This window comes from Dendrobates tinctorius, unplaced genomic scaffold (assembly GCF_039654945.1).
Source record: "Dendrobates tinctorius isolate UK_male_01 unplaced genomic scaffold, ASM3965494v1 ptg000022l, whole genome shotgun sequence".
Taxonomy (NCBI): Eukaryota; Metazoa; Chordata; class Amphibia; order Anura; family Dendrobatidae; genus Dendrobates; species Dendrobates tinctorius.
Window position 1 is genome coordinate 87,749,044 of NW_027361690.1, and position 72,089 is coordinate 87,821,132.

At 44.4% G+C, this 72,089-nt stretch overlaps 1 protein-coding gene across 1 annotated transcript; it reads right to left on the reverse strand.

Moving 5' to 3' along the window:
• Positions 1-8,666: 8,666 nt before the first annotated feature.
• On the reverse strand, positions 8,667-43,961 carry PARP16 (poly(ADP-ribose) polymerase family member 16). The gene is made up of 7 exons (XM_073568863.1): positions 43,806-43,961; positions 28,499-28,687; positions 15,502-15,639; positions 14,517-14,723; positions 12,957-13,128; positions 12,639-12,783; positions 8,667-9,256 (listed from the first exon to the last, which is right to left on the reverse strand). Exons 2-7 carry the CDS (start codon positions 28,649-28,651, stop codon positions 9,124-9,126), a joined length of 948 nt encoding a protein of 315 aa, XP_073424964.1. The 5' UTR covers positions 28,652-28,687; positions 43,806-43,961; the 3' UTR covers positions 8,667-9,123.
• Positions 43,962-72,089: the final 28,128 nt, after the last annotated feature.

Genomic DNA, 72,089 nt, shown 5'->3' on the forward strand with positions numbered 1-72,089 from the left:
TGCGTTGGCCCAGGCTAATCAAAAGGACCTTCTGCACCAGGGCTCGCTGCTGCCACAGTCACTGCAATATGTGCAGAGTGGAATTCCATCCTGAGATATTGGCGGAGTAGTTGCTGTACCACCAGGTTGTGGACGTAAGCCATGCAAGGTACTGATATGAGGTTTGCTGCAGCATAGAGACGCCACCAGGTTCGCAGTTATCGCACATGCTCCAGGTTCAGTGGAAACAGCCAGTACTCATACTCGGCCTAGATTGCTGTCCACAACTCTTGAGCTGTGTGACTGCAATCTCCAAGACATATTAATTTAGACACTGTCTGATTATTGTGAGCCCTGGCTGCCCATTATGGAAGTGGCAAAGATTCTCTCTGCACTGTTGGAACATGTGTCTAATTAAGGGAGTGGTTGATGGCGCAGGTGGAGGCCCTAATGGAGGTGGCAGGACCTTAGGAGGAAGGGTTAGATAGCCTTGGAAATTCCAAGACTTGTGGAAGACTGGCAGAAATAGACTTTTTCAAGGAATGGGTGATGTTGTCTGCAACATTCTGCTGTAGCGCAAGCACAGATTTCTTAGAGAAGTAATGGCGATTGGGCAACTAGTACTGGGGTGTCACAGGGTTACGGCGACAGTGTGGAGCCAGGCGACCACAACGTCGGATTGCTCCTACTCCAAGGATGAGAAGCACCTCTCCTTCATTTTTAATGTGTTTTTCTTTTGGCAGAACAGGGGTTAATCGGCCATGCTGGCAATCCCTGTGCTCAGAGCTAGAATTTGCTGCATGGCTATCGGTTGGGGAGAGGAGTACATATGAGGAGAGTTGAAGGAGTTATTAGTGATTGTTGCATGGTTTGTATGCGTGGTAATTCCTTATCCCTGTTTTTGTTTATTCCCCTACCTTCACACCCCGATGCATTCCTCTGTTACATGTGAGTGAATGTTTTGCATGTATGGAGTTTTCTGTTAACCTTTGTCCGTGTTGCCTTGTTTATCAGGATGGTGTACTACGGTGCTCCCCCCTGGGCGGGGGAAGAGAACAGACGGAGGGCTAGCTAGGAGATAAGGCAAGGGCGGAGGCCCTGGCATCTTTGCCATCTGAAGTATCCCGGGGAGCAGGGCAAGTTAGATCAGCGCTGAGATCTCATCTCCCGAGATCTCCGTGCCAAGATCTCCATCTGCGCCGCCCTCGGCAGACATTTTCCCGGAGTCCAACACACAGGAAACCATGGAACTGTGGGGGGCTCTGGCGTTTCACAAAATGTTGTCAGAGCCCCCCGCAGTACTGGAGACACTCGCAGCAGCACCGGGCAGCACCGATGGACACCTCCGCAGTGCCGGACACCCCCGTAGCACCACTGAGATCCCGCAGCACCGCCGGAAACCCCCCCCTGTCCCAGCCTGCGGCCTGCAGTAACGGTGCCGGTAAGGTATATACGCATTATAAGACACATCCTCATTTTCCCCCAATATTTTGGGGAAAAAATGCATCTTATAATCCGAAAGATACGGTAGATTCTGAAATGTGGCCTGGTGTCTGGCCCACTTTATTAGCTCAAACTATTTAGATTCTGAAATGTGGCCTGGTGCATGGCCCACACTATTAGCAGAAAGGATTTAGATTCTGAAATGTGGCCTGGTGTATGGTTAACATTATTAGCAGAAAGGATTTAGATTTTGAAATGTAGCCTGATCTCTGGCCCACACTATTAGCACTAATTATTTAGATTCTGAAATGTGGCAACACTATTAGCAGGAAGGATTTGGATTCTGAAATGTGGCCTGGTGTCTGCCCCACACTATTAGCACAAGCGATTTAGATTATGAAATGTGACCTGGTGTATGGCTCACACTATTAGTACAAACTATTTAGATTCTGAAATGTGGCCTTGTGTATGGCCCACACTATTAGCAGAAATTATTTAGATTCTGAAATATGGACTCCTGACTGGACCACACAATTAACACAAATGATTTAGATTCTGAAATGCGGCCTGGTATCTGGCCCACACTATTACCAGAAAGGATTTAGATTCGGAAATGTGGCCTGTTGTCTGGCCCACATAATTAGCACAAATGATTTAGATGCTGGAAGGTCGATTTCACACAGGATCCTATCTATCGGAACTATCTGACTACTTCAGCTCCAACGTACGTTTCGCCTACCATGGCTTTTTGTCAAGAAGTCTCCTTGAGAAAGCCACGGTAGGCGAAACGTACGTTGGAGCTGGAGACACATTGAGCCTTTGATCACAGGAATTTATGCTCTTATTACATTTCCTATGCACCTTACTTTAGACTTTAGGTTTGTTTACTATATGCACTTTACTCTGCTTATGGATTTTTTATATGATCACAGAACTTAGGCTGGTTTCAGACTAGCGCATTTTACATGCAGCGCACGGCGCCGCTAAGCCCCGCCCCCTGCCCGCCCCATCCGGTCATTTCCTCCTACTATCGCACACGGCTGCATGCGATCTGCGCACCCTATCTTTAGCATAGAGTGCGCAGACCGTGCGCTAGGATTTTTGCGTGCACTGCGCACTTTTGAAGGTGCGCCGAGCGCACCAAAATGCAACATGTCGTAACAAAAACATTAGTGGAAACTCAATAATTTACCGAACTTTGCCAATTTTGAGGAAAATACTCGAGAATCCAAACATGAATTTGAATGTGCAACGTTCCTGCCGAATTTGAGATTTGAGAACATTTTCCGAGAACATGTTCGCTCATCTGTAGTAGAGATCACACACAGGGAAAAGATGTAATCTTTTTGTGGACATTCCTGTATAGTAAAGTTAAACTTCAGGGAAATTTATGGAAACAGAAGCTTCAGCAGTTCTAGTGGATGAGTGGTATACCATTTATTACTAGGATTGTTGTCAGCACTGTGTGATATCCGTCTGATATAAAGTAGGAGAAAATGGATAAGATGCAGTACACAGACTAAACACATATGATAGACAAGGAAATGAATCGTCATTTGCAGAAATAAAGTTCAGTACTGTAGCTATTAGTGAAAATACCAGTACACAGCATCACTATTAGGCACCCTACTTAACAGCCTTGCCAAAAGTAACACTACCTGCAAGTTAGGGCCTTTAAATCTCATACAAGCAATAGTCAACTAGCTCAATGATGTGGGTATAAAGGAGTCCATATTATATGCTAAGTAGGTCCTGTCTTAACAAAAAAGCTAAGAAACAAGATGAACATATTTTTGAAACATTTCCAATTATCTTATTTCCAATGGAATTAATATATTTTCTTGTGTCTGTGATTCTTCAAACAACTAGACATATAGGTAATCCTGCCTGGGCAATCAGCCATTCCCGGTGTGGAAGAGTCCAGGACATTGGTCATTGGAAAAGAAAGACAGACATGATTAATACAAACATCAATTAAGAGTAAAATATTGCTGCTGGCTAAGATTTTATTTATTCTGATGGGTGCAGAGGAGAAATAACATGGGGAGAACGCAGAAGAGCTCAGCCTAATACTGCAAGTCAAGAAAGGGCCTCATTAACCTCTGTTATGCCACAGAAACATTGAAGGGGTGGAAGTAGTTGCGTGTAGCCTCAATGATGTTATTTTTATATATAAATTGATATTTTAGCAAAATGTGTATTTTGCTAAAGTTGATCATACACGGATAAATGCCTTCTAACACGCTAACATAATCTAGTAAAAGAAGGACGGATAATATCAACATGCAAAATCTTTATAGGGCTGTCATGAGTTCTTGATCAGTAAATATCAAAAAATGCAGCATACAGCATGTACCGTAAATGGCTAGATTAATCACAGATTTTATCAGTAAGAATCAGTTGTCCTTGGCCAACATCAGTTATTGGGATGGTTTCGGGCTAAAGACAACATTGGTAAATATTTTGTTCTTATTTTGTCTTATGTTACAATTTAAATTGACAAATATAATAAATTATATTTGTATATGTGTCCCATGAGCTCAGACACTTCCCTGTCACAATCCTATCTGACTATATGGGTAAGTTTCCACTGGGCATATTGGCAGCGCTTTGGACGCAGCAGAACCCCAGCTTGCCCGCTTTTGTATGCGCAGTGATATCGCATGTGTTCATTGAATCACCGTATCGTATCTATAGACTGGGTTATCTTGCGGCCCTGCACGCATAGTGGAGATGGTATTTCATAAAATCCCCTCCACTATGCTGTAACATCTGGACGCTGCGGATTGGACGCTGCGGCTGTACACAGTGCCCAATCCGCAGCAAGTTCTGATGTAATACGCCCAGTGGAAACATACCCTAAGCCAACCAGCTGCAGAAGAACCTCCGCCAGCTACCTGAAACACCCTGCATCTCCTCACCAGTGATGGTCGAATCCAAACAGTGAAGTTCAGGGTCTGTACTGAACACTAAGTGTCCAAGCACGGGACCCCCGAACACGGACTTCTCCAGTAAGTTTGTGTTACTCTTCAGGTTCGGTACCCCAAACATCGGCTGTTTGCCATGCGGTCATCTGCTTGACAGCGTGAGAAACACCGGTGGCTCTGATTGTCGGTAAGTTAGTTACCAACGTTCAGAGAGCTGTGGTTCCCAGAATAAAAGGTTACTGCTGCTCAAAGGCTTCGGCTGATGAGTACAACTCTCATCATCCTACACCTGCTGTCGCTGATAGCAGTGAGAGCAGGCAAGACTGATGAGAGTATTTTATCAGCCAGCGCCTGTGCTATAAATACATTTTTTTTTAAATGATGTGGGGTGTATTCTAACATTCTCACGCAGTAAGTGAGGTGAACAGGGTTCATAAGTTATGAACCACGGTGACATTTCTGACAAAACCACTACACACTGCAGAAGGGTTCTCATGCTCCTGTCTCAGTGTGAGCTGGCTGGCATGGATAGTGGTCGAAACACTGAAGTGACGGCTATCTAAATCATCTGGATCATCGTGGAACATGGCCCATTAATGGATCATTTGACAGGTGAGAAATATGGTGCTTTATTCTTTTACAAGGGACATGAGCTTCAGAGGATTATCTTCTTGCCAGACAGCTGAGGAATATTGTTTTATTATTTTTGTCTATTACAGGGGACATGGGCTTCAGAGGATTATCTTCTTGTCAGATAGGTGAGGAATGTGGTGTTTTATTATTTTTCAGGAGACATGGGCTTCAAATAAAGCTGTCAATGTTTTTATTTCAAGGTATTTAAGGATGTTATTCTGGCTGGGTTGTTTTTTTTTTTACAATATTACTATGAGGTTAGTAATGGGGTGTCTTATAGACGCCCCTCCATTACTATCCTGTGGGCTTGATGTCAGTGGCCATAAAACAGCTGACATCAACCCCACAAGTATTACCTCATAGCAGCAGCATGATAGCAGCATGATGTAGGGGCCGAGAGCACAATTCCAGTGTTTCTTACTCGCTGTAGTTTCAGTACAATCAATGTTTGTACAGCTGGAGATTATCTCTAGGGGACTAGGTGTCGTATGCCATGTAGTTCAGCTTTGTTTAACCCCACCACTGATTGGCACACAGCTACCAGAGGTGTGTGCGGGGTGAAACACAGATCAGCATTCTGACACTCTACATCTATAACAGAGGATTTTATCAAAACTACACCAAGCAGTTCAGTATATGACACACTGATATCAGGCTCTCTGCCCCTACATCATGCAGATTCCATCGTACAAACCTGCTGACAGCGTCACTTTAACCGTATAGCGGCATTACCCACATATTTAGGGTAGAAGTGTACACTTACTATAAGGAGCAAAGACAACTCCATAAAACGCAAATGCTGGCTGTGTTATACACACGGAACCTGAGAGAATCCACTGAAATTGGTGCTAGATTCCATCTCAACAGTTTAACCTTAGAAGTCAATCATGACAGCAGCATTTTAAAGGTTAGGAAACTAGGGGTGGAATTTGCTTCGGATGCCCATCTGTCTTACTCTGACATAATTGTGAGGTGCTCATAGAAAAAGATCACAGAGTGTTATGAAACCCCAAAAAGCATCAATAATATTTAGATCTCATTCCCCAACAAACCAAGCACTCATACAACTTTATTAGTAAACATATATAGAAGTTAAGAGTCTCACAATATAGTAACGAAAGCAAAATTTATTCTTGCATTTTTTATTATTTAATAAGAAAAAAAATATACAAGTTTACCAGTTATTTTCTGACGACAAAGTAAACTTCGTAAAAACAAAACTGAGAAAACAGCGATACACTTTTTCAATAAGTAAGGCTGGTTTCACATTAGCGCTTTTTAAGCGCACGCACGGCCGGGGGTAGCTCCGCCCCCGAGCCGGCTCTCTGCCCGGCGTGCCCGCCCCTTGCTTGTAGCTCCGCCTCCTAGCGCACAGCAGTGCCTGCGATCGGCGCACCCTATCTTTAGCATAGGGTGCGCAGATCGTGCGCAGGCCGTGCGCTAGTTGCACTTTGACCTGCGCTGCGCACTTTTGACGGTGCGCCGTGCACGCCAAAATCCGAAAAGTTTGATTTTGGCGCGCACGGCGCACCATCAAAAGTGCGCAGCGCAGGTCAAAGCGCAACTAGCGCACGGCCTGCGCACGATCTGCGCACCCTATACTAAAGATAGGGTGCGCCGATCGCAGGCGCCGCTGTGCGCTAGGAGGCGGCGCTACAAGCAAGAGGCGGGCACGCCGGGCAGAGAGCCGGCTCGGGGGCGGAGCTACCCCGGCCGTGCGTGCGCTTAAAAAGCGCTAATGAGAAACCAGCCTAACATCATTTTTTGCTCCAATTTTTTTTTAGTAAATTGTATGTTAAAATAAAAGATTTTCTATTGGATTCAGGTCTGGAGACTGGCTAGACCGCTCCAGGACCTTGAAATGCTTCTTACAGAGCCACTTAGTTGCCCTGTATGTGTGTTTCAGGTCATGGTCATGCTGGAAGACCCAGCCACGACCGATCTTCAATGCTCTTACTGAGGGAAGGAGGTTGTGGACCAAAATCTTATAATGCATGATCCCATCCATCCTCCCTTCAATACAGTGCAGTCGTCCTGTCCCCTTTGCAAAAAAGCACCCCCTAAGTATGATGTTTTCCCCACCATGCTTCACGTTTGGGGTGGTGTTCTTGGGGGTTGTACTCCTCCTTCTTCCTCTAAACACGGCGAAGGGATTTCTATTTTGGCCCCATTTCATCACATGACCGTCTCCCATGCCTCCTCGGGTCATCCAGATGGACATTAGCAAACTTCAAAGGGACCTGGACATGTGTTGGCATGAGCAGGGGACCTTGTGTGCACTGCAAAGTTTTAATCCATGATGGCGTAGCGTTTTACTAACGGTAATGTTTAAGACTGTGGTCCCAGCTCTCTTCAGGTCACTGACCAGGTCCTCCTGTGTAGTTCTGGGCTGATTCCTGACCTTTCTCAGAATCATCATTATCCCCAAGGCAAAATCTTTCATAGAGCCCCAGACCGAGGAAGAATGACAGTCATTTTGTGTGTCTTCCATTTTCTAATAATTGTGCTACCAGTTGTTACCTTCTGACCAGGTTGCTTGCCTATTGTCCTGTAGCCCATCCCAGCCTTGAGCAGATCTACAATTTTGTCCCTGGTGTCATTAGACAGCTCTTTTGTCTTGGCCATGGTGGAGAGGTTGTAGTTTGATTGATTGTGTGGACAGATGTCTTTTACACAGCTAATGAGTTCAAACATGTACAATTAGTACAGGTAATGAGTGCAGAGTAGGAGGGCTTCTTAAAGAAAAACTAACAGGTTTGTGAGAGACAGAATTCTTGCTGGTTAGTAGGTGATGAAATACTAGTTTCATGCAATAATATACAATTGAATTATGTAAAAATCATACAATGTGATTTTCTGTTTTTTATTTTTAGATTATGTCCCTCACAATTGAAGTGTACCTACAATAAAAATTACAGACCTCTCCATTCTTTGCAGGTGGGAAAACTTGCATAATAAGCAGTGTATCAAATATTTATTTTCCCCACTATATGTCCTATGTGTTTTTCCATACAGGCCCATGGATTGCAATCTTCCTCTAAAATCAAAACTTTTAGGGATGAGTACCTTCATACCTGTGAGTGCCACATTACAGCTTACCACAATTTAGAGTTTAAAGGGAACCTGTCACGTTGAAAATTGTACCTGATCTGCAGTAAGGACTTTAATGAGAAGGAGGAGCTGATCAGACAGATATACATTTTTGTGAGAAAAGTTTCGGTAAGACTTGTATGTTTTTAATTGAAATGCCTGGCGTCTGTCCGCATAACAGTCCTTTGATTGACAGTTTCCCTACTATGACTGCATATTCAGCGACAGCAGTCAGTCACTGAGGTGGACCGCCCACTGGACTCATGCACACAATTATCAAGTATTTCAATACATAAAATACAGTTTTTACTAAATATTTTGCTGCAAAATATATATATATATATATATATATATATATAATCATTCAACCCAGTTTATAACATCACCCTGAGGAGTCATTCACGTCAGTGCTTGCTGGTCATATGGCGCTATTTGGGAGTCAGTATTTCTTCTGCTGACCAATGCTCTACTTAGAGAAAAGAATAGTCCAATTCTCGTCTGTTTTGCACAGATCTTACAACTGAACTCAATTTAAGTGTGGGCACCGGCATGTCTAACGCCATCAATCTCAAACACCACATTGAAATAAACACATTTCATAAGAAAAACATTAGTTTTTATTTACCAATGTCCACGGCGAATTAAAAAAAAGCCAGTTTGCGATAGTTTTCAGCTGTGGAATGAGTGGGAACAGCAGTCAACCTAAGACTGCTGCGCCATTATAAGCCTATATAAAAATCATAATTTATTACCATCATCATTATCGGAATCTTTACATCTTGGATAGATGCAAATTTCCCCTAGGAAAGCACTGCAGGAGTCTTCACTTCTTCTATTGCTTACTGGAATTATATGTCTGCAACAACTGGAATATTAATTAAAAAAAAAATAGACTCACGGCTTTTCACCGCCATTCATATGTCTCCAGAGTTTCTAGGAGCTGGACTGCCTTTCTGCGTAACAAGTCCAGTGTTAAAGTCTGAAAGGCTGTGGCATAAGTACGTAGTTAAGGCTTCTGGTGCAGTTTAGAGAGAAGAAGACACCAAGGTCTTCAGCTCAAGAGTCTGTTCCAGTGATGCATAAAAGTCTTGGAACTGCTCAACCCAATGACAATCAGCACAAAGAGATACAACGTCATTAAGATAGCAAACCGATGACTTGAGAACCAAGACGGCTGCCTGGACCTGCATGAGGGAAAGGATAGAAAAAAAAAAAAAAAATAAATACTGTGAACAAAAGGAAAATGTGGACATAAAAGAGGGAACATAGGAGCAGCCCTGCCCTCTTCTCCTGAGCTCCAAAACCCAATGCAACCCAAGAAGCGTGGCGCTGTGACTTTAAACAGCACCCTATGGACTGAATTATAAACAGCCTCTTTTTGCTTTTGTTTCTCACCCTTATAACAGTCGAATGTTAAATATTTTTCTGTTCACATAACCCATTGAGGGCTTTTTTTGAGAGGGAGATGGACAAGTTGTAATTTTCAATGGAAGAACTTATTTTACCTCAAAATGTGTTGCATTGGAAAAGTCATTCGTTTTGGTGTCAGTTTTGGACCATCCCTTTAATAGGTGAAGAAATGGTCAAGAAAATCTGCAACATCAAAAACTCACCAAAAGCTCATTGTGAGAACATAGCCTTAAAGTTTACTCCTCATGTGAAAAATAAAGCTGCATGACTCGGTGTAAGGGCTCATACTCGCTTGCGAGAGACTCTCACGATTCTTGTGCGAGTCTCTCGCATGAAAACCTGGCACTGCTGCTGGCACTAGGACCGGAGCGTGCGGCTACATGTATTTCTATGTAGCCGCACGCTCCAGTCTGAGTGCCGGCAGCAGTGCCAGGTTTTCATGCGAGAGACTCGCACAAGAATCGTGAGAGTCTCTCGCAAGCGAGTATGAGCCCTTAGGCCGGCGTCCTATTGTTAAATTTCTCTGGAATTAAACAATGAAAATTCAATAACTACAGACATGGCTCTAGAAATCATACAGATTTGCTACATAGAGTGTATTATAAATTTACATACAGTGGGTGATATAAGTATGGAACACGTCACCAATTTTCTAAGTAAATATATTTCTTAATCCTTTAGTGACATGAAATTCTCACCAGATGTCATAACAACCCATCCAATCCACACAGGCAAAGAAATCAAACCGCAGATATCCATAAACTAAGTTATGTGTAATAATGAGAAATGACACAGGGAAAAAGTATTGAATATACAATGAAAGAAAGGTAAAAAGAGTCATGGAAAGTCAGGACACCAACTGAAATCTATCAGTAATTAGAAAGCAATTCTGCCACTTAGATAAAAATATCAGCTGGTTCAACTGATGGCCTATAGAAAAGTGTTTCATTACCGAGGCGCCACACAAGAAACATCTCATAATGGGTAAAACCAGTGAGCTGTTGCAAAACCTTTGCAACAATATTGTTGCAAAACATACTGATGGCATTGGACACAGAACCATTTGTAATCTACTGAAGGTTCCAGTGAGTACTGTTGGGGCCATAATTTTTAAGTGAAAACCACATCATTTCACCTTTAACCAGCCACGACCAGGTGCTCCCTGCAAGATTTCAAACAGAAGAGTGAAAAGAATTATCAGAAGAGTTGTTCCAAGCAGGGCTGTGGAGTCGGAGTCGGAGTCGTGGAGTCGGTGCTCATTTTGGTGGAGTCGGAGTCAGAGTTGGAGTCGGTATAAAATGGACCGACTCCGACTCCTAAAATATATAATAAATTGGGTACAGTAATTCAATGCAGGATGTGCTGAATATTTTTTCATAGGAGTTTGGGAAAGTTATGAAATGTCCTATAAATGGCTGTTCTATTCCTGATCTAAGGCTACATTCACACACAGCGTTTTTCCTGTGTTTTTTGAGGATACGTTTTTCAGCTGCAAAAGCTGATCATCTTTTTAAAAAACCGCATCACCTGAAAGGTTTTTGAGCTCATAGATAATGTTTTCAATAGCAAAAGCAGATTAGAAATCTGCTCTATCTATCCATTTATCCATATCTGTCTATCCATATCGTATCTGTACCAAAAAGAATGAAAACCGGGTAGTACACCAATATATATTCTGTTCTAAATATCTTGATTATTGGATCATAAAAATGATTAAATGTCTGAGGTTCACATTGTACTACAATAAATTTTTCACTTAAATATAAGCAATATGTGTGGGAGTCGGAGTCGGAGTCGTGGAGTCGGAGTTGGTGTAAGGGAAATTGAGGAGTCGGAGTCGGAGTCGCAGGTTTGGCTTACCGACTCCACAGCCCTGGTTCCAAGAGCCACCTGTGGAGAGCTACAGAAAGACCTAGAATCAGGAGGTACAATTGCTTCAAAGAATACTATATGTTATGCACTCAAGCTCCATGGCCTGTATGCATGCTCACTACACTAGACCCCATTGCTGAGCAAAAAGCATGTTCAAGTGAGTCTAAAATTTGGTCAAGAATATTTAGACAAGCTTGTAAAATACTGGAAGAATACAGTCTAGTCAGATGAGACCAAAATTGAACTCTTTGGATGCCATTAATACACACCATGCTTGGAGGCCAAAAGACACTGCATGTCACCCCAAAACACCATACCAACAGTGAAGTTTGAAGATGGGAACATCATGGTCCGGGGCAGTTGTTTAGGATATGGCACTGGCAAACTTCATGTGATTGAAGGAAGCATAAATGGACAAACGTACAGAGACATTCTTGTTAAGAATCTGCTGCCATCCATCAGGATGATGATGAAGAAACCAGGCTGGACATTTCAGCAAGACAATGGTCCCAAACACACAGCCAACGAAAGTCTCAACTGATTTCAGAGAAAGAAAATAAAGCTGCTAGAATGGCCTAGCCAACCACCTGACCAGAATCCAATAGAAAATGTAAGAAAAGGAACTAAAGCTCAGAGTTCTTAGAAGAAGCCCACGGAATCTTCAGGATTTGAAGAGTGTTTGTGTGGAAAAATGGGACAAAATCTCACACGAGAAACGCATTAGACAAGTTCCTCCATACAGGACGCATTTTGAACCTGTCATCACCAACAAAGACTTTTGTACAAAGTATTAATTACATTTCATTACTTTTTCCCCTGTGTCATTTCTCATTATTACACATAATTTATGGACATCTATGGTTTGATTTCTTTGTCTGTGTGGATTGGATGGGTTATTACCGACATCTGATGAGGTGGCCAATAGCACCTTTAAAAATATATTTACTTAGAAAATTGGTGAACTGTTCAATACTTATTTCACCCATTGTAATTATAGGATTATACTTTTCCATTATCCGGAATCCACTGCCATCCGTGAATTCATTACTGTGCTCTGATTTTTCTGCTACAATATATCACCAGCCTGTCACTAGGCAGCCTTCAGCCGCTGGGGAAGAGAAGGGGGTCCCCGGGGCTACACCCGTGTTACAGCTAAATCATACTGTCCTGTCCCTAAACAAAGCTCCAGGAACATCCCAGCACCAACCTCCATCTATCTAATAACACGTTGAAGAGGAGGATGAAGGAAAACGCTTAACAGAAAATATGTGGTGGCGCACTCACCTCCTCTGTGGCTGCTCCTGAGAATATACCAGAAGATATTTCACTCGTAATAACTCGTTATTGGTCACCACAAAGTATTTCTCTGGAACGTCTCCACCCTCGCTGTTCCGTGCTCTGGCTCTTTTACGATCTATTTCAGATGAGTCTGAGCAGAGCGAGCAGCAAGGAAATAAAACTATACATCAATAGGGAGAACGGTGACCACTGAACAATTACAGAAGACTCGGCTAAACAACTATTCAGAGAAAAAAAAAAAAATAATAATGAAGATTTTCCTGCCCTCTACTAATTTTGAAGTACGTTTCTAACTTCTCTCACCTTTTTTCTTGACTTGACACTTAACATCAGGATGATCGATCACTTCACACATTGCGACACAGCTAAGAATTGGTCCCAATATGCTGTGAGCCCATCCATGTCCATGGGGACTGTACAGAAGAGCTAAGCTCAGGTCGCTAGATAAGTAAGTGCCTTCTCCAAATAAAGAGGTCTAGGAGAACATGAAGAAAAAAAAAGACAAAAAATATCAAGTGACAAATGTTAAACGTGACTTTTGCACAGCGAATAGATCATAGTCTGAAGGGGCCAAGCATGACACGGAGAACCAAAGAAGTGCAAAGAGAGAATCCACTGACATGAGACGTCCTTCTAAGCCCTGCCAAGGCCAAAGGGCCTGTCACACTAAGCGATATCGCTAGCAATATCGCTATAACGTCACTGGTTTTTGTGACGTTATAGCAATATCGCTATGTCTGATACTTACCTCCGACCACTCCCCCACTGGTTATCGCTAATCGCGCGAGTACGTCCTGGACCGTTTCTCGTCGTCGGCTTCCTGCTGGGCTTCCTGCTGTGACGACGAGCGACGCGTGGACGCGGGCGGGAGGACGTCAGGATCGCCTCGTCTGTAAGTAGCGATCCTCGACCCCTGCGATGTTGCTGGTGAGATCTGCCTGTGTGGCAGTTCACTAGCGACCACTTATCGATGTACCAGCGATCCTGACAGCGTCATATCGCTGGTCGGGATCGTTGGTACATCGCTAAGTGTGACAGTACCTTTACATGGTAGTTTTCAGGAACAAAGAGAAAACTTCAGAATTATCCTCGTCACTCAATAACCTGCTACGAAACTTCTATGTCAGCCCCCACTCAGATCACGTTAGTGATCAACACATAGGCCCCGATTCATCCCCCGATGAATCAAGAGTGTCTGACTCTGGCATACCCCATTATCAAGACCGGCGTGAGCAACACCGGGACTGATGAATCGGGTCCGTTGAGTATATGCAGGGAAAAGTTGATCAGATTAGCTTGCTAACGTATATGCTAAGAGTACCCATAGGGCTCCAGTGAATGACGGAGAACATTTTGGTCTCTGTCTGGGGCAATATACAACTAAAAAAATATGGAATAACATGGAAGACAAAATAATGTATGCCGATATTTGTCTTTTACAAGAGGACCATATGGGCGAGAAAGCCTATTGTGTTGGCATAGTCTTCCGTCGTTGGTATGGATCAGGGGCTTTACCCATAATATAAGTTTTGCAGAGGGTAATAGTTTTGCATGAAAAGGACCATATGTAATAGAATAAGGAGGGCTGAATAGATGACAGCCACCTTTTGAGGAAATAGAAGTCTCTACATAATTGATGGCAGAGAGACTGCAAACTATTAAGTTTAGAGAAAATACCAAAATCAGCAGGAGATCTACATACAAAGATCTAGAGTGCAGTGATAAAGTCTGGAGGAGCACGTTCTCTAAAAACTAATTATTTTCTAAGATATTATACTACAGCACATTTTTCAGATTAAGCAATATTGTGCACAATTTGCTAAAATGTGCAATCTCGGCATCTTATCTGCTGATATGTCCCACCTTGTTCAGATGGCAGTGCAAGCCATTGTGCAGTATGGAATGGAAGTTCTCCAGACGGCTGCCGTGCAGGGCGTACATCACCTCCTTCTCGCCACGGATCTCCTGGAATTTGGCGTTTAGCTTCTCGCAATACTCTATTTCAAACAGGAAGTCAGGAGTGGGCAGAGCAAGACATGGAGAGCCCGGCAGGGCCTGGATGTCCTCAAACTGAAACAGTAAGGGAAGGACAGGCTGAAGAGTGTCGTCAATATACGGACATTAGGGATAGCCGTTGGGTCCAATTCACATGAGTCAGATCTGCTAGAACATTTCTACGACTGTTCCATTCATCTGTTGAAATCTGCAGAAGTCCATACACACATTGCAGAAACAACCCTATTCACATGTATGGGATAGAGTTTACAGCAAACTGTCTCCTGTATATGAATGTGTCATTATTGGAGTTAGTACGGCTGGAATTCATCAAAAATAAGAAATAAACCATGAAAGTGTAAAAAAAGAAACATGATGACCTAAAGTTTCAAACATCCAAATCTCATAAGTATCAGAAGACATAAAGACTGAAGAAAAAAATAGCTGTCAGAAGATCTGAGTCTGTGATCACACAATATAACTGGTTGAATAATGAATGACTTGCAGCATGAAGCTATTCCATCTTACTATATAGAGAGACACAGGTCCATCCTGTACAGTCCTATGCATATCCTAATCTTAAAGCATTTAACAGAACTATGTTGGCTACGCACCTTTAATCAGTCAATCCCTTTCAAAGAGCAAGCAGCTGATTTTGGTGTGAGAAGCCATGCTCATCCAGACATTTACATTGTATGTAGTATTGTAAGGAGGATATCCAGATGACTGGTAGTACAACATGGCGCCGGCCCTCCTGAATGGGAAGAGTCTGAATCATAGGGCATGTGGACTGAGGCTGTCTTCATGAGACAACCCTTAAAGAAACGCAGTAGAACTTTCCAAACAACTTTACCTTTTTCTTTTTAAGGCATCTGATGGTGAATAGTTTATCTGACAGAATCCAGCTCAGCAGATTGAGAAGTTTTGTGTTTAACTTTGACTTGTTTTGGATGAATTCCTGAAGACTGGGTAAGACGTTTGTGTCGGTGAGCTACCAAAACAAAGACAGACCACAAGTAAAAGCCAAATACAATATATCTATATCCTAAAAGGGAAACGGTCATGTTGAAAATGTTATCTGACCTGCAGGCAGGACGTTAGAGAGGAGAATGAGGAGATGATCAGATGAGTATACATTTTTGTGGGAAAAGTTTCAGCAAAAATTTTAATTATTGAAATCCCTGATGTTTGTATGTATACGAGTCCAGTGGTCGGGCCTACTAGTGACTCAGGGTATGTGCACACGCTGCGGATTGGGGTGCGGATTTGGCAGCGCGGATTTTGTAAAATCCGCAGGTAAATCTGCAGGTCAAAAGACCAGCAGTTTTACCTGCGGATTAGCCTGCGGTTTTGCCCTGCGGTTTTTCATCTCCACAATGGAGAGATGGCAAACCACAGCGGAATCCGCAGAAAGAATGACATGTCAATTCTTTCTGCGGTTTAGAAACCGCGCAGAAAAGTCCGCACTGCGGTTTTTAATATCCATAGGATATTATGGTACTGTACACCGCAGCAAAAACTGCTGCGGATCCGCAGCGGCCAAATCCGCTGCGGAAACGCAGCAGAATCCACAGCGTGTGCACACACCATGAGAGTCTTCACTGTATGCAGAGATAGATGTCAGTCACTAGTAGGACCGCCCACTGGACTCATACATACAAACATCAGGGATTTCAATTAATAAAATACCAGTTATAGTGAATCTTTTCCAACAAACCTATATATCATTCTCTATACTGTGCTGTCCCCAGATTGGACTGCATTTCACAATTTTCCATCTTTGAATTTTCATGACCTTAAATCACAGAGATATGCCACACAAAATACATAATAAGTAACATTTCCCACATGTCTACTTTACATCAGCACAATTTTGGAAACAAAATATTTTTTTGTTAGGAAGTTAAGGGTTAAGAGTTGACCAGCGATTTCTCATTTTTACAACACCATTTTGTTTTAATGCAGAAAGTGGTAAAGTTGATCCAGCGACTGTGGGCAGTAGAGGAAAAAAAAAAAAAAAAAAAAAAAAAAAAAAAAAAAAAAAAAAAAAATTTAAAAAAAATCAGTTTATTTTATACACATTAAAATACATTGCTGCAGGACTAAGGCTCCCTACAGCTGAAACGCGCAGGATTGTTGATCCTAAAGTTTGGCCCTGTGGCTACAACATGCAGCACTGTATTTTAATGTGTATAAAATAAACTGATTTTTTCTTAAAAATTCTACTGCCCACAGTCGCTGAATTAACTTTACCACTTTCTGCATTACTTTCTAACTGCCCGGAGTCAAAGGCAAAGCCGTGCGCAAGGGGAGTATCCAATATCCAGGGGGAAGACAGGAAAAGGGGTGAGCTGAATTATTTTCTCTTTTTTCCCCCCATTGTTTTTTTTTTTTTAGGGACCACATCACATTTGAAGTCACTATGAGGGGTCTATATGATAGAAAATACCCAAAAGTGACACCATTCTAAAAACTGTACCTCTCAAGGTGCTCAAAGCCACATTCAAGAAGTTTATTAACCCTTCAGGTTCTTCACATGAATTTTTGGAATGTTTTAAAAACAAATGAACATTTAACTTTTTTTTTCATAAAAAAAATGAATTCAGATCCAATTTGTTTTATTTCACCAAGGGTAACAGGAGACATTGGACCCCAAAAGCTGTTGTACAAATTGCCCTGAGTATGCTGATACCCCATATATGCAGGTAAACCACTGTTTGGACGCATGGCAGAGCTCAGAAGGGAAGGAGCGCCGTTTGACTTTTCAATGCAAAATTGGCTGGAATTGAGTTCGGACGTCATGTTGCGTTTGCAGAGTCTCTGATGTGCCTAAACAGTGGAAACCACCGACAAGTGACACCATTTTGGAAAGTAGACCCCCTAAGGAACTTATCTAGATGTGTGGTGAGCACTTTGAACCCCCTAGTGCTTCACAGAAGTTTATAATGTGGAGACGTAAAAATAAAAAAAAACATTTTTTTTCACAAAAATGATATTTTAGTCCCCAATTTTTTTGTTTAACCCCTGTATATCACATTAGGTACTGTCACTCAGTATCCTGAAAGATTTTTTAATTGTATTGAGAGTACATATAACTTCCTAGCTGTTTAGGGACAAATTATATCTACGCACTGTCTCCCAATCAGTTACGGGTGATCAGTGTTTGCGTACTCCCACCATACGCTCCAATCACCACATTCTCAGTGACTTCCGAGGTCTCTTACGTACCTATTACTTCTGGGTATCTCTCATGATGCTAGCGCACATGCACTCTCATGGCAAACAAAGAGAGACAAGAACCAACTGCGCATGTCATGTTGGAGATACTCGTGATTGCGCAGATCATGTTACTATGCTAATATATGAATCACTGAAGACAATGATATTGTTTATTAAAAGGAGTTAACACTTTAACCTTATTATTCATATAATATATCAAATGTACTGACATTTAATACTTTGTTACTATCGCCAGGCACTATCTAGCCCCAGTGTTTAATCTATATTAAACTATGTGACTCAGTTATCTCAATCATTACACCCAAGAGTAAAAGTAAGTCTCAAGGCATCACCAGAGCATTAAGAATATACATAAAAGTGTAACCACCACATAAAATATATACAGCTCTGGCAAAAATTGAGAGACCACTGCACAGTTTTATAAAAATCAGCTTCTCTACATGTCTGACAGCCATTCCATTCCAGTGTCAGTTGAATTCCAACCAAAGTACACCTCATTCTACTTAATGTGCTTCTGATTAGGTGGTGATCACCTGAACCAAATTTTATTTAACGAAGGAAAGTATAAAAAACCCTGCTGTGGTGTTCACAATCCTCTACCAATAGGACAAGCTGGATGGCAAAACAAGTGCTAGTAATATCGCAAAAGTAATAGGAAAGGAATGAAAAAAAATAACTTTTAACCATGCCAAAGGAGTTGAAAAGAAAAGTCTTGAGTGAAGAAAAGAAGGACTCAATTCTGGCTTTACTAGCGGAGGGATACAGTGATAATCATGTTGCCTCCATCCTTAAAATTTCTAGGATGGCAGTCCATTACAACAAGGTTAAGTAGCAGACATTGGTGACAACAAAGCTACAGACCGGCAGAGGGCAAAAATGACTCTCCACTGACCGGGATGACAGTCATCTTATTTGAATATCACTCAGCAACCGCAGAATGACATCAAGTGACCTACAAAAGGAATGGCAAATGGCAGTTGGGGTGAAGTGCACGGCAAGAACAGTTCGTAACAGACTCCTAGAGGCAGGGCTCAAGTCATGTAAAGCTAGAAAAAAGCCTTTCGTCAATGAGAAACAAAACAGAGCCAGGCTGAAGTTTGCCAAAGACCATAAGGATTGGACCATAGAGGACTGGAGTAAGGTAATCTTCTCTGATGAGTCTAATTTTCAGCTTTGCCCAACACCTGGTCGTCTAATGGTTAGACGGAGACTTGGAAAAGCGTACAAGCCACAGTGTCTTACACCCATTGTGGAATTTGGTGGAGGATCAATAATGGTCTGGGGATGCCTCAGCAAGGCTGGAATTGGGCAGGTTAATCTTTGTAAAAGACGTATGAATCAAGCCGCATACAAGGTTATCCTGGTAAAACAGTTGATTCTTTCTGCTCAGGCAATGTTCCCCAACTCTGAGGACTGGTTTTTCCAGCAGGACCATGCGCCATGCACACAGCTAGGTCAAGCAATGTGTGGATGAGGGACCACCACATCAAATCCCTGTCATGACCAGTCTAGTCTCCAGACCTTAACCCCATTGAAAACCTTTGGAATGTAATCAAGAGAAAGATAGATAGTCATAAGCCATCACACAAAGAAGAACTGCTTTAGGCTGTGTGCCCACAATGCGATTTTTAAGCGTTTTTGCCGCGATTTTCGGTGCGAAAACGTTTAAAAATCATGTACAGAACTCACCCCATGCATTCCTATGGCATTCCGCACATGCTGTGCTAATGTTGCGCTTTTTTCCGCGGCGGAATCGCATCGCGGAAAAAAAAAAAAAATCGCAGCATGCTCATTCTTTTGTGCGGAATCGCAAAGAATTGCCGCAATTCCGCACCCATAGGAATGCATGAGAATCGCTTACTTCCCGCATGTGGCTATGCCCACCATGCGCGAAGTTAAGCGTTTCATGTGCGGTTGGTACCCACGGTGTGGAGGAGAGGAGACTGTCCTCCAGGCCCTGGGTACCATACCCCTGTAAAATAAAGAATAAAAAAAAAAAAATAAATAAAAAAATAAAAAATAAAAAAATCGGGGTATATTTACCTTCCGACGTCCCGTGCTGCATTCCCGGCCTCAGCGTTCCCAGTAATGCCTTGCGGCAAGGTCCTGTGATGATGTGGTCTCGCGAGATCGCTATAGCAACGCGAGACCAACGTGCTTGAATATCGCACGCGAAAATCGCGAACTTAACCGCGGTAAAATCAACGCGCGATTTCTGGGAAGGAGTTCGGTTTTTAGTGGCCGGAATAAAACACTACGTGGGCACATAGCCTAAATGTTTGTACCAGTAGTGGCATAAGGTCACCCAAAAGCAGTGCGAAAGACTGGGGCCCAGGAGCCTTTTTGGAGCTGTCCACGGCTGTCTAACCTTTTTCGGCTGCGCAGCTCCCGCTCGGTTGTAACTAGAATGTATGGGCTCCCTCCACGACCTAACTACCGGGTGAGTCATAAAGGACGGATGTATTTGAAGTGGCTATAACTCACCACCAGGTGGAGGTAGAGATGTGCGGGAGGCGGGGTTATGTTTGTGAGGTGAAAGCATTGTTTTTATTTTAGTTTCAGTTTAAGCTATGGTGCCGTGGACGATAGAACATCGTGTTTTTGCGTACGACAGTTTTGTCAAGAATAAGGAGTGTATCACAGCCGTTCAGCGTGAGTTTCGGCGTCATTTCAATATTCACAGAAATCAAGCTGTTCCCGCTCGTAACACTATCCTACGTTGGGTTGAAGCACTCCGTACACGAGGTACACTAATGAACAAACGACCACCGGGGGCTCCACGAACGGCACGTACCCCTGAAAATGTGGAACGCGTCAGGCAAGCCATGCTGCGTAGTCCGAGTCGATCTGCTCGGAAACATTCTTTAGAACTTGCCCTCAGTAATCGTACAGTAAGGCGTATTTTGCATTTAGACCTGCATTTCCACCCCTATAAATTGGCCATTGTGCAACAGTTGGAGCGCGGGGATTACGCAGCGCGACTGAAGTTCGCACATGAGATGGAAGCAATTATTGAGCAAAACGACAACCTTATTTTATTCATGAGTGATGAAGCTCATTTCCATGTCAATGGCATAGTTAATCAGCAGAACTGCCGTTATTGGGCCTATGAAAATCCGAAAGAATTACATGAACGACCGCTGCACAGCCCTAAGGTAACGGTGTGGTGCGCTATGGGCAAATATGGCGTGATCGGTCCGTACTTTTTCGAAGGCGATAATGGCAATACTGTTACCGTGAACTCACAACGTTATATCGCCATGATAAATAACTTCTTTGTTCCTGAGTTACGACGGCAACATATCCCCATCTCTAGTGTGTGGTTTCAACAAGATGGGGCAACAGCCCACACAGCCGGAGCAACAATGAACGTTCTTCGCCCTCTCTTCCCTGGTCGCATCATTTCCAGGTTTGGCGATATTAATTGGCCTCCTAGGTCCCCAGACCTGTCCATGTGCGATTACTACTTATGGGGTCACCTCAAATCACGTGTATACAAGCTTAAGCCTCGATCATTACAAGAACTGAAGGAAGCTATTCGAGTGGAAGTTGCCCAAATCGACAGAGTTGTGTTGAAACGTGTTGATGCCAACTTCCAAGAACGCCTTTGGAAATGCATCACTGATAATGGCCACCACATGGCAGATGTTGTTTTCCACACTTGAATTTGTCAAATATTTGTCAGTATACGTAACCAAATCTGTGAATACATTTATATTTAATAAATATTTAACGATTTTATGATTAGTTTAAAAACGTCCGTCCTTTATGACTCACCCGGTACAACCCATACATTCTAGCTGTCTCAGTAGTAAATGTGCTAGATTGTATGGGCTCCTTCCAGGTCCTGTCAGCAGCCCATACAGTTTAGCTGGTTCAATGCTGAAAACACTAGACGCCCCCACCCAGTTGACACTCCCCCGGAAATTACATCATACCTGGAAGGAGCCCATAAATTCTAGCGTCTACGCTGCTGGGGAACGACTGAGGTAAGTATAAAAAAAACATTTTTGGTTATTTAAATGGGTGAAGTGGGGGGGAGTGAGACTGGGGAAGAGTCTTGAGGAGATCATTTGCATATTCCCAGTGCCTTCTGGGATAAGTGAAGAGTCTCCGCGAGCTCAACGATCACTGGGTTTTGGCCGTTGCAGCTGAAAAGAGGAAATCGGAAAATTTTGCCTCATCTTTCATCGTTTTTAAGAAATCTCAATATGGAAGTGGCCAGGAGCCATTTGGTGAGCTGCATTTCTTGCTACATGTTCACAGGCTTACCAGTGGAAAAGCCAAACTTCACATGCCACAAATGCAAGCTTGTGTCCCTGTTGGAGGAAAAGTTGCAAAATCTCGAACAGAGGTTAGCTACGTTGAAGATCATTAAGGAAGGTGAAGAGTTCTTAGACAGAGCAGAATTATCTCTTCATGTTACAGAAAGAGAAGAAATTCGAAGTGCACCTGAAGAAAGAGAGGAATGGAGACATGTGACCCAGAGAAGCGGGAGGATCAGGAGGCAGTCAGCACCCATAATTCTCAGGAACCAGTACCAGGCTCTCACGCAGGAAAACGATGAAGAAATACATCAGGAAAAGACTTTGCCCACAAACAGCAACCTTGTACGCCTTCAGAGTCCTCCTGGATGGAGAAAGAAAAATGTTGTGAAGAAGAAACGGAGAGTGGTGGTCATGGGGGATTCCCTGTTGAGAGGAACAGAGGCCGCTATCTGCAGACCGGATATAACTTCGAGAAATGTGCTGTCTTCCAGGTGCAAAAATTAAAGATGTGTCTGACAGGATATCAGGACTCTTCAGACCTACAGATGACTACCCATTCCTGCTACTACATGTGGGGATAAATGACACCGCAAGAAATGACCTGGAAACCATCTGCAGAGACTTTGAAGACTTAGGCAAGAAAGTGAAAGAACTGGGAGCGCAGGTGGTCTTCTCTTCCATCCTCCCAATGGATGGCCATGGAACAAGGAGGTGGAATAAGATTCTGCAGGTGAACAACTGGCTACGTCGATGGTGCCGTCAGCAACTATTTGGATTTACGGATCACGGAGTGAATTACCTTTACGATGGACTACTTGCTAGAGATGGGGTGCACCTTACGAAAACATGTATATGGAAGTCGCCTTACTACACTTGTAAGGAGAGCTTTAAACTAGAACAACATGGGAAGGGAAGCAAAAGACCAGAAAAAGCCATACACCTGACAAATGCTATTGTGAACTCTGCTATTAAAAGTGGAAAGGAAGAACAAAGACAAAAGAATCTAATTAATAAAAATATTGGAGAAAGAGAAACCAATCACAAACTAAAATGTTTCTATACTAATGCACAAAGCATGAGCAACAAACAAGGAGAATTGGAACTACTAACACAGGAAAAGAAATATGATGTCATTGGAATCACTGAAACTTGGTGGGACGATACACATGATTGGAATACAAGACTAGAAGGATACAACTTATTTGCAAGAAACACACTTGATAAACGAGGAGGAGGTGTCGCATTGTATGTTAGAAACGCATATATCTGCACAGAGATTGAAGCTTCAGAGACTGGGAGTTCTGTGGAAACTGTTTGGGTAAGAATACAAGGACAGAACAATTGAAAGGACACCATTGTAGGCATTTACTACAGGCCGCCTGTGCAAGCTGAAGATATGGATGAACTCTTTATGCATCAAATGGCCAAGTTCTCCAAAAAATATCACATAGTTGTTATGGGAGATTTCAACTATCCAGACATTTGTTGGGAATCTCTCTCAGGCAAAACTAACAGGTCAAGGAAGTTCTTATCCTCTCTTGCTGACAACTTTATCTTCCAAAAGGTAGGGGAGAAAACAAGGGGAACTGCTACCTTGGATCTAATCCTTATAAACAGGGAGGAAATGGTTGAGGAGGTAAAAGTGGCTGGGACCCTAGGAGGTAGCGACCAAGCTATTTTAGAATTTTGGATAACTAGAGGAGGAAGACCTGTGAAGACTCAGACGTCAAGGTTAGATTTCAGAAAGGCAGATTTTAAGGAATTCAGAAAGAGAATTGGAGGGATCCAATGGCTGGATATCCTTAAAGACAAATATGTCCAGGAAGGATGGGAAATCTTGAAAAATGAAATTCTCAAAGCATAAATGTTAACAATTCCGAAAAGAGGGAAGAATAGGAAGCATTTAAGGAAACCTGGATGGATGAACACAGAACTTAAGCACATGCTAAAAAGGAAGAAAAAAAATGTTTATAAAATGGAAAGAGGGAGGCATATCTAAAGAAGAATATAATGCTGTCGGCAGAACCTGCAGGGCACAAATCAGATTATCTAAAGCTGACAATGAATTGAGGCTTGCAAGAGATGTCAAAAGCAATAATAAAGGATTTTGGGGATATGTCAAAAGTAAAAGAAAAGTCAAAGATGCTATAGGATTTTTACAGGATGAAAATGATGAAATGGTAAGACAGGATGTTGAGAAGGCCGAACTTTTAAATTCCTATTTTGCATCTGTTTTCTCTCAGAAAGGAAATGTAACATCAACTGTTCTTCACTTTCCTATTAAGGGAATAGAAGAATCCAGGATATCTATAAACAGAAAGATAGTGAGGAAACACTTAGCTAACCTAAATGAATTCAAGTCTCCAGGTCCAGATGAATTACACCCCAGAGTACTGAAGGAGATAGCAAAAGAAATTTTTGAACCCCTCTCCATAATCTTTGAAAATTCTTGGAGAACAGGAGAAGTCCCAGAAGACTGGAGAAGAGCAAATGTTGTTCCTATCTTCAAAAATGGGAAGAAGGTGGACCCAGGAAACTATAGGCCGGCGAGTCTGACTTCTATACCAGGAAAGATCTTTGAACAAATTATTAAACAACATGTATGTCAGTACCTGGATAAGAATGAAGTGATTAAACAGAGTCAGCATGGGTTTGTAACTAATAAGTCATGTCATACTAACTTAATTTCCTTCTATGACAGAATCACTGATTGGGTGGATCAAGGAAATGCTGTAGATATAGTATATCTTGACTTCAGCAAAGCATTTGACAAAGTATCTCATACAATCCTTATTGAAAAAATGACTAATTATGGAATGGACAAGGCAACTGTTAGGTGGATTCATAACTGGCTTAGTGATCGGACCCAAAGAGTGGTCGTAAATGGCTGCACATCCAGTTGGAAGAATGTCTCAAGTGGGGTACCACAGGGCTCTGTCCTGGGCCCTGTATTGTTCAACATCTTTATCAACGATTTAGATGAAGGAATTGAGGGTAAACTGATTAAATTTGCTGATGACACAAAGCTAGGAGGGATAGCTAATACTAGAGAAGAGAGAGGATTCAAAAAGATATAAATAAACTGGAGAAGTGGGCAGCAACTAACAGAATGGTTTTTAACAGGGAAAAATGCAAAGTACTACATCTGGGCAATATAAATGAAAAAAGAATATACAGAATGGGAGGAATAGGGCTAAGCAACAGCACATGTGAAAAAGACTTGGGTATACTAATAGATCACAGACTGAATATGAGTCAACAGTGTGATGCAGCAGCAAAAAAGGCAAATGCAATTCTAGGATGTATTAACAGAAGCATACAGTCTAGATCACGTGAAGTCATTATTTCCCTCTACTCCTCTTTGGTCAGACCTCATCTGGAATATTGTGTCCAGTTTTGGGCACCACATTTTAAAAAAGACATCAACAAACTGGAGCAAGTTCAGAAAAGAGTGACCAGAATGGTGACCGGTCTGCAAACCCTGTCTTATGAGGAAAGGTTGCAGGATTTGGGAATGTTCAGTTTGCAAAAGAGAAGACTGAGAGGAGACTTAATTGCTGTCTACAAATATCTCAAGGGCTGTCACATTGTAGAAGGATCAACTTTATTCTCATTTGCACAAGGAAAGACTAGAAGCAATAGGATGAAACTGAATGGGAGGAGACACAGATTAGATATTAGAAAAAACTTCTTGACAGTTAGAGTGATCAATGAGTGGAACAGGCTGCCACGAGAAGTGGTGAGTTCTCCTTCAATGGAAGTCTTCAAACAGAGGCTGGACAGACATCTGACTGGGATGATTTAGCGAATCCTGCTTTGAGCAGGGGGTTGGACCAGATGGCCCAGGAGGTCCCTTCCAACTCCACGATTCTATGACTGCTCATGGAGTGGGGGGGGGGGGGGAAGTGAGACTGCACATGAAGACGTGGGGGGATAGTGAGACTGCACATGAAGAAGTGGGGGGAGTGAGACTGTACATAATGAAGTCGGGTGGAGGGAGAAAGCACATGAAGTGGGGGGAGTGAGACTGCACATGATGAAGTGGGGAGTAAGGGGAACTGTACATGATGATGTGGGGGTGATGAGGACTGCAAATGTTGAATTGAGTGTGAGGGACGGGGACAGCAATTGAAATGAAGGTGGGGGCGGGGAGAGCAAACGGTGAATTGAAGGTGGGGAGTGGGGAAAGCAAATAATGATGAATTTTGAGGGTGGGGGAGTAAATCATGTATTGAATGTGGGGTAGAGCAGTTGATAATGAGTAGAGGGTGGGAGAGAAAGACATGACAATGAATTGGGGCGGGAGGGGCATGTAACTATAATGAATCGGAGTAAGGTTTAGACCAGGAAGTACATAGTGGGGAGAGTTGAGGATAAAGTGATTGGTAATGAATTGGGGGAAAGAGTACAGGTGCTAATTAATTTATATATTAAATGGGGAAAGTGGCTATGTACAGATAATTGGGGCACAGTGGCGGATTATAATTTATATTTGGAATGGTGTGTTGCATAATAACCAAATATACATAGATTGTGGGTGCACCTCTGTAGTTAGATGTGTAGTGTAGAAGAAAGGAAAAAAGTGGGGAATGTGCTCTGGAAGTGGTGCTCTAGATAACTGTGATTTTATGCAGACAAGTCCTGGCTGGAAGAAATGATGGCGGTCTGTGCTGGATTAAAAAGAAAAGCAAAGATGAAACACTTCAGCTAGAGATGTCACTGGTGAGTCAGTGTGTTACCTGTACACTGACACTATACACTGTATACTACATACAGAGGTCCTCTGTCTAATGTCACTAGTGATCACTGTATTATCTGTACACTGACACTGTATCCAGAGGCCCTGTGTATAATGTTACTGGTGATCATTATATTACCTAAATATTGAATTGTTTATACATTATATTACCTGTACACTATATACTGAGCTCCTGTGTATAATGTCACCAGTGATCACTGTATTACCTGTACACTGATACTGTATACTATGTACAGAGCTTCTGTGTATGATGTCACTGGTGATCACTGTATTACCTGTACACAGACACTGCATACTAAGTACAGATCTCCTGTGTATAATGGCACTTATGGTGATAGTATTGTTTTTTTTTTTTTTTATTAATGCTTAGTATTGTAGTATTCAGTCACAATGTGGAGGTAATATGTTGTCCGGCCATGGTGTGGCGGCATTTGTTCCTTGCATGTGCTATTATTTGGTCACTATATGGTGGTAATATGTGGCCTGGTCATGGAGTAGTGGTATTTGTACTTTGTATGTGATATTATTCGGTCACTGTGGTGGTAATATGTGGTCTGGACATGGTGTGGCAGTATTTGTTCCTTGTATGTCGTATTATAGGTCACTATGTGGTGGTAATATGGTGTGGTGGTATTTGTCCCTTGTATGTGATATTATTGGTCATTTTAAAAATTGAAATATAAATAAAAATACCGTATACCTAAATTGTATTGCATATTTTAACCAATGTTTAATAGGTTAGAGTAGAGTAGGACCCGGCCAAAAGACTCTACCTTGTCGTGGTGGCAGATTAAAAAAAAATCTTTTGGCCAAAACAAAAGCTGCTAGCTATATGTGTGATCTGGTGATGGGAACTGTTAATGTGTGATTGGTGAGAAGTGGAGTTTTTCCAAGAGAGAGCAGTGGGACTGTGGACAGTTTGAGGTGTGCAGGCGGGGCTGGGGTGGAATCTCAAGGGGGCCCCAAAAATTCTGCCAGTATGGGGCCCCGAAATTCCTAGTGGCAGCACTGTGGACACAATCACATACACTACCCCTTGGTCTTGCAATTTATACTATCCATAATGTAGCATTTCTTATTATCGACGGGGTTAAAGAATTCCCTAACATTCGGGAGGTACTTACAAAAATTACAGGACCCACATGTGTAGGATCCCTCCTTCTTTCACCAACCTCCTGTATCAAGGCCTCTTTGGTCTAAAAATAAAGTGGCTATGTGTGAGGAAACTCCTAAGGTTTCTCCCGCTACGATAGGTGATAGAGAGATATCTTCCAACTACATATTTTAAATCTGGATCAGCTCTCAAAATAGGCCACTATCTTTTAAATCTGTTAATAGTAATTTCGATCAGTGGTGCCCAAACGTTTGCATGCCACTGTAGATATACACACACATATAAAAAAAACAAAAAAAAACAAACAGAATCATTTTTGAGTATAAAAAAACACGACACTCTACAGGTGTACGTATACATATATTTAAGATATGAGGTGATCTTTAGATAAACTACCATAGAAGATCATTCAAAAACTAATGGCTATTTAATGTCTGACAATGGAGGTATTCACGGATAATTTACTCACCAAGGCATCAAAATCTTTGTATTGGTCAGAGGCATAAAAGGCAGGAAATGGTCTTAGCACGGAGTCTCTCTTGTAGCTTCGGAGAGCAGATACAAAGAGGCTGCATTTCAGATCTGCTGCTAGTGGATCCCTAGCGATAATCCGCTCTACCATTGCTTTACTCCAAGTTCAGGAGGCACAAAAATTCTTCTGTGGACAAAATAGAGAATGCAATTTATGATATGACGAACAATCACGGTGAGGTTCTGAAAAATATATATACATAATACAGGGTGGGCCATTTATATGGATACTCCTAAATAAAATGGGAATGGTTGGTGATATCAACTTCCTGTTTGTGGCACATTAGTATATGGGAGAGGGAAACTTTTCAAGATCGGTGATGACCATGGCGGCCATTTTGAAGTCGGCCATTTTGGATCCAACTTTATTTTTTTCAATGGGAAGAGGGTCATGTGACACAAACTTATTGAGAACTTCACAAGAAAAACAATGTTGTGCTTGGTTTTAACGTAACTTTATTCTTTCACGAGTTATTTACAAGTTTATGACCACTTATAAAATGTGTTCAAAGTGCTGCCCATTGTGTTGGATTGTCAATACAACCCTCTTCTCCCACTCTTGACACACTGATAGCAACACCGCAGAAGAAATGCTAGCACAGGCTTCCAGTATCCATTGCTGCACATCTCGTATCTTCACAGCATAGACAATTGCCTTCAGATGACTCCAAAAATAAAAGTCTAAGAGGGTCAGATCAGGAGACCTTGGTGGCAATTTCACTTTCCAGGAAACTGTTCATGCAGGAATGCTCGGACCTGACACCCATAATTGATGGTATGGTATATGGGGTACAAAGATAGTGGGGCCATTCTTCATCAATGGAAACTTCAATGCCACTGGATATCTGAAATTGCTACATGATGATGTGTTGCCCTCTTTATGCACTGAAGATGACATGTTCCCTGAGTTTTTCCAGCAAGATGGTGCACCACCACATTATGGCTGTCAGGTCCAAGCACTCCTCCAAGGAATCTGACCCCCTTAGGCTAGTTTCACACTAGCGTTTATTCGACGCAGCGCACGGCGCCGCTAAGCCCCGCCCCCTGCCGGCTCCCTGCCCACCCTATCCGGTCATCGCCGCCTACTATCGCACATGGACGCTTGCAATCTGCACACCCTATCTTTAGCATAGGGTGCACAGATCGTGCACTGGCCGTGCGCTGCGCACTTTTGAAGGTGCGCCGTGCGCGCCGAAATGCAACATGCTGCGTTCGGGGCGCACCTTCAAAAGTGCGCAGCACACGCCAAAATCCTACCAGCGCACCCTATGCTAAAGATAGGGTGCGCAGATCGCAAGTGTCCATGTGCGATAGTAGGCGACGATGACCGGATGGGGCGGGCAGGAAGTCGGCAGGGGGCGGGGCTTAGCAGCGCCGTGCGCTGCGTCAAATAAACGCTAGTGGGAAACTAGCCTTAGACTAGCATTTCTTCTGCGGTGTTGCCATCAGTGTGTCAAGAGTGGGAGAAGAGGGTTGCATTGACAATCCAACACTATGGGCAGCACTTTGAACACATTTTATAAGTGGTCAAACTTGTATATAACTCGTGAAAGAATAAAGTTACGTTAAAACCAAGCACAACATTGTTTTTCTTGTGAAATTCTCAATAAGTTTGATGTGTCACATGACCCTCTTCCCAATGGAAAAAATAAAGTTGGATCCAAAATGGCAGGCTTCAAAATGGCCAACATGGTCACCACCCATCTTGAAAAGTTTTCCCCTTCCCATATACTAATGTGCCACAAACAGGAAGTTGATATCACCAACCATTCCCATTATATTTAGGTGTATCCATATAAATGGCCCACCCTGTATAATATACAGGTGCTTCTCACAAATAATTTATTTCAGTTCTTCAATACAAAAAGTGAAACTCATATTATATAGGGTCATTACAAACAGAGTTATCTATTTCAAATGTTTATTTCTGTTAATGTTGATGATTATGGCTTACAGCCAATGAAAATCCAAAAGTCATTATCTCAGTAAATTAGAATACTTTATATCACCAGCTTGAAAAATAATTTTAAAATAAGTAATGTTGGCCTACTGAAATGTATGTTCAGTAAATGCACTCAATACTTGGTCGGGGCTCCTTTTGCATCAATTACTGCATCAATGCGGTGCGGCATGGAGGTGATCAGCCTTTGGCACTGCTGAAGTGTTATGGAAGTCCAGGTTGCTTTGATAGCAGCCTTCAGCTCATCTGCATTGTTGGGTCTGGTGTCTCTCATCTTCCTCTTGACAATACCCTATAGATTCTCTATGGGGTTAAGGTCAGGCGAGTTTGCTGGGCAATCAAGCACAGTGATACTGTTGTAGTAAACCAGGAATTGGTACTTTTGGCAGTGTGGACAGGTGCCAAGTCCTGCTGGAGAAAGCAATTTCCATCTCCAAAAAGCGTGTCAGCAGAGGGAAGCATGAAGTGCTCTAAAACTCCCTGGTAGACGGCTGCGCTGACTTTGGTCTTGATAAAACACAGTGGACCTACTGCAGCAGATGACATGGCTCCCCAAACCATCACTGATTGTGGAAACTTCACACTAGACGTCAAGCAGCTTGGATTGTGGTCTCTCCACTCTTCCTCCAGACTCTGAATGGCCTTTTCTTTACAATCCTTTCAAGGTTGCGGTTATCCCGGTTGCTTGTGCACCTTTTTCTACCACACGTTTTCCTTCCACTCAACTCTCCATTAATATGCTTGGATACAGCACTCTGTGAACAGGCAGCTTCTTTAGCAATGTCCTTTTGTGGCTTACCCTCCTTATAGAGTGTGTCAGTGACTGCCTTCTGGCCATCTGTCAAGTCAGCAGTCTTCCCCATGATTGTGGAGCCTACAGAAACAGACTAAGGGACCTTTTTAAATGCTTAGCAAGACTTTTCAGGTCTTTTTTGCTAATTATTCTAATTTACTTAGATAATGACTTTTGGGTTTTCATTGGCTGTAAACCATAATCATTAATATTAACAGAAATAAACACGTGAAATAGATCACTGTCTGTAATGACTCTATATATGAGTTTCACTTTTGTATTGAAGAACTGAAATAAATTACTGTACTTTTTGGATTATAAGATGCACTTTTTTCCCCCCAAATTCGGGGGGAAAATGGAGATGCGTCTTATAATACGAATATATCTTACCGGCCGTGGTGGAGCAGGGTCCCAGCTGGAGGAGGCGAGAGTGGTGCGTTGCTGCGGGCCGGGATGAAGGTGTGGTTGGAGGTGCGACACTGCAGGTGTTCGGTGGTGCGGGGGCTTCGTCGACATTTTGGGATAGCTGGGGACCCCAGTACTTCCATGGTTTACATTGTGGTGGACTCCAGGAAAATGGCTGCTGGAGGCAGCGCATGTCCATATGGTGATCTCGGCACCAAGATCTCCATCTGCGAATGCGCTGCCCCGGCAGCCATTTTCCCGGAGTCCACCGCAACGTAAACCATGGAAGTATGGGGGCTCCGTGCTTTCACAAACTGTTGGCAGAGCCCCCAAACCACCTAACACCCACAGCGTCACACATCTGAATATGCCTTTCTCCCAATCTGGGGTCCGCAGCATCGCCCCACTCATGCCTCTGCCAGCAGCGACCCTGGGAACCGGCTTCACCGCAGCCACCACCCCTGGTAAGCAATTAGACACATGGATTGTAAGAAGCACCACCATTTTATAAAAAAAAAAAAAAAAAAAAAAAAAGTTGTTTTTACCATTTTCCTCCTCGAAATTTGTGGTGCGTCTTATAATCTGATGTGTCTTATAAATCGCAAAATATGGTAACTTTTTGATGACATTCTAATTTAGTGAGAAGTATATATCACACACACACACACACACACACACACACACACACACACTTGTGGCAAAAAGTATTGACACCCCTGCAATTCTGTCAGATAATACTCAGTTTCTTCCTGAAAATGATTGCAAACACAAATTCTTTGGTATTATTATCTTCATTGAATTTTTCTTAAATGAAAAAACACAAAAGAGAATGAAGCAAAAAGCAAAACATTGATCATTTCACACAACTCCAAAAATGGGCCAGACAAAAGTATTGGCACCCTCAGCCTCATACTTGGTTGCACAACCTTTAGCCCAAATAACTGCGACCAACCGCTTCCGGTAACCATCAATGAGTTTCTTACAATGCTCTGCTGGAATTTTAGACCATTCTTCTTTGGCAAACTGCTCCAGGTCCCTGATATTAGAAGGGTGCCTTCTCCAAACTGCCATTTTTAGATCTCTCCACAGGTGTTCTATGGGATTCAGGTCTGGACTCATTGCTGGCCACTTTAGAAGTCTCCAGTGTTTTCTCTCAAACCATTTTCTAGTGCTTTTTGAAGTGTGTTTTGGGTCATTTTCCTGCTGGAAGACCCATGACCTCTGAGGGAGACCCAGCTTTCTCACACTGGGCCCTACATTATGCTGCAAAATTTGTTGCTAGTCTTCAGACTTCATAATGCCATGCACACAGTCAAGCAGTCCAGTGCCAGAGACAGCAAAGCAACCCCAAAACATCAGGGAACCTCCGCCATGTTTGACTGTAGGGACCGTGTTCTTTTCTTTGAATGCCTCTTTTTTTCTCCTGTAAACTCTATGTTGATGCCTTTGCCCAAAAAGCTCTACTTTTGTCTCATCTGACCAGAGAACATTCTTCCAAAACGTTTTAGGCTTTTTCAGGTAAGTTTTGGCAAACTCCAATCTGGCTTTTTTATGTCTCGGGGTAAGAAGTGGGGTCTTCCTGGGTCTCCTATCATACAGTCCCTTTTCATTCAGACGCCGACGGATAGTACGGGTTGACACTGTTGTAACCTCAGACTGCAGGGCAACTTGATCTTGTTTGGATGTTAGTCGAGGTTCTTTATCCAACATCCGCACAATCTTGCGTTGAAATCTCTTGTCAGATTTTCTTTTCCGTCCACATCTAGGGAGGTTAGTCACAGTGCCATGGGCTTTAAAGTTCTTGATGACCCTGCGCACGGTAGACACAGGAACATTCAGGTCTTTGGAGATGGACTTGTAGCCTTGAGATTGCTCATGCTTCCTCACAATTTGGTTTCTCAAGTCCTCAGACACTTCTTTGGCCTTCTTTCTTTTCTCCATGCTCAATGTGGTACACACAAGGACACAGGACAGAGGTTGAGTCAACTTTAATCCATGTCAACTGGCTGCAAGTGTGATTTAGTTATTGCCAACACCTGTTAGGTGCCACAGGTAAGTTACAGGTGCTGTTAATTACACAAATTAGAGAAGCATCACATGAATTTTGGAACAGTGCCAATACTTTTGTCCACCCTCTTTTTTATGTTTGGTGTGGAATTATATCCAATTTGGCTTTAGGACAATTCTTTTTGTGTTTTTTAATTTAAGACAAATTAAATGAAGATAATAATACCAAAGAATTTGTGTTTGCAATCATTTCCAGGAAGAAACTGCGTACTATCTGACAGAATTGCAGGGGTATCAATACTTTTGGCCACAACTGTGTGTGTGTATATATATTATATATATATATATATATATATATATATATATATATATATCTGGTATTGACGTGACCATATTGTCGTAAAAAATCATGTTTTTTTTTTTTTTACCACAAAAAAAAAAAACACAACTCATGAAGTATCAAAGCACTATAAAAAAATAAAACAATAAATGTTATATATAGGAAGCTAAGAAACAATGGTGCAGTTGAATAGTGAAATTGCATGGAAATAATTTTTTTTTCTACTTTTTAATGCACGTGGATTTTTTTTTTTTTCAAATTTTTCAGTACACTATCTTATTGCAAACTACAGCTCATTCGAAAAAAAAAAAAAAAAAGAAAAAGAAACAAGCTCTCGTATGGGTATGTGGACAGAGAAATAAAATGGCTATAGCTTTTGGAAAATAAAAACAAAAAATGGTGACATCCTAAAGGTGTTTAAAACAATGGAATTCTATGTTGACTACATCAACCAATCACAGCACAGCTTATAGGTTCTATGGTGTGTATGCGGAATGAATGGCGAGCTGTGATTGGTTGCTATGTGTCCCATTGTACTCAGTGACTGCTTTCCCTGGATGCAAACACACAAGTGCCAAGTACTGATGGAGCTGCCAATTGTATGGAGCTGCACTGTTATCATGGTGTCTATGGACATCACACAGGAAGGTGCACTGTTATCATGGTGTCTATGGACATCACACATGAAGGTGCACTGTTATCATGGTGTCTATGGACATCACACATGAAGGTGCACTGTTATCATGGTGTCTATGGACATCACACATGAAGGTGCACTGTTATCATGGTGTCTATGGACATCACACATGAAGGTGCACTGTTATCATGGTGTCTATGGACATCACACATGAAGGTGCACTGTTATCATGGTGTCTATGGACATCACACATGAAGGTGCACTGTTATCATGGTGTCTATGGACATCACACATGAAGGTGCACTGTTATCATGGTGTCTATGGACATCACACATGAAGGTGTACTGTTATCATGGTGTCTATAGACATCACACAGGAAGGTGTTGCGAGTTAATTTCCTGGCCCACCAGTTGTGAGTTCTCCTTCCAGGCTCCCCCTGGTGGTAACTGGAGGTAGTGAGGCTGATTTAATCAGTAGAGATCTGCCACCTGATAATGAGGATGATGATTGGACCTCAGGAATCTCAGACTGGATTTAAGACAGCCGACGCCCTAGTCTGGTGCTGGTGATTCCTTCTGGCTTTTCAGGTCCTGGTTTTCAGCTCTGTTCCAGTCATTTCAAGCCAAGTTTTTCTGCTAATGTTCACACTTGATTTTGTTGGTCTATTCAGTTTTTTGTGTGGTGAGCCAGCCCCGGCTGGGGCTGTGCTGAATTTCCACTCTTATTTATCTGTATTTGCCAATTTGCTTTTTTGTTCCTTATTAGATTGGCCTCTTTTTGCTCTGTCTCAGAATATTTCAGAGTGCTGATATAGTGGGAGAAGTTTAGTGACTTCAGGGTTAATTTTACTATCAGAAGTGTTGGACATTATTTTTGTAGGGTTTTTGGCAGATTGCAGACAGTGTCTTTCCTTTCCTATCCTTTCTAGTTAGTTTGGGCCCCATCATTTGCTCAGCCTATTTTCCTGCCTGTGTTTGTGCTGTCATCTTGTTTCACCGTCAATAAATGTGTGGGGGCTGTCTTTCCTTTGGGACAGTTAGTTTTCCCCTTTTCTTGCTTTAGGCTTATTTAGTCCTCCGGCTGTGACAAAGCATCTAGGACCATTGTAGGTATGCGCCACGGCTGCTGCTAGTTGTTGTGGTTAGGATCAGTGATCTGCATAGCTACCAACCTCTCTGGTTTTCTGTGACTTGCTTGCTTAGTCTTTTCCTCCTCGGTGACCCATTCATTACAGAATCACCAGCCATACCGCAGATTCTAAGGTACTCAAAAGCAGGAAAGAGTTGTTAAGAAGAACAAAAAAAAAAAAAAAAAAGCTTCAGGCTAGTTTCACACTTGCTTTTTTTTGCAGCGCGTTTTTCCCGCAAAAAAACGCATTGAAAAAACGCATACAAAAGCATACAACTGCTGCGTTTTTTTCAAGCATTGTTATGAGCATGCATGAAAAAAACGCAGCGTTTTTATGCGTTTGTATGCGTTTTTAGTGCGTTTTTACCGCGTTTGCGTTTTTTTCCAACATTAGGTGGCCCCTCACACTAACCCAAACCATGACTTTACTAACCCTGACCCTAACCCTAACCCTGACCCTAACCCAATCATACTTAACCCTAACCCAAACCCTAAACCCTAACTAACCCTAACCCTAACCCTGACCCTAACCAAACCATACTTAACCCTAATCCTGACCCTAACCCTGACCCTAACCCTTAACAAAACCATACTTAACCCTAACCCTGACCCTAACCCTAACCCTAACCCTTAACCAAACCATACTTAACCCTAATCCTGACCCTAACCCTGACCCTAACCCTTAACAAAACCATACTTAACCCTAACCCTGACCCTAACCCTGACCCTAACCCTGACCCTAACCCTGACCCTAACCATACTTAACCCTAACCCTGACCCTAACCAAACCATACTTAACCCTAATCCTGACCCTAACCCTAACCCTTAACCAAACCATACTTAACCCTAACCCTGACCCAAACCCCAACCCCAACCCTAACCCTGACCCTGACCCTAACCCTAAACCCCCTTAACTAACCCTAACTCTAACCCAAACCCCTAAATTCCATGGTTAAAAAAAAAAAAAAACGCATATGCAAAAAAACGCATACATGAGCATGCCAGTGCGCACATATGCGCATCCATAGGCTATAATGGCCATTTTTAGCGCAAAACGTGCGCATATGTGCGCATGCGCTTTTTTGCAGGGCCAAAAAATGCAACATGCTGCGTCTGGAAAATACAAACGCACACCCCAAAAAAACGCAGCGCATGAAAATCGCATACATGCGCTTACAAGCGCGCAGGTATGCGCACCCATGTTAAATATAGGGGAAAAAACGCATGCGCACATATGCGTTTTTTTCCAGCGCTAAAAAACGCAAATGTGAAACCAGCCTCAGATTTATTTTTTCCTTTTTTTTTTTCTGGGGCCGTAGGAGTATTTTTTTTTTCCTAATGGAGATTAAGCAATTGTCTGATCGTGTGGAGCAACTTGCTGCTGAAGTGCAGGGAATTTCCACCTACCTCATTCAGTCACATGCTGCTGAACCTAAGATCCCTACTCCTGATGTGTTTTCTGGGGATCGGTCTAAATTTCTGAATTTTAAGAATTGTAAATTATTTCTTGCCTTGAAGCCTAACTCATCGGGGAGCTCTGTGCAGCAGGTTAAAATTGTCATCTCCTTGTTGCGTGGCGATCCCCAGGATTGGGCTTTTTCTCCGACACCTAAAAAATCCTGTTCTGACTAATGTGGATGCATTTTTTCAGGCCTTGGAGTTGTTGTATGATGAACCTAAAGCTGTTGATCAAGCTGAGAGAACCCTGTTGGCATTAAACCAGGGTCAGGATTCTGCTGAGTTATACTGTCAAAAATCCCGAAAGTGGGCGGTCCTTACTACATTGAATGATAGTGCATTGGCAGCTCTCTTTCGGAAGGGTTTATCAGAGACCGTAAAAGATGTTATGGTGGGATTTCCTATTCCTTCTGGTCTGGATGATTCTATGTCACTAGCCATTCAAGTTGATCGGCGTTTACGTGAACGTAAGACTACACGGAAGGCGCTGACACCTTTTGAACAAACCTCTGAATCTATGCAATGTGATGGGGTTTTGTCTAGGGCGCAACGTCAGGAGTTTAGAAGGCGTAATAATCTGCGTTTTTTATGTGGAGACGCCTCTCATACTATTTCTGTCTGCCCTAAACGAGAGAAACGCTTTGCACACACATTTGCTGTGGGCAGTGTACAAACTAGGTTCCTTTTGGCAATTACTCTGATCTGCTCCTTATCCAAGTTTTCTACTAAGGCTTTCGTGGATTCAGGAGCAGCGTTGAATCTGATGGATTTGGACTTTGCTAAACGTTGTGGTTTTTCCATGACGCCTCTGCATTTCTTTGAGGGGTATTGATGCTACTCCTTTGGTGGAGAATAAACCTCAGTTTTGGACCCAGGTGATAATGCGAGTTGCCCCAGACGACCAAGAAAAATGTAAATTTTTGGTGCTGCATAATTTGCATGATACTATTGATCTGGGTTTTCCCTGGTTGCAAACTCATAATCCAGTTTTGGATTGGAAGTCTGGGTCTGTGGTGAGTTGGGGTTGTCAGTGTGTTCTTAGGGACGCTCCTGTTTTCTCCACCTCTCCTCAGTCTCATGATATTCCTGATTATCTAGCCGATTTTTCTGATGTATTTAGTGAGAGTAAGTCTGCGTCTTTGCCTCCTCATAGGAGTTATGACTGTGCAATTGAGTTGATGACTGGGTGTAAATTTCCCAAGGGTCGGCTTTTCAGCTTATCAGTACCCGAGCATGATGCTATGCGGTCCTATATTAAGGAGTCGTTGGAGAAGGGTCATATTAGCCCATCCTCATCACCTTTAGGTGCTGTTTTTTTTTTTTTGTGGCCAAGAAAGATGGTTCATTAAGACCGTGTATTGATTATCGTTCCCTTAACAAGATGACTGTTAAATATCAGTACCCGTTACCTCTGATGTCTGATTTATTCTCCAGAGCTAAGAGTGCCTGCTGGTTTACTAAGCTTGACCTCAGGGGGGCGTATAATCTTATTCGCATCAAGCACGGGGATGAATGGAAGACGGCGTTTAATACTCCGGGACATTTTGAGTACCTCGTGATGCCTTTTGGGCTCACTAATGCCCCTTCTGTCTTCCAGTCCTTTATGAATGATATTTTCTGTGACTTTATGGATAAGTTTTTGATCATCTATCTGGATGATATTTTGATCTTTTCTAGCGATTGGGATTCTCATGTGGAACACGTCCGGACTGTGTTCCGGATTTTGAGGGAGAATTCCCTGTTTGTTAAGGGATCGAAGTGCCTCTTTGGTGTACAGAGGATTTCATTTTTGGGATTTATCTTGTCTCCATCGACTATTGAAATGCACCCGGCCAAGGTACAGGCCATTTATGATTGGGTTCAGCCTACTTCTTTGAAGGCCCTCCAGAAGTTTTTGGGTTTTGCCAATTTCTATCGTAAATTTATTGGTAATTAGAAATGGTATTGTCAAACCACTGACTGATCTGACCAAGAAAGGCGCTGATGTGCTGAATTGGTCTCCTGAGGCTGTCTCAGCATTTCAGGAGCTTAAGCGGAGATTTACTTCTCCCCCGGTTTTACGGCAACCTGATGTCTCACTTCCATTTCAGGTGTAGGTAGATGCTTCTGAGATTGGTGCAGGAGCTGTTTTGTCCCAAAAAGACCCTGTGACTAAGAGGAATCCCTGTGCCTTCTTTTCTCGAAAGTTCTCCCCATCTGAACGCAACTACGACGTGGGGAATCGGGAATTGTTGGCCATGAAATGGGCATTTGAGGAGTGGAGACATTGGTTGGAGGGAGCTAGACATCAAGTTGTGGTCCTCACCGATCACAAGAATTTGATTTATCTGGAGTCGGCCAAACGCTTGAATCTTAGACAGGCTAGATGGGCCTTGTTTTTCACGCGTTTTAATTTTGTGGTCTCTTTTCTTCCGGGCACTAAGAATGTTAAGGCAGACGCCCTTTCTAGGAGTTTCTTTGCCGATTCTCTTAATTTGACCGAGCCTACTACCATCCTAGGTGAGGGGGTAGTTCTTTCTGCCATTTCGCCCGATTTGAGACGCGCCCTGGAGGAATTTCAGGAGGATAAACCTGAGCGTTGCCCTATGGGAAAACTGTATGTTCCTGACCAGTGGAGAAAGAGTGATGTCTGAAATTCATTGCTTCGCATTGGCTGGTCATCCAGGTATTTTTGGTACCAGAGATTTGGTGAGTCGGTCTTTTTGGTGGCCTGCCTTATCTCGTGACGTTAGGAATTTTGTACAGTCCTGTGGGACTTGTTCTCGGTCTAAACCCTGTTCTCGTTATAGTGGGTTGCTGATGCCCCTACCGGGGCTCAAGAAGCCATGGACCCATATCTCAATGGATTTTATTTCTGATCTTCCTGTCTCTCAGAGAATGACTTATCTGGGTGATTTGTGATAGATTTTCAAATATGGTCCATCTTGTACCACTCCCAAAATTGCCATCTTCCGCTGAGTTGGTGCCCTTGTTTTTACAACAGGTGGTTCGGTTACATGGGATTCCTGAGAACATTGTGTCCGACAGAGGAGTCCATTTTGTTACCAGATTCTGGAAAGCCTTTTGTTCCAATCTGGGAATTCAGTTATCCTTCTCCTCCGCGTTTCATCCTCAGACCAATGAACAGACTGAGAGAAAAAACCAGACCTTGGAGTCTTATTTAAGATGTTTTATATCTGCTGATCAGGATGATTGGGTCTCATTTTTGCCCTTGGCCGAATTCGCACTGAACAATAGAGCTAATTCTGCCACTTTGATGTCACCCTTTTTCTGTAATTTTGGGTTTCATCCTCGATTCTCTTCAGGGCAAGTGGAATCTTCGTCCTGCCCAGGTGTGGACACTGTGGTTGAGAGAATGCAGCAGATATGGGACCAAGTGGTGGATAAGTTGTCACTCTCTCAGGAAAAGGCCCAGCGATTTTCCAACCGGCATAGGACCATTGGTCCCCGGTTTAAAGTGGGTGATATGGTTTGGTTGTCGTCTAAGAATATTCCTATGAAGGTTGCATCTCCAAAATTTAAGCCAAGATTTATTGGACCGTATAAGATTTTGGAGATTCTTAATCCTGTTTCTTTTCGATTGGCTCTTCCAGTTACGTTCAAGATCCATAACGTATTTGACAAGTCTCTGTTGAAGAGGTTTGTTGAGCCAGGGGGTCCTATGGCAGCACCTCCTAACCCTGTGTTGGTTGAAGGTAATGTGGAATATGAGGTAGAGAAAATATTGGATTCTCGCTTGGTTAGACGGAGACTCCAGTATTTGGTCAAATGGAAGGGTTATGGCCAGGAGGATAATTCTTGGGTCTCTGCCTCTGATATTCATGCCAATAGATTGGTTCGTGCTTTTCACCAGGCCCATCCTGATCGGCCTGGTGGCGTGGATGAGGGTTTGGTGACCCCCTCCTCGGGGGGGGGGGGGGGTACTGTTATGAGTTCATTTTCCGGGCCACCATTTGTGAGTTCTCCTTCCAGGCTCCCTCTGGTGGTAACTGGAGGTAGTGAGGCTGATTTAATCAGTAGAGATCTGCCACCTGATAATGAGGATGACGATTGGACCTCAGGAATCTCAGACTGGATTTAAGACAGCCGACGCCCTAGTCTGGTGCTGGTGATTCCTTCTGGCTTTTCAGGTCCTGGTTTTCAGCTCTGTTCCAGTCATTTCAAGCCAAGTTTTTCTGCTAATGTTCACACTTGATTTTGTTGGTCTATTCAGTTTTTTGTGTGGTCAGCCAGCCCCGGCTGGGGCTGTGCTGAATTTCCACTCTTATTTATCTGTATTTGCCAATTTGCTTTTTTGTTCCTTATTAGATTGGCCTCTTTTTGCTCTGTCTCAGAATATTTCAGAGTGCTGATATAGTGGGAGAAGTTTAGTGACTTCAGGGTTAATTTTACTAAGAAGTGTTGGACATTATTTTTGTAGGGTTTTTGGCAGATTGCAGACAGTGTCTTTCCTTTCCTATCCTTTCTAGTTAGATTGGGCCCCATCATTTGCTCAGCCTATTTTCCTGCCTGTGTTTGTGCTTTCATCTTGTTTCACTGTCAATACATGTGTGGGGGCCGTCTTTCCTTTGGAGTCTGTTCTGGGGCAGTTAGTTTTCCCCTTTTCTTGCTTTAGGCTTATTTAGTCCTCCGGCTGTGAAAAAGCGTCTAGGACCATCGTAGGTACGCTCCACGGCTGCTGTTAGTTGTTGTGATTAGGATCAGGGATCTGCAATCTGCATAGCTACCAACCTCTCTGGTTTTCTGTGACTTGCTTGTTATGTCTTTTCCTCCTCGGTGACCCATTCATAACAGGAAGGTGCACTGATCTCATGGAGTCTATGGACATCACACAGGAAGGTATACTGTTATCATGGAGTCTATAGACATCACACAGGACGGTGCACTGTTATCATGAAGTCTATAGACATCACACAGAAAGGTGCACGGTTATCATGGAGTCTATAGACATCACACAGGAAGGTGCACGGTTATCATGGAGTCTATAGACATCACACAGGAAGGTGCACTGTTATCCTGAGGTCTATGGACATCACACAGGAAGGTGGACTGTTATCATGGTGTCTATAGACATCACACAGGAAGGTGCACTGTTATCATGGAGTCTATAGACATCACACAGGAAGGTGCACTGTTATCATGGAGTCTATAGACATCACACAGGAAGGTGCACTGTTATCATGGAGTCTATACACATCACACAGGAAGGTGCACTGTTATCATGGAGTCTATAGACATCACACAGGAAGGTGCACTGTTATCCTGAGGTCTATGGACATCACACAGGAAGGTGGACTGTTATCATGGTGTCTATAGACATCACACAGGAAGGTGCACTGTTATCATGGTGTCTATAGACATCACACAGGAAGGTGCACTGTTATCATGGTGTCTATAGACATCACACAGGAAGGTGCACTGTTATCATGGAGTCTATAGACATCACACAGGAAGGTGCACTGTTATCATGGAGTCTATAGACATCACACAGGAAGGTGCACTGTTATCATGGAGTCTATAGACATCACACAGGAAGGTGCACTGTCATCCTGAGGTCTATGGACATCACACAGGAAGGTGCACTGTTATCATGGAGTCTATGGACATCACACAGGAAGGTGCACTGTTATCATGGAGTCTATAGACATCACACAGGAAGGTGCACTGTTATCATGGAGTCTATAGACATCACACAGGAAGGTGCACTGTTATCATGGAGTCTATGGACATCACACAGGAAGGTGCACTGTTATCATGGTGTCTATAGACATCACACAGGAAGGTGCACTGTTATCATGGTGTCTATAGACATCACACAGGAAGGTGCACTGTTATCATGGTGTCTATAGACATCACACAGGAAGGTGCACTGTTATCATGGAGTCTATAGACATCACACAGGAAGGTGCACTGTTATCATGGAGTCTATAGACATCACACAGGAAGGTGCACTGTTATCATGGAGTCTATAGACATCACACAGGAAGGTGCACTGTCATCCTGAGGTCTATGGACATCACACAGGAAGGTGCACTGTTATCATGGAGTCTATGGACATCACACAGGAAGGTGCACTGTTATCATGGAGTCTATAGACATCACACAGGAAGGTGCACTGTTATCATGGAGTCTATAGACATCACACAGGAAGGTGCACTGTTATCATGGAGTCTATGGACATCACACAGGAAGGTGCACTGTTATCATGGAGTCTATAGACATCACACAGGAAGGTGCACTGTTACCATGGAGTCTATGGACATCACACAGGAAGGTGCACTGTTACCATGGAGTCTATGGACATCACACTGGAAGGTGGACTGTTCTCATGGTGTCTATAGACATCACACAGGAAGGTGCACTGTTATCATGGAGTCTATGGACATCACACAGGAAGGTGGACTGTTCTCATGGTGTCTATAGACATCACACAGGAAGGTGCACTGTTAGTCCAGAAAGCAGCTCCTGTCCGCGCACTGCTCTGTGGGTAGTGACAGTAGCCTGCTCCCTCTCTCACCTGAGCTCTTTAAAGACACCGCACACACCATGCTCTCTTCCGCACAGCTGACGTGGCCTCCAGCAATCCAGGCTCCTAGCTGCCATCTGTGGTGCCTGCTCTGAACAACATAGCATTATATGCTACTCAGGCACCACAAGTCACACCTTCCCGGGGCCTTCGCCGCAAAGCACGCTGGGAGGTGTAGTTTTACTTTCGATCCTCACATGTGTGCCGAACAGCTGGGCGTAGCTTCTGTCTCCAGGGGGGAACTGTGGAGCTGGAGACTGCTGATCTCTGGAGCGCCCCCTAGTGGTTACTGTAGTTAGTTGTCATAGTGTTGCCAGAATCTAAAATCATTAGGTCACCATTCACATGTATGAAGGATAGCATCAATAATGCGTTTATGAATGGAGTGGTCGTCGGGCGTCTGACGTGCTGTACTAGTGTGCAAATGGGATAAAAGTGTTGCGTCTGGGATAATGGTTCTGACAATTGGCATGGTTTCCAGCGGTCGGACCCCAGCCCAGGCCCGGGTTGGTAGTCTGCCCAACCGGGCATTGTTTATTAGGCTGTTGTGGGCCGCGCTCGCCTGCTGGCTAATGCGGCGGCCACCAGCCCTTTAAATTTGCGGGCACGGCGGCGGTTTCAAAGGTGCGCGCACTGCAGATTTTTCGGTTGCACACTGGCACCCTAGGAGTTAAGAACGCGCGGCGACTTTTATTCCCCATTGACTTGCATTGGGGTCGGGTTTCGGACGAAACTCCAACTTTTTTTGCCCTAGTCGGACCAGTTTCATCCGACTCAAATTTTGTTTCGGGTTTCACGAAACCTGATCCGACCAAAGTCGCTCAACTCTATTCCTTACCACCGTATATATTGTGGAGCTGTGTATACTTCTATCCTGTATACATGTTGTAATTCTTAGTATCTGCGCTTGTTATGTGTGTGTATATATATATATATATATATATATGTATATATATACACTAGAGGTGTGCCCGATGCTATTGCATCGGGAGGGAAGTGTGAGTACGTGTGTGTGAGTACATATGTGTGTGTACGTGTGTGTGTGTAGCAGCTGCCTGCCCACCCACCTCCGTGCAGTCACAGCCGGCAGGAAAGAGGGTGGTTTGCGGCCTGTGCTGGGGAGATGTGAGTACGTGTGTGTGTGAATACATGTGTGTGTATGTGAGTGTGTGTGTGTATGTGAATACATGTGTGTGTATGTGAGTGTGTGTGTGTATGTGAGTACGTGTGTGTGTATGTGAGTGTGTGATATATATCACTCTGATAAGTTGTGAAAAAAGTGGCGGACTCTTTATTAGCCAATGTGGCAACGTTTCAGATCCATAACATAACCTTTTCTCTGCTGTGGGACTGAAATGTTGCCACATGGGCTAATAAAGAGGCCACCCCTCCCCACTTGCTCAGGGCCCTGGCACTTCCGATGCTTACCTCTTCCCGCTCCTCCGCTGCGGCGCCTTCTGACTGTCACGTTTCAGGTCAGAGGGTGCAGTGACGTCACGTCTGTACTCCCGCTGCCTGAACAGTCACAGTGCATAAAGCCGTAAGACGCCGACGTTTAGGAGTCCGGAGCAGAGCAGTGGCCAGCGAGGACAGAGCAGGATTTTTTTTTTTTTTTTAAATGTTTTGAGCAATATATGGGTACCTGTTATGAATGAGTCACCGTAGGAGGCAAAAACAGAAATACTAGCTAAGTCCAGAAAACCAGAGAAGTTGGCAGCTATCGGATTGCAGACCCCTGAACCTATCAACAACTAGCAGTAGCCGTAGGGGGTTCCTACTGTGCCATAGACCCCTCGATCAAAGCCGGAGAACTACATAGCCTAAAGACAGAAAGGGAAATCTAAACTGCCCCAGAGCAGACCCCAAAGCAATAGGCAGCCCCCAACATATAATGACAGTGAAGCAAGATGAAAAAACACTCACACAGATAGAAAGATAGGCTGAGCAAATGATGGGGCCCAAGATAACTAAATAGGACAGGATAGGAAAGCTGCTGTCTGCAATCCGCCAAAAACCCTATCAAAACAAGGGCCAACAGGCTGATAGGGAAAAAGGCCCTGAAGACGCTAGGCTTCAAAAAGACTATATCAGCACTCAGGTATTTTCTGAAGACAGAGCATAAAGGAATTCAACTCACCCCAGCAGGGAATGGCAGAAATTCAGAAAAACAAGGCAAAACAAAACACAAATGCAAAAAGCAGTGCAGAAAACTTAGCTTTTGAGGAGCAGGAATCAGACTGGTCTCCTAGAATCCCTCAGAGAGATCACCAGCAAGGCAGAAGGGCGTTGGCTGCCTTATATCCAGTCAGCAATTCCCATTAGCCAGTCATCATCATCATACCCAGGTGCTTGGTAATCAGCCTCACTACCTTCCTTCACTAGAAGAGGGAGTTCATCAGCCCTCAATGGTGAAGGGGAAAATGAACTCACAACAGGTCCCATCATATACTGGAGCATCATATAGGGCCCATCATATACTGGAGCATAATATGGGGAACATTATGTATTGAGCATCATATGGGGCCCATTATACTGAAGCATAATATGGGGCCCATTATATACTGGAACATCATATGGGGCCCATTATATACTGGAACATCATATGGAGCTCATTATATACTGGAATATCATATGGGGCCCATTATGTATGAAGCATTACATAGGGCCCATCATATAATGGAACATCATATGGGGCCCATTATATATGGAGCATCATATAGGGCCCATTATATATGGAACATCATATGGGGCCCATTATATGTGGAGCATTACATGGAGCCTATTCTGCTTGGAGCAATATATAGGGCCCATCATATAAAGTACTGAGCATTATATGGAGCCCATTCTGTATGGAGCTCATTATACTGTATGGAGTATTATATGGGGCTCATTACACTGTTGGGAGCATTATATGGGGCTCATTATAGTGTTTGGGGCATTATATGGGTCTCATTATACTGCTTGGAGCAATATATATGGCTCATTATTCTGTATGGAGCCTTATATGGGCCTCATTATTCTGTATGGAGCATTATATGGGGCTCATTATTATGAATGGAGTAATATATGGGGCTCATTTTTCTGTATGAAGCACTATGTTGTACCCATTATGGGGCTCATTATTCTGTATGGAGCATTATATGGGGCTCATTATTCTGTATGGAGGACTATACTGTCTGGTTTCTGACCTATTGCACAATAGTTATCACTCATGTAATGTAAGAAGTGAAATCTATGGCATTGTATACCTATATTTCTCTGCTGTATCTGTGCATTATGAATTGTGGTATGTGTTAAAGGGGCCACTGAGACGCTTTCACCCGGGGCCCACAAAAACCTGAAGCCGGCCCTTTGTGACTTGCACACTACCCACTTTTCCTGTCTTGTTGTCGAAGAGGTGACATTGGGCTTTGGGAGAATCAATATTGGTTTAGTATTTTTAATATTACTATGGCCAAATAAAATTAAAATATTGGAAAAGCTGTTTAAATGGATTATCCCAAGTAATCCGCTCTCCTCTGGATAGGGGATAACTTTCCAATTGCTGGAGATCCGACTGCTGGGACCCCCATGATCCTGAAAATCGGAGGTCTGTAGAGCACCATGTAAATGCAGCTGTGGTCGATCATACGCACTGTGGTGGAATTCACATGTGGCTCTTCAAATAACTCCTTTTAAGAGTGACGGGCGCGACAAAGTATAGCAAAAATTCACTGATCGGGGTGAGGAGTGTTATAGTTTGTGGGCTGGTGGAGTTTGTGTGGCAGGGCTACTTTTTTGTCCCAGTCCGGCCCTGCCCCAGCCCATCTGTAAGTTCTCACTTATCCGTGGATAGGTAACAGCTTGTTTTCACTAGTAGACTCCTCTAGCTACAATTAACGGGGTTTTGCATTATTGATTGCCCGTTCTTATGACCGAGCATCAGTATTGTGGGTGGTCTGACCCTGAGTGGTTTTGGAACCGGTACAGCGGCCTGACACATCCAGCTATAAGCATAGTCTAACAGGCTGAGTCATGAATAACTGACCGGTGTCCTGCACTGTAGGACATGAGTACTGCTATGTATGAGACCAACGATCAAAGTAAAAAGTATTAATGTCTCACAGTGGGACCAAGGGAAAAAGCAAAAAAAAAGGCTAAGTTAAATATGCAAAAAAGTTAAAAAACACACAAAAAAGCACACAAAAAAATAAAAAAAAATGTTTTGCCACTAAAAACAGCCTAAGGGCTTTTCACACGTCCTGATAGTTCCGATACTGGGAAAACCAGTACCGGAAATATCAGTGCCCGTGTATCCGTGTGTTTAATACTTGTGGCGTGCATGTGGCAGCTGTGTGCCGCATCAGTATCCCACGTACCAGCACCTGGCAATCAGCGGTACTGTTCGCGCTTTCCCCCGGCACCGGGTGCTGAAGACGGCTCTCATCACTGTCCCCTGCTCTGCCAGCCATCAGCGTGAGCAGGGGACATTATTGCGAGTTGTATTCAACTGATAGCAGAGAGAGCAGGTGGCGGCTGATGGGAGAATTTATCAGCCGCCGCCTGCGCTATAAATAAATAATTTAAACAAAATTGACGTAGGTTCCCTTGTATCTTTGATAACCAGCCAGGCAGAACTGATAGCTGCAGGCTGCAACCCTCAACTGTCAGCAAGACTGGTTATCGAGAATAGAGGGGTCCCACACCATTTTTTTAAATTATTTAAATAATTTTTAAAAACAACGTGGTGTCCCCCATATTTTTGACAACCAGCCAAGATAAAGCAGCTGAGGGCTGGTATTCTGAAGAGGGTAATGTGGCGCCCCCAGGAGTACGGTCGCCACAGTGGCATTACCTCCCTCCTAGGGAGTGTTATGTCAGGCTTGGAAGCAATGAAGGATCTCTCTATCAGGTAGTTCCAGCACACACCACAGTTCCTACTCCAGGCCAGCAGAGGGAGCTCTGAACCTAACTGCTGAGGAGCTGCTGTCTGTGGTCGGGAGGAAGGAAGTTAGTTGGTGCAAAGAGAGAAGAGTGTGGATGTGTGAAGATGAGCTGGGGACTATATCTAGAGCAGAGCTCGTACCCAAGCTGAAGCACAAAGGCCGGACTCCGGAGTCCAAGGCTGTGTGGATACTAAAGATCCCACAGCAGAAACCAGAGGAACAAGAGGCTGTAAATGCTCTGTTCCCAACTGAGACCTGACGACACAGCAGCAACATGTGTGATCCAGAGAGAGAGAGGGCTACAGCTTCCTGTCATACGAGTGGAGTTCTAAGTAAGAGCAAGCAAGAGGAACTTGAGTGTAATTCATAACTACAAGTACTTCAGAATAGCGCTAGAAAAGGACACCTCACAACCCATCTGCATAGAGAGATTCCCAAATTGCTTCCAGGCTGATCAACTCCTATACCATCTGTAATCTGAATCCTGGACTGTACCTATAAATCATAGTAAAAGGTAAAAGAAACTGCACTCTGTTGTGTCCTTTGAATTCTCCCTGCATCACTTTCTCAGCACTGCTACATCCTTGCTCCACACTACATCATCCTCCACCTCTCAGCATCTTTCTCATCTGCCCTGGGACAACAGCTCTGCCTGTGGAAAGCTATTCCAACACTGCTGCCTCATACCATCTGTCCCAGAGGATCTGCACTGCAGCGCTGGTCCCTTCTGACCAGATGCCACAGGTGGTGTCACAAACTCTTATCTTCATCATCCCCTTTAAATAATCCCCTTTCATTGGACGCCCAGTGCCACGGAATGGATCACGGCCGCTGTGACACTGCCCTTTTAAGGAAGCGGCCCGGTACCGAGCGCCCCACAAGCCCTGGCGGGCGCTCCAGTAAGGGGCCATGCATGTTTCCCCCATAGCCTAAAAATAGCAGCCCGCAGCCGCCCCAGGAAAGACGCATCTATTTCATCATCCTGAGACAAAAAAAAGGAATAAAAAGTGATCACAAAGCCATATGCAAAAAAAGGGTAAAAATGAAACTGCTAAACCGTCCCGCAAACGTACAAGCCATAATATGGCTGATTCAGAAAAAAATACAAAAAGAGCACTCAGAATATGGCAGTGCCAAAACAATATTTTTATTGTGTAAAAATAGCAAAGCATTAAAAAAAACCAATATAAATCTGGTATCACTATGATTGTACTGACGGGTTTCGGCTGAATAGCATTTTGGTGGGATTTACATGAAAATCGGATGTAAGTGCTCACCTATGCTGTAATCTGCAGCGTGTCACTTCTTTCAGTGTGTTTTCACCCGTAGAAAGCAATGAAAGATTATAAAAAAGAAAGCTAGCCTGGTAAGACTGCCACACAAAAGATTATACTGGGCTCCTTGAACGTTAAGGGCTTTAATATACACAGAAGCGGTCACAAATTTGATATGGTATGCACAAGAAAAGAGTAAATGTATTGATCCTACAGGAGACCCATTTTAATATTGGACATGTCCCTAATATCCCTGATCGCTACTATACGACTTGGTTCCATAACGCCAACCTGGACTCACGATCCCGAGGTGTGTCTATATCACACCATAAATCCCTCCAACACACCATACTAGACACAATAATTGATACTGAGGGCAGGTACGTGATCTTGAAGATCCAGATATTTTCAACAACATATACTATAGCGGGCTGGTATGCCCCCAGCCGGGACCAAATTCAAGCTACTATGTCTTTTTTGAAGACAGTGGCGGATTTCGCTGAAGGGGTTGTTATACTTGGGGGAGACTTTAACCTGACTCTTAATCCAACGATGGATTCCATGGCGGCAAAATCCTATCTCTCTCTTCGTCAGTTGTCCTCTTTAAAAGAGACCTTCACGATCTGCGCCTCACCGATGTTTGGAGGCTTCTTAACTCCAACATGAAGGATTAAATGTTCTTCTCCACGCCACGTAACTCATATGGCAGAATAGATTTCTTTCTCCTTAGTCACTGTGCATTGGCTTGGGACCCGAAACCGTCCATTGGAAGCTTCCTGTGGTCGGATCACGCTCCAATCTTTTTGGACATCAGTCCTCCGGACTCGGTGATGCGCCAGTGGACGTGGAGATTGAATGGTAATCTTTTAAAAGACCCTACATGTGTGGCAGACGTTAGGGCAACCATAGCAGCATTTTTACAAGATCACGCACACGATACCACTGCTATGCCTATTAAATGGGAAACCCTTAAATGCGTTCTTAGAGGGGTACTAATTAAACATGGTTGTCGCCTGAAACAAATGAAAAATAAGGAAATTGTGGACCTCACGGAAAAAATACTATCCCTGGAGGCGAAACATAAGAACGATATGGGGGCAGGGACGCAGACTGACTTGATCATGTGCAGAGACGACCAGAAATCCCTGCTAAATGAGAAATCTCGTCATCATAGAACTCGCTTTAAAAGTATTCTATACGGCCAAGCTAATAAATGTGGACGCCTACTAGCTAGATTTCTACACCCACGCTGTCAGACCACATACATCCCATCCCTCCAACGGCAACGGGGTCAGACGACGTTGAATCCAAAGGAAATTCTTGACATATTGCGATGTTATTATCATACATTGTACAATATTAACGGCGTTAGCTCCCCTCAATCGCCCCTGGACCTTCAACCGCAAATAGAATCTTACATACAGGATACCGCCCTCCTGACACTGACTGCAGACTTAACAACACCATTGGACACTGATTTTACAACTGAAGAGGTTGACGAGGTCATTTGGACTGGTAAAAGTCCGAGACTGGACGGTTTCTCCCCTCATTTTTACAAGATGCTTCGAGAGCAACTTAATCCCATTATGATGCTGGTCTTTAACTCCATCGCGAGCGACTCCCCGTTCGTCCCACAATCCTTAGAGGCGTTCATTACAGTAATACCCAGTGGCGGATTATAATGAGGTCAATTTGGGCAGTTGCCCCGGGCCCTGTGGGGTTAAGGGGCCCACAGCCCAGGCCAGTAAATTGCCCCATTATAATCCGCCACCGCGCAGGGCCGGATTAAAGGCAGGGCAGGCGGGGCTTCAGCCCCGGGGCCCCCACCACATTCCTGCTGGCTGCTGCAATGGCACTCCATCTTCTCCCCACCTAAAAGTGAGTGACCGTGGGGGCGGCATTATGTGCTCTGCTACCAGCAGCATCTACAAGTAGCGTGCAAAGGCTTGTGATGAGATCACAGGAGGTAAGGTGTCAGGGTCCCCGATCATGTGACCCCTGTCTCCTCCCCTCCTGTGACCTCATCACAGGTCCTGTGCGCACAGCACAGAGCACTAAGAGCAGCCATGTATGTGGAGTGCGGCTCTGCGGGTGGAGGTAGGTGCTGGAGGCTCCATTATTCTCTATGTGGAGTGCGGCTCTGCGGGTGGAGGTCGGTGCTGGAGGCTCCATTATTCTCTATGTGGAGTGCGGCTCTGCGGGTGGAGGTCGGTGCTGGAGGCCCCATTATTCTCTATGTGGAGTGTGGCTCTGCGGGTGGAGGTCGGTGCTGGAGGCTCCATTATTCTCTATGTGGAGTGCGGCTCTGCGGGTGGAGGTCGGTGCTGGAGGCTCCATTATTCTCTATGTGGAGTGCGGGTGGAGGTAGGTGCTGGAGGCTCCATTATTCTCTATGTGGAGTGCGGCTCTGCGGGTGGAGGTCGGTGCTGTAGGCTCCATTATTCTCTATGTGGAGTGCGGCTCTGCGGGTGGAGGTCGGTGCCGGAGGCTCCATTATTCTCTATGTGGAGTGTGTCTCTGCGGGTGGAGGTAGGTGCTGGAGGCTCCATTATTCTCTATGTGGAGTGCGGCTCTGCGGGTGGAGGTCGGTGCCGGAGGCTCCATTATTCTCTATGTGGAGTGTGGCTCTGCGGGTGGAGGTCGGTGCTGGAGGCTCCATTATTCTCTATGTGGAGTGGGGCTCTGCGGGTGGAGGTCGGTGCTGGAGGCTCCATTCTCTATGTGGAGTGGGGCTCTGCGGGTGGAGGTCGGTGCTGGAGGCTCCATTATTCTCTATGTGGAGTGCGGCTCTGCGGGTGGAGGTCGGTGCTGGAGGCTCCATTATTCTGTATGTGGAGTGTGGCTCTGCGGGTGGAGGTCGGTGCTGGAGGCCCCATTATTCTCTATGTGTAGTGCGGCTCTGCGGGTGGAGGTCGGTGCTGGAGGCTCCATTATTCTCTATGTGGAGTGTGGCTCTGCGGGTGGAGGTCGGTGCTGGAGGCCCCATTATTCTCTATGTGGAGTGTGGCTCTGCGGGTGGAGGTAGGTGCTGGAGGCTCCATTATTCTCTATGTGGAGTGCGGCTCTGCGGGTGGAGGTAGGTGATGGAGGCCCCATTATTCTCTATGTGGAGTGCGGCTCTGCGGGTGGAGGTCGGTGCTGGAGGCTCCATTATTCTCTATGTGGAGTGCGGCTCTGCGGGTGGAGGTCGGTGCTGGAGGCTCCATTATTCTCTATGTGGAGTGGGGCTCTGCGGGTGGAGGTCGGTGCTGGAGGCTCCATTATTCTCTATGTGGAGTGGGGCTCTGCGGGTGGAGGTCGGTGCTGGAGGCTCCATTATTCTCTCTGTGGAGTGCGGCTCTGCGGGTGGAGGTCGGTGCCGGAAGCTCCATTATTCTCTCTGTGGAGTGCGGCTCTGCGGGTGGAGGTCGGTGCCGGAGGCTCCATTATTCTCTATGTGGAGTGCGGCTCTGCGGGTGGAGGTCGGTGCTGGAGGCTCCATTATTCTCTATGTGGAGTGCGGCTCTGCGGGTGGAGGTAGGTGCTGGTGGCCCCATTATTCTCTATGTGGAGTGTGGCTCTGCGGGTGGAGGTCGGTGCTGGAGGCCCCATTATTTTCTATGTGGAGTGCGGCTCTGCGGGTGGAGGTCGGTGCTGGAGGCTCCATTATTTTCTATGTGGAGTGCGGCTCTGCGGGTGGAGGTCGGTGCTGGAGGCTCCATTATTCTCTATGTGGAGTGGGGCTCTGCGGGTGGAGGTCGGTGCTGGAGGCTCCATTATTCTCTGTGGAGTGCGGCTCTGCGGGTGGAGGTCGGTGCTGGAGGCTCCATTATTCTCTATGTGGAGATGGGCTCTGCGGGTGGAGGTCGGTGCTGGAGGCTCCATTATTCTCTGTGGAGTGCGGCTCTGCGGGTGGAGGTCGGTGCTGGAGGCTCCATTATTCTCTATGTGGAGTGCGGCTCTGCGGGTGGAGGTCGGTGCTGGAGGCTCCATTATTCTCTATGTGGAGTGTGGCTCTGCGGGTGGAGGTCGGTGCTGGAGGCTCCATTATTCTCTATGTGGAGTGCGGCTCTGCAGGTGGAGGTCGGTGCTGGAGGCTCCATTATTCTCTATGTGGAGTGGGGCTCTGCAGGTGGAGGTCGGTGCTGGAGGCCCCATTATTCTTTATGTAGAGTGTGGCTCTACGATTCGTGACCCCCGTCACGTGACGAGGGGGGCCCACAGAGTCTGAACTGCCCCGGGCCCTGGCTACCCTTAATCCACCCCTGGTAATACCGAAGCCAGGGAAGGATCCCACGGTAGTGACCAATTATCGCCGAATATCTCTTATTAACGTTGATGTAAAACTTTATGCGAAAATTCTAGCTAATCGATTAGCTCCCCTTCTACCTTTAGTTGTACATTCGGACCAGGTGGGGTTTGTGCGGGGGAGGGAAGCAAGAGATGGGATAGGCAAGACCCTCATTTTGACTGCACATGGTAAATTAAAACACAAGCCGATGGCTTTGCTGTCGATTGATGCGGAGAAGGCCTTTGACCGTGTACACTGGGGCTTTATGTTTTCGGCCTTACGACAGATAGGCCTAGGGAACCGTTTCCTACATAGGATTGTGGCTCTATATTCTAGCCCTTCGGCGAGGGTTAGGGTCAATGGTGCAATGTTAGACTCTATAGCCATCGGGAATGGCACACGACAGGGCTGCCCTCTGTAGCCCCTATTATACACGGTAGTTATGGAACATTTAGCGGTGGCAATTAGAGGGAATCCCAGTGTGCACGGTCTATGGGTGGACCGCACTCATTATAAGGTCTCTCTATATGCATATGATCTCCTACTGTACATATCTCAGCCGCATATTACCCTCCCATCGTTGATGGTGGAGTTTCAAAAATATGGAGCAGTCAGCAATTTTAAAATTAATTTTCAGAAAACCGAAGCCCTTAACATATCCCTGGGACAAGCAGAACTTGTGAGAGAGAAGGAAGATCCGGCACTGGAGACTTGATAGATCCGGCACGACCGGCTTATAGGACTATTTTGGTGAGCACAAATTTCCCTTTCCCCTTCCTAATTTTCAAAATATAGAACTTGTGAGAATCATTTGGAATTTCCCCTTCCGTTGGAAATCTGGAGCAATTCAACATTTGGGTGTTCAAATTCCTACCGACATGACTGACCTTTACAAATTAAACTATTTGCCCCTCCTAGAATCGACTCTGAATCGTTTGAGAGAATACTGACGAAAGATTATCTTGTGGTTTGGCAGGATGAATTCGTTTAAGATGGATGTTCTTCCCAGGTTTTTATACCTGTTCCAAGCGGTCCCGATTGTACCGCCGAAGGCATTCTTAAAGACCATTAGATCTGCATTGACCCGCTTTATTTGGCAGACTTCTAAGCCCCGTTTAAAGTACACCATTCTGACAACACCGACGTCCAGAGGCGGTGCGGGCCTCCCTGACTTGGAACTCTACCATAGGGCCTCCTTACTTGCACGTCTATTCGATTGGCAATTCGGCCACCGTTCTAAGCAATGGGTTCATCTAGAACAGACATCCTTTAATATCCCTCTGCGACACCTCCAATGGATTCGAAGCTATGACTTTAATGCAAATGACACTGAGGGATCCACAGGCTTTCTGGCGCGAGGGACCCTACGGCTTTGGAACCGCATGAAAATTAAAAAGACATTGATTAGCGCCCTGAACCCGTTGGCACCAATTTTTGGTAACCCAGATTTTCCTCCTGGTTGTTTTAGAGACCAATTTTTGGGTTTGCATATCAGTACTGACTTACGCCTGGGTCAGGTTTTGGTGGGAGGAGACATTCCATCTTTGGAGACCCTACGGGAACAGTTTCCCACTAAGACGCTCTCCTGGATGGAATACAATCAGCTGAGATCGTTTATCCGGAGACACACGGGTGACCGCACTTCTCGCCCCCCCCTCGACACGATTGGAAAATTTACTACAGCAGCAGGACCCTCCCTCTCATCTGATTTCTCTCTTATACAAGGAATTCCACGGCGGGGATTCGGAAGCTGTCCCGAGTTACATGCGGGTGTGAGGAAGGTGACTTGACGGACAGACGTGATTGGCAGTAGGAGGGGACGAGTTGTACACCAGAGACAAAGATTGACAGGATAGAAGGGCGACAGCTAGGAAAGGCAGGATAGAAGGGTGTAGTATTGGAAAGTGACCACAAGATGGCAGGGGAGAGTAGTGTAGGACTGAACAACAGCTTATGGCTCATATACGCTTAGTCATGGGGGGCGGGGAGATAGGAGCCCAGGTGGGAAATTCCCCTATGAGAGAGGGGATAAATAGAAGGCGGGGCTCCAGGAGAGATTAGTCCCGGGAGGAGCTCCGAAGAAGATTGGAAAGGGAGAAGAGCTCGGCCAGGGGGACGGACAAAGGAGAAACAGTCAGGGGGGTGGCCCTGACCCGACGGACTGCAGGACAGGCAAGGAGAAGAGACAGTCAGGGGGAGACCCTGACTCAACGGACCGCAGGACAGACGAGGCCCCGGGGGTACCGATTGGAAGACGACCTCGGGCAGGTGAAGCGCTGGGGGTAGATTGGTCTAGGACAGCCCCCAGTGTAAGATCTGCGAGGTGCGTTACTGCGACTGGAGCTGAAGAATAGGTACCCGGGCCTGGCGATACAGTGGTGTAAAGAAGCTGCGGTGCGTGTTTGGTGGTCGTCAGGAGGACAACAAATATATCCGGAACTGTTACAAGTGGAAGCTGTCTCCGCCTCGTCTTTGCCCCGTCTGGTAAGCAGTGGTCCACCCCCCAAGCCCAGCCCCCTACCACATTGACATGGAAAGAAGAGATGGGATGTAAATTTTCTGCTGAGGACCTTGACAAAGCTTACCTTTTCACACACAAAATGTCCCTGGCTGGGGGCGCACAGGAGAAAAATTTTAAGATATTGACCAGATGGTATCTGTCTCCCGTCAGACTAAAGTCTAATTTTCCGTCGGTAGATGACACCTGTTGGCGGTGTGGAACTGAGAGAGGCACACTATTTCATATATGGTGGCAGTGCGCCGCTATACGACCCTTCTGGAAGAGGGTGTTCTTGGCTTATCATAGAATTTCTAGAGAATATGTTCCCCCTCCCCGCAAATTGCCATCCTCTCGATCCTCCTGGGTCCCATATCCACTCAGAAGCGGAGCCTCCTCCGTTTTTGTATTACCGCGGCACGCATGGTAATCCCACGCTATTGGCGCACCGCAATACCGCCAACTATGGCGGAATGGATGTCGGAATTTGCAGACATCTTCCGTATGGAAGAACTGAAGGCTGAATTGGAAGGGGACAACACCCGCGTGATCCGCGTGTGGCAACCTTGGATCTTGTTCAAGGAAACTACCGGACTATCTCAGCTGGTCGAGGAGGCTTCTTAGAGGTTGGCTCGGAGGACTGGTGTCCGTTTGCCCCCCCCCCCCCACTTTTTTTTTTTTTTTTTTTACTATTATCCCCTAAGTGTCCCACCCTAATTTCCTTTGTGCTCTTTCCCCTTCCTTTTCTGTCTCTTTTTATTCTTCTTCTGAAATACACCTTTGCTGATACATGTAAGGATGTCGTTGTGTATGTCTGTAACTATTGTCAGCTTACGCTGGTCCATCTATACTACCAATATGCCAGATGATATTTGGGGAGGAATGACAACTCTCAAGCCTGTTCCAATGCATATACAGTATATACTCGAGTATAAGCCGACCCAAGTATAAGCTGACCCCCCTAATTTTGCCACAAAAAACTGGGAAAACTTATTGACTCGAGTATAAGCCTAGGGTGGGAAATGCTCCATAGATTATTCCCCCATATGGTGTCCCCAGAAGAAGCTCCATAGATTATTCCCCCATATGCTGACCCCATAAGAAGCTCCTTAGATTATTCCCCCATATGCTGACCCCATAAGAAGCTCCTTAGATTATTCCCCCATATGCTGACCCCATAAGAAGCTCCTTAGATTATTCCCCCATATGCTGACCCCATAAGAAGCTCATTAGATTATTCCCCCATGTGCTGCCGCTGCCGCTGCAGCTGCTGCATGTAAAAATTTAAAAAAATGACATACTCACCTCTCCGTCGCTGGGTGTCAGATACTCACCTGTCCTGCGTCCATGGCTGCTCACCGCTATCTGCCACGTCATCGGTCAGTGACGTTCAGACTGCAGGGGGCGCAGCGCGCACTAATCACGTCACCGCGCCCTCTTCTGTCTGAAGTCACTGACCGATGACAGACAGCAGCAAGCAGCCATGGACGCAGGACAGGTGAGTATCGCTATACTTACCCGTCCTGACGCTGTCTCTTGAGCCCCCAGCTTCTCCGCGCTCTCTCTTCCTGCGTTCAGCGGTCAAGTGATACCGCTCATTAAAACTCATGAATATGCGCATATTCATGAGTTTTAATGAGCGGTACCACGTGACCGCTGAAGGCAGGAAGAGAGCACGCGGAGAAGCTGGGGGCTCAAGAGACAGCGTCAGGACGGGTAAGTATGACCTGACACCCCCGCCCCCCCCCGGTGTATATGACTCGAATATAAGCCGAGAGAGGGACTTTCAGCCCAAAAAAATGGGCTGAAAATCTCGGCTTATATTCGAGTATATACGGTAAGTAAGAAATGTATAATGCATGTTTATATATATATAGGTCTATCAACCTATAATGCCTTCTCTTGGTCTGATTCTGGTAGACGGTAGTGCACATGAATATAAACCAACATTCAACCCATTGAAACGTCGCAAGCACTTGTCACAGAAGATGGGTCGGTTTTTACGAGACTGTTTATTCTGCATCCTTGTACAGCTGGGTGTATAATGTTTGCTGCCTTGTATGTTACCTTTGTCTATTGTTTTTCAATAAAAATAGATTCAACAATAAAAAAGAAAGCTGCAGATATTGCAATGGCATTTTTCACTGCAATTTTTTAGGTGGTTTTGGTGAATTAAACTATTAGGTCTCGTTCACACGTTCAGTATTTGGTCAGGATTTCACATCAGTATTTGTAATGCAGAAACAGCAGTGGAACAATCAGAGGAAAAGTGTAATAGAAACCTATCAACACTTCTGGATTTATCACCCACTCCTGGTTTTGACTTGCACATACTGATGTGAAATACTGACCGAATACTCAACGTGTGAACATGGCCTTAAACATACTGTAGACAAAGCAAACATCCTTACATTAAAAAAGGTGAAAAAAGTGTAAAGAACACCAGAAAACAAGCTGAAAAACAGGTGTTTTGAACACATTTTTACTGCCAATAGAACAGGTTTTGGTTACTGAAAAAAATGCATGTGAACATAGCCATAGCGTTTCAGAGTAAGACTATCTGTGGTGTTACATAGGACTGCAGGTGACATCTACTACATTATCTGTTCTCAGAGAGTTATTACTGCTCTCTCTGGTGTTACATAGGATGAGGTCACAGTCATGTGACTGGTCACGTGAGCCGGGGAGGGCTTCTGTTCTGGAGTGTGCTGTGCATAGAGGGAATTGTATGGCGATCGGTACACAGTCCCTTCTGAAATGACAGGTGGGCATGGCGGCTGATTTGCAGTGCGGGAAAACTACAATTCCGCAGGTGGGAATATCAAAATTGGGACTGTCCCGCTGGATCCAGGACGGTTGGGAGCCCTGCTGTGTTATCTGCAGTGTTAAAAAAAGATTAAGAGGGGGGGTTCGAGGACAACTCTTTGTCTTGGGACTTGGGCCCCCCAATCTTTTCTGTCCCTAGCAATGCTCCTGAGTAATGCTAATAGTGGCAGACCCGTCGGCCGATATAAGGCCCCTGAATATGGGGGCCACAGTGCCAGCACTGGCTCCTGGACCCTCTGCCAACTGTATCCGCATCCTGATCATGTAATGTAACCTAAATGTATGATTTTACAGTGTTAGCATTTGGGGCCCCACTTTAAACTTTTGCCTAGGGCCCCACTTTGTCTAAAACCGGCCCTGGTTACTGGTAAACCAAAGGTTCCAGGAAACCGACACGAATCCCCCACCCCCCTCAAATAAAATCCAGTGAAATCTGTGCTCCCAGATCCAAATGCCTCCCTCCTTCTGAGCCCCATTGTACTTAAACAATTACAGGGTGCATGTCTCCAGATACCCAATGTATGGGGGCTCTACAATATATGGGGGCACAACACTGTATAGGGACACAATGTATGAGCAGTAAACTTACATATTTGCAATTCTCCAGAACAAAGCACGGCATGGCTGTTACAAAATAGTCACTGCTGTCGTAGATGAATTCATTGAGAGGTGCAATTTCTACAACGGGGTCACTTTGGGGGAATTTTCTGCTGTTCTGGTGTGGCGCCCCCAGGAGTATGGCCGCCACAGTGGCTTTGCCTTCCTCCAGGGATGGTAATGCCAGGCTTGGAAGCAGTGAAGGGTCTCTCTCCCAGTTAACCTATACATGCAACACAGTTCCACTCCGGGCCAGCAGGGGGGACTCTGAACCGGAATTGAAGGGAGGAGTGCTCTCTGATGGCCAAGAGGAAGGAGTAGTCAGTTAGTGTGAGGAGGGCCACGTGTGTAGACGTGTAGAGAGAAGCTGGAGGTTGAGCTGAGGAAAGAGAGCTCCCTCCCAGTGAGAGCATATGAACTGGAGCCTGGTCTCCATGGTTGTACGGATACTAATGGTCCTGCAACAGACATCAGAGGAGCAGGAGGCTGTAAATGCCCTACCCTCATCTAAGACTCGGAGGCACAACAGCACGGAGTGAGCCAAGAGAGGAATAGCGGCTACAGCTGTCTGCCATAGGAGGAGTGCTAGTAGAAGAGAATTAGGAGGAACTTCAGTGTAACTCAGTACTAGGAGTACTTTACTCCAATAAGTGCTAAGAAGGAGACTGCACAGCCCATCTGCTAAGAGAGAATCCCTGAGCTGCTTCCAGGCTAGCCTGCTCCGGTACCATCTGTAATCAGGACCCTGGACTGCATTTATCAAGTAAAGGTACAGAAATTGCACCCCACTGTGTCTTTGTGTGCTTCCTACCCTTCCGGCACTGCTACATCCTCGTGCTAACCACATCTACATTGCCCTGGGACTACAGCTTCACCTGTGGGGAGCTTTTACATCTTTGCTGCATCATACTATCAGTCCCAGAGGATCTGCATGCAGCGTCGGCTTAACATCTCACTTGCCGAACACCACAGGTGGCGTCACAAACTATTCCATTAACTACATTTCACCATTCAATCTCTCCTAATGCTTGGGCGCCCAGGGCCACGGACCGGGTCACTGCTGCTGTGACACATCCCGCTGACACCGGCCCGGTACCGAGTACCCCACAGCCCTGGGAGGGCGACCCACTGGCACATTAGGGGCTACGCAGATGTCGCCCACAAACTATTATATGGTTCAAAATACTCACTACACCCCTAGATTAATTACTTAAGCGTAGAAGTTTCCAATACGGGGTTACTTGGGGGGATCTGCTCATCTGACACCTCAGGGGCTCTGCTATTGGCACCCACAATCTATTCAATCAGAATCTGGGATCTAAAAGCCAAGTAGCGTCTCCCTCCCATCTGATCCCTACTGTGTGTGCAAACACTAATGTACAACCACATATGCCATGTTTACTGAATGTGGCCGTACCTCATAAGAAATTGTCTCATTCTTTTCCTTTTATCATTATGTGAATTAAAACGTTGAGGTTAAAGTAAAATTTTCACAGAAGCACCCCAAGTTTTTTGCTTTCAATGTCTAATTTTATAGCATTCTGTGATGTTTGTGGGTAAAAAATGCTCCTTGTGTAAATTATACATTTTATGCTAAAAAAAAAGTATTTCAGTTTGAAAAAATATTTTTTTTTGTTTTCACATATAAGGCTACGTGCACACGTGCAGAAATGCTGCGGAAATTTCCGCAACATTTCCGCACTCCCGCCATGGGTAAAACGCATGCGAATTTGCATGCGTTTTTCCCACAAAAAACAAGCGTCTTGCAAGCGTTTTTCGCTTGCAGAATGCTTGCGCATGCCAAGCAATTAACATCGCTTGGAAATGTGATAGATAGGATGTTAAAATAATTTAAAAAATAAAAAATATTGTTATTCTCACCTTCCGACGCCCCCGATCTGCTCTGCGGCGCTCCCGGCATCTTCCAGTCCCAGTAATGCTTTGCGCGAAGGACATCATCATTCGCACAAAGCATTACTGGGACCGGAATATGCCGGGAGCGTGGTGAGAGGCATTAAGAACTTCGGGGGCCGCCGGAGGGTGATTATATCTCTATTTTTTTATATTTTTTATTTTTCTATTTTTCACAAGATTATGGTACCCAGGGCCTGGAGGAGAGTCTCCTCTCCTCCAGGCCCTGGGTACCATCCGCACATGATCCGCTTACTTTGCGCATGGTGGGCATAGCCACATGCGGAAAGTAAGCGGATCAATGCATTCCTATGGGTGCGGAATCACCGCGATTCCGCAAAAAGAATAGGCATACTGCAGATTTTTCCACTATGCGATTCCGCAGCGGAAAAATTTGCAGCATTAACACAGCATTGCAGAATCCCATAGGATTGCATGGGATGCGTTAACTTTGCGTTTTCATGGCGATTCCGCAGCGGAAAAACGCTACGAAAATGCAAAAAAACGCAACGTGTGCACACAGCCTAAATGTTATAAAGTTTCATGAATCATATGTAGGTACAAAAATATTCAGTACACCGATAGATTAATTTTTTTGTGGGGTTTAGTTTCCAAAATGAGGTCACTTATGAGCGGTTTCTGCTGTTTTGGCATATCAAAAGTTCAGAAAATGAGACATGGAATTCACAACCTATTCCAGACAAATTTATGCTCCAAAAATCAAATAGTGCATTCAGGAGAAATTGCATAACAAATTATGGGGTCTGTTCTCTCCTATTATCCATTGTCAAATTTACAAATTTGGGGCTTAAACAACATTTTAATAGAGATGAGGAAATACATGCGGGTCCCTCCTTATTCGGCAAGCTATAGCGCTCACCGATGAACCTGCATCGGGAACCCGGATACCTGGATAGCTCCGGCTGATCAGCTCTTCTGCGTCGCAGTTGCAAGTGTCGCGGCTGTATGACAGGCACAACACATGCATGGAGAGCCCAACACACAGGCTCGATGTTTAAGAAAGACCCAGGCTGAGTCGAAACGTAACCTAATTTATCGTTCTACTAATTATCAACTATATTGAACACTGTGGTGTATGACTATCGTTTGTACAACAAAAGACACTTCTTGCAAAATTTCTGTGAATGCACCTGACTACCCTCCATTTGCCTACTTGCATCCATCCAGTTCGGCCAGCACCCCCACAAGAAGCTGAGTGCGCATCCTTCCTATTTCCTTCCAAGTTAGAGAAGCAGACACAGACCAGGGATGTCGCTGAGGCCAGCCTGACAGACTTCAGTGGCAAGTCTGCACCACCAGGGTGTCGGTCACCGCCTGACAAGTTTTAGAATACGTCTGGTAAGATCCAGAGTTCCGACTGCGCCGGTCTAGACCAGCACCTGTGCCCTACGCCGGTCAAGACCCAGAGACCAGGTGTTGCCTGTCAAGAGTCAAGCCTAGGCCTTTTGGCTCCAGGCCCAAGAGACGTTCGCCAACGGTCAAGCAGCAAAGATCCTCGAGGAGATGACAACTAGAGAGGCATGCCTGTAATTGCACAGGGACAGTGCAAGTGATCAGGGATGCCAGTTCCTGTTTTAACATATGGTACAGGGGCCAACCGGGGTCAGGACAGCAGGTTGGGACGGGGCTGGTAGGTGCATGGGAGGCTCATTGCACTATAATAGACTTCATCAGAAAGACTTGCAGCCTAGCAGAAAAACTCAGTGACCCCCCCCCCGCTAGGGCTAGAGTTATGTAGATAAATTACTTGGCAATTCCCGTGAATGGGCATACCACCTTCGGAAAGAGGACATTAGTATTATATAGTGAATAACTTTTGTTGCTACTTCACTCGTATCGTTATTTGGTTTATTGATGATAACAAAATCTGTTGCACTAATCACTTTAAAGAATGGAACCTATTTCGGGGCGCTAGTTGTATTTATTTCCATTTGTTATTTGGTTTATTGTTGATTTGCCTTGTTACTAGCACCATCTGTTTAGAAATACTGTGAATTACTATTGTATTTAAACAGAATTATAGTTTTCACTGACCATTCCTGCCTTGTGTTACTGTATCTGTACATTGCATCCGGTCACCTGCATTACATCTAGTCAAAACAGAACTGCCCTACACTTTGTGAATGGTACTGAGACAAGCCCCTACTACTTGAATAACATCATTAATCCTGTCATTTTGCCTTTACACTAACAACACAGACCTAATATAATCTTCATGGATGACAATGCTCCAGCTCATTGAGATTGCATGATTAGGGAATGGCTGCTGGAGTGTTATGCTGGGTGATGGTGAAAGGACCTGCTGCTATCCAGCAAGAGCAGTGCACCGGCCACACTTGACGCTAGCTATCGTACTGCCGCGCACCCTTGAGGCATGAATATATTTTTCACCCGCCTTCCAATCCTGGTAAGAGAGAACTTTAAAAGAGCCCTTCCCAGACGGTGATCAAACATTCACAAAACAGCACAAAGACAAACCTCAAAACTTCTGGAACAAGATAATTTGGAGTGATGAACTTTTTGGCCACAACCATAAATGTTATATTTGGAGAGAAGTTAATAAGGCCTATGATGAATGAACACCATTTCTACTGTAAAGCACGGAGGTGGATTGCTGATGTACTGAAAATGTGTGATCTACAAAGGTACTGGAAACATAGTCAAAGTTGAAAGAAAGATGAATTCAGCACGTTATCATCAAATACTGGAGGCAAATTTGCAGTCATCAGCCCAGAAGCTGTGCATGGGACGTACTTGGACATTCCAACATGACAACGATCCAAAACACAAGGCCAAGTCGACCTGTCATTGGCTACAGCAGAACAAAGTGAAGGTTCTGGAGTGGCCATCTCAGTCTCCTGACCTCAATATCATTGAGCCACTCTGGGGAGATCTCAAGCGCCCAGTTCATGCTATACACCCAGGAATTTATAGGAACTTGAGGCTTTTTGCCAAGAAGAGTGGGCAGCTTTACCATCTGAGAAAATAAAGAACCTCATCCACAACTACCACAAAAGACTACAAGATGTCATTGATGATAGAGGGGCAATACACGGTATTAAGAAATGCGGTATGTGAACTTTTGATCAGGGTCATTTGGATGTTTTGGGTTGTCATTATGATTTAAAAAGAGAAAACACCGTAGTTTGACAATAAATGGCTTCACCCAACCACTAACCATGAGTGGAGAAAAAGTTTGGGTGCTATCATTCATATTCTCTGAAAAAAGCCCAAGAAAGCAAAAATTCTGCCGGGGTATGTAAACTTTTGAGCACAACTGTAGGTTAGGGCCCGGTCTTATCACAATGTTCAAGCCTGATGTGGCCACAAAACACCCCTCAGCTCTTTCCCACCCTCTGAGGAGTTCTATTCCAAAGTCCTGCAGCTGTGTAATCCTGGCGTTGCCCCCAAAACACGGGCTACGAGAGAAGATCCAGGACAGGTCTTGACCTTCTTCCTGCTGTGTACCAGTGCGAGAGGCACTTGCTGGAAGGAATATATCTCCCATTCCGCAGCATACCCCTCACTGCATCACAACATTTTCCAAAAGCACCTATTCATCAATTAAATATTAAAATAATTATAAAGAAAAAAAATTCTCCCTCCATATGGGAGACATGCTGGAGTACACATTATACATACATATATGGATTATTATTATTTATTTATATAGCACCATTGATTCCATGGTGCTGTATGTGAGAAAGGGTTACAAACAAAATACAAGTATCCCTTGCAGTAGACTAACACTTGTAGACTGGTACAGAGAGAAGAGGACCCTGCCCTTGCAGGGTTACATTCTACAGGATGATGGGGAAGGAGCCAATAGGTTGGGGATTTCACACGCTTCCTCTGCTTCCGCCCGCGTGGATACCAAGGATGATACTGGCCGGAGTGCCCCGGTAATACTTACCTCTCCGGAAACTGCATCTTCACTCTCCATCACAGTGCTTAAGGACTAAGTGGACAATATTAAAATGAGCGCACAAGCGGGTGCACCGTGGAGTCAGCACTCAATACCCTCTACCTGGATTTCATGGGGGTTTGTAATGAGCAAGCTCTACTAATTGTTATGTGTACATGGATTACCATTTATGATTACATTTTTTATATGTTTTTTATATGCTAATGATTGTTTGACTGCATAGCCAGTTTCATTATACTGTTGTAGTACATTTTTCTTTACAAATACACACTTAACCAGACAGGTTAGTACTACACCCATAATTTCTTATGATTGCTCCCTTTCTTTATACTGTTTTCCACTCTTCTATGAGCCCCACAGCACCATCTAGCTTTACCAATTTCCCTTTAAATTCATCATAAGTACAGAGGAAGCAAGTTACCGACATTTGATTTATCAAAAGTTAGTGATCCTTATGTTTCTGCCAAATTTAGTGCACAGGGAAGACAGCAATGCCCGTGGAGAAGGTCTTATTACAGAAATGATGTGCTGGCTACTTAGAAATACTTGACCAGATCAGGCTTAGATCAACCAGGGATGTCCAACTGTTATGAATTAGAAACCATGCTGAGACGTGTGTCAAGACTCAAGTGCAGCGAGAGGATAGGGGGACACAGGCTCCCTACCACTGGCACAGAGGATGGTGCTCGCAGTGTCTTGTCTGATGACTGGCATGGGAAAAAGAGCAGCGCAGCGGTGTAGAAGAGTTTTCTGTGAGGGGCCTGTACATGAATGGGCACAGAGGCTCCCTGATACATCTGCTCCCAGTTAAACTTTAATAAGAGGAGACATCAAAGGCTTTGAAGCTGAACTCTGACATCCCACATGAAATGCCTCTGATCCTGTAAAGACCTGGAGGTTGCAGAAGTCAAAAGACAGCTGTGCCAGGCAAGTCCCATTCCCACATTACCAGTGTAATCTTTGCCAGCAACATTAACCGCCTCACCGCCACAGAATAAAGCACCATGCTGGATCTTTATCTCTGTGCACCAGGGCTCATTGCAATACTGCTTTTATTTCCCACAGCATCTCTATCCAAAAAAATGATTTCCATAAGAAATATTCATATACCAATATTTCATATATGACTGTACAGCAAAATTCTTGCTTTCAGAATCCATTGGTAGGCAGACAAGGATCCACCAAACAGCGCTGTCCTGTATGAGCCTGTTCACACTGCTGGTGCTTTCATCTGTGGCTTATATCTCAATCCCTGAAAAACAGAATTCAGATGTATCCCTGATAGAGCCATAATGTTGAATAAGGCAAACAAAGAATGAAACTGAGCTCTGTTTTTGCAGTTTGTGCTCTGTCTTTTCGGACAGGGACAAGAATGTGTAAGAAGATGCACCGGACCGGGTGTACCTCTCTTGCACCGGTTCCGGAACTGTCGGGGCTGTCGCCATTGTTGTCCAGGGGAAAGCATACTAACCCGGACTGACCTTTGCACTTGACAGCAGGAGGCATGCCTAAAATAAAAAGGCCGGGGCACAGGAAAGCGAGGAGAGACTTGGCGGGAAGACAACGAGTGCAGCAGGGGAAGTTTGGTGCTCTGTCCTCTGAGCAACGGTGCAGGCTCGCGCTATAGATCCTCTTCTGCCAAGTACAGTGACTGTGAGCAGAGACCTTCTGTGTGTTAGGAGTGGCGGAAGGCACTAAATAAAAAATATGAATAAAGTGCCTTCGCCGCTCGGGGTCCACCGTGCGGAGGATGGAAAACCGCAGCTAGTAGATGCAGAGCACTATGGCGGTAATGTGCACAGGGTTTAACTGCACCCAGTGTGCACTGAAGCAAGCTCTGTTACATTTACAGAGCTGCAGGCAAAAAGCATACACAAAATGCTGAGTCTGTTCAGGGTCACAGAGTCTCAGCGATGCAGACACGGTATTCAGGGTCACAGGAGTAGCCTTAGACAACAGGACTACTCCGTCTAGACCTACCATTAAATAAGGTGCGTGGCGTCGCAACAGCGGACGCAGAGATAAGCTGCAGCGCGGCAAGAACTGAGCCGCTGGTAAGGCGCTGCAATAACGCTGGCGCAATGCAGATACTAAGCTGCTGAGCAAGATGGAGCTACTACTGGCAGGAACCAATCACTCACACAAACGTATTATCAGAGGGAAGGGGTTTCTTAATAAGTCATTCACCAGTCCAAGCATCCATCATCAAACATACAGCAGCAAGTATGAAAAATACTAGCGCATGGCGGAATAGCCATGCGCACTTTTTATACCAAACGGGACCTTCCGGAAATCTCCAAGGCTCCAAGAGGAGCCAATAGGATTCGACACAGGACCTGAGCACCTGACTCCCGAACTCCAATGGAAGTTCGTCCCATGAGCATGCTCAGTTAAGGGAACAAAGGACTTAGCCTCTGGAGAGAGTTGCCGCAAGGCACTCTCCTCTGCAATCTCCTCTGCAGCAGATGAAGTGCAGGAGACTGCAGAATGAAAGGGTCTAGATTTCAACATAGGAAAGGCAGAAATCTGACTCCTAACACTGTGCACCCGCTGGCTCCTGCATCCCGAGGTGCCAGACACTATGGGCCGGTTTTTGCTGCGCACGTACCGCCTGAGACTGACCGGGTGACTTGTATAGAACTGTGTCCTTCCTCACCCGTGGTTTACTGCCAAGCTGAGTTATGCTCAGGCAGTGACACAGATTGCTTTTCACTCCGCACAACGTATCCGGATCCAGGACCCTGCACAAGTCAGGGGGGACTCGTTACCACCGTTAGGAACCGTGTCCGCAACTTCTTCAGGACAACCACGGAATCATCATGCGTCAGTTGCTAAGGCGCCACCATTGGAAATTAGGATTCTGCCTACAAGAAGCCGTCGGACTGATAAGTTTAACCCCACATGAACAGTTGCTTTATCTATTGCCATTGTTATTTTATCCTGCACTTATACTGTGCCTTTTCCTCTTGCCATACCCCTGCTTTTTCCCATCACCTCCCTGCATGGAGTAATCCTCTGCTAATAAACCTGTTAACTCTTGTTCTGCCTCCTGTCCGGCACTGCATGCTGTAATCTGCTCACAAATGTAAAATCAGTTTTTTACAATCAGTCACAATCCGCCAGGTTTTGAAAAAAACGGATCCTCAATTTTCTTTTGAGGATCCGTTTTTTTCCCCATTGACTTCCATTATTGGCGGATTGGCGGATTGTGACGGATTGCCGTCCGTTGCATCCGTTTTTTTTGCGGATCCGCCAAAAGTTGCTGTCCGTCACCATCCTCAAAGATTTGAAAATGGAGCTTGCAACGTTTTTTCTCTGGCGGATCCTCCAGACACTAATTTAACCCGAAATTCTTTCTGGGTGCCGGACAAAAAAAAAAACTCTCTCTCTCTCTCTCTCTCCCTCTCTCCTTTTTTCCAGGCTGCGATTCCTTTAAAATTCTTCATTTGTCGGATCCGTCAAAAAAAAACGGACGGGTGGCATCCGTTGTCATCAGTACTAAAACGGATCTGCCATCCGTCCTTTTGGCAGATTTTGACTGATGCAAAAAACTGAAGTGTGAAAGAGGCCTAAGCAGGGTGTAAAAATGAATAAATTTATCAAAGAATTTCATAATTTTGATCATCAATATGTTTGGCATTCTAGGGACACCATGATGATAAAGGCATCATGTTATGGGATGCAGGATAGATGGGTTTGCATTTATTTTGATTTTGATTTTATTTATTTCAGTGGAACTAGTTTGGCCCGTGCAAAATTTTCACACATTGGTCGTCGGGGGTTCAGGCAATTTCAGAAAAAGTAAGCTGGTGAAATGTAAATGTATTTCATGAGCTGATGAACACAGACAGGTATTTATATATGTAGATTGGTAATACAATAAATTGTTTTGATAAGTAGAGGCCAAAAAATGTTTTCTGGTTGAGGTGCCACCTGCAGGTCATTGTGTCTTTCTGTAGGTTTATGAAAATGAATGTTTAAACTGTATTTAGTGATAAAATCGGGAATGTGTGGTTTGTTTGGCTGTTTTCTTGCTGAAGGGAGCAAATTTACCTTTGAAATGGTGTATCATGTGTGTGTGTGGGGCGAAGTAATCAGCGAAAAAGCAGTGCGTGTTTACAAATGTGTTGGTAGTGTGCTTTGGAGTACTGTGGTGCCACCTGCAGTTCATTTTTCCTTACTGCAGGTTTATGAAAATTAATGTTTAAACTGTATTTTGTGATCAAATCGTGGATGTGTGGTTTGTTTGGCTATTTTTTTGCTGAAGGGGGCAAGTTTACCTTTCAAATGGTGTATCATTTGTGTGTGTGGGTGCAGTATGAACAGGGATACAAAGGAATCACAGAAAAACAGTGTTTAGAAATAATAGAATAGATTGTTGGAAAGCTGCAGCAATTTGTATCTGAATCTGAAATATAACACCGAAAATTGACATGTGAAATAGAATATATATTTAGTAACTTCATATTTATAATTGTTTTTTTATGAGTGGCAAAAATATTTTTAAATATTAGAAGCTTAAAGAGGTTGTCCACTACTTTTACATTATACTCTATCTATTCTATAGAATAGGGCATCGATGTCTGATATGTGGGGGTCTGTCACTCAGCATCCCCGCTGATCAGCTGTTATAAGTGCCGGTAGCGGCCGCAGTCCGGAAGTACTTACTTTGCAAGCTTGGCCATCTACGTGTAGTGGCCACCGTGGGATACTACACATCCACCTCCTTTTCAATTCAATAAGAGACTGATGTGATATAACACTACAAGTAGACGGCCATGGTCTGCAAATAAATTTACGGCCGGCGGCCGCCGCCAGCACTCGTAACAGCTGATCAGCAGGGTGCTGAGTGCCGGACCCCTGATAGATAGAAGAAAAGCAGGCAAATCATCTTCCCCGTACAGTATAATCACAGAGTGACAATTTAGAATAGAATAGATATAATAGATATATGCACAAAGAATAGATACATATATTTAAATATATATGTATGTCAGTGGCACACACACACACACATATATATATATATATATATATATATATATATATATATGTATTTATATTGAATAGAGAGATAGAAGAAAAGCCAGTAATTTATCTGCAGCATTCTGTAAAATCACTGGGGGAGCCGACAGGATAGATGAGATGGATTACATACAGTAAATACAAATAGAATCGGTAGATATATAGATGTCAGTGACAAATACAATTAGTACAGTGTGTGTGTAAATTACTGTACATGTACCTAGTTAATACAAGATTATTTTTTGATTTTTTGGAAAAAAATGGTGTGGGCTCCCACGCCATTTTCATAACCAGCAGAAGGAAAGCCGATGACTGGGGCAGATGTTTTTAGCCTGGGAATGGGGTAATATCCATAGAGCTTCCCAGGCTATTAATATCAGCTCACAACTGTATATTTAGCCTTTACTGGCTATTAAAATGGGGGACCCCCCAAAAAATGATATTGGGTCCCCCTATAATTAATAACCAGTAAAGGCTATGCAGACAGCTGCGGGCTGATATTAATAGCCTCGGAAGGGGCCATGGATACTGGCACCTCCCCCGGCTAAAAACATCAGCTCTCAGCTGCCCCAGAAAAGGCGCATCTCTAAGATGCGCCAATTCTGGCTCTTAGCCACGGTCTTTGTCACTGATATCTATATAAATACATATTGATATGTGTGTCACTGACATATATACAGTATATACATCTATTCTATGTGTATTTATCTATTCTATTCTAACTTGTCACTCTGTGCTTATACTGTACGCGGCAGATGATTTGCCGGCTTTTAATCTATCTATCTACATGTGTGTTTAGAAGAATATTTCCTTTGAAAACGATGTGTAAATGACAGAGAATTGCTGTATATAAAAGCTTATGTTAAAGTCGCATTGCAATCAGATAGCAATCACACTGCATTCGGATGTAAATCGGATGCTAGGTGTGAGAAATCGGATTGTACTCGCATGACACTCGCATTATACTCCTCCGACTCTCGGCAGGGAGACTCAGACCGATTTTT

What these genes read in the sequence shown, in the direction of transcription:
- PARP16 (XM_073568863.1), bottom strand. Translation starts at nt 28,651, where the DNA reads ATGGTAGAGCGGATTATCGCTAGGGATCCACTAGCAGCAGATCTGAAA. An exon ending in TGCACTGCCATCTGAACAAG is followed by an intron (nt 13,129 to 14,516) that starts GTGGGACATATC and finishes ATGTTCTCCTAG; the next exon opens with ACCTCTTTATTTGGAGAAGG. An exon ending in CAGGAGCAGCCACAGAGGAG is followed by an intron (nt 9,257 to 12,638) that starts GTGAGTGCGCCA and finishes TCCCTCATGCAG; the next exon opens with GTCCAGGCAGCCGTCTTGGT.